This window comes from Podarcis liolepis (assembly GCF_965112155.1).
Source record: "Podarcis liolepis genome assembly, chromosome: 8".
NCBI lineage: Eukaryota > Metazoa > Chordata > Lepidosauria > Squamata > Lacertidae > Podarcis > Podarcis liolepis.
In genome coordinates, this window is record NC_139560.1 from 45,678,113 (window position 1) to 45,740,509 (window position 62,397).

Here is a 62,397-nt window from a genome sequence, read left to right on the forward strand (position 1 = left end):
TTGCACGCTCCATTGCCTGACCACTGTTCTATGACTGCTAATTGATACTAATAAAATGGGTATTATGTGATGTACTCCTGCTCTTTGGGATATGGATCAACACAGCTGCCTTCATTTTGGGACTCTCATTGAGAGCATGGCTGTGGGCTCATTTTGGTGGCAGGGCTATGGGGACTGTCACAATGAGTTCCTGCACATCAAAATTTGCTGCTACATTGCTGTAGGAAGTCCATGCATAGCTGCCATATAGAGAGTACAAAAACACACAGGGCACAATTCTCTGGCAAGCTCCATAAAAGGAATACCTGTTCCTCTGAATATGCAGGTAAAAAAAAATGGCTCCAAATTGCATCCTTCTGCCTCAATAGACCCTTAACCTCATCAGCAGAGGGGGAAAGTGAAATTTGTAAATAATGATATTTGCTGTGTGGACATGATAGTTAACTTGTAATGATGGATTGGATTTAGACTAAGGTGGTAATACTTAGTTCTCATTGAAATCAGTGGGACTTAAATCTTCACTCATTTGTCTCATGAATTTCCATGAAACCAATGTTCAACTAATAAGCAATGCAATGCAGTCCTGTGTGTGTCTACTTAGAAGGAAGACTCATTGAGTTCCCAGGTAAGTATGCATAGAATTACACCTTTAATCTAGATCCAATCACATTTTTTACAAAATGTTCAGTGTAAAACAGATCCACAGTTGTAACACAAAAACAGGGAAAGGGAATGCATGGCTTTCCAGATGTTGTAGGTCTATAGGGCACATTATCCCTAAACTCAGCTAGCAGAGCCAAGCTTGGTGATCTAATGCCAGTGTAAGCCCTGAAAACGGGGTGTTCCATAGGCATGGTGGGGTTGGACCAGAGAGGGGAGGCATAGGCTGGATCCTAAGAATGTTTGTTTCAGGACTTGGCTACACTGGCAAAGAAAAAGCATTTTATATGCGTTGTATATGCATTATAACACTGTGACACCAGATGGCGCTGTAGAGTTCCGTTTTTGCCAACCCAATTTCTCATACAAAGTTTACAACGCGTTTAACTGAAACGCTTCTTTGATGTATCTAGATCCAGCTTCAGTCACATAGCTTGGCAGCCCAGCATTAAGCTGGCAAAATGGGTGGTATACTTCAAACAAAACTGTAAAGCCTTTTTCTTTCTTTCTGCCAGTCTTGTGCTGGCTCAGCAAACAGCAGCCCTGCTGCTGAATAGAATTTGGATCTGGCGTAACTTTACATCAGCTTGCTTTATGCCTGCTTCTTGTGTATAGGATTGCTCCCCTAGAAACATGCATGCATCCCAAGCAATAGCATAGCATATCATAACAGCAGTGCATCAATGCAACATGCAGAAGCTTGGTTCTCATTGTGGAAGCAAATGAGTGTGCCTGTGTAGTTGCCCAGAATCAGGAAAGAAAATAATAGGAGTAAGTGGTTTTTTTTACAGGATTACCAAGTACAGTATTATTATTAATAATAATAATAATAAATTAAGTAATTAGATTTATATACCACCCATCCAAAGATCTCAGGGCAGTTTACAAGGTAAAAACACAGGATAAAAACACAAAATAAAATAGTTAAAACAAAAACAAAGCAAAAACAACAGCACCCTTCTCCCACATATATTGCCTCCTTTTCAGCTTCAATTTGATAACATTAAAAGATCAGAGTAAAGCGCACCTGCAAGTTCTCCACAAGTTTCCAAAATCTGAACTGTGCTATTCAGTTTAAGAATTCTTGGCATGCACGGTATTGGATTAATCATATATAGCATAAAATCCATCTAGCAAGATCCGTCTCTGTATACTCCCATGTTGCATCAGTCACTTATATCTAAAGAATTCCCAAAACAAATATATAGAAATAAACACGAGAAAACCCCCGCTTGATTATGAGATGATTCTGTGTTTCCTTCTTACACATTGACAATCTTTTGACTATGGCCTGCTTCTCATATTACATCTCATACGCGTCCTCTGGAGTCAGCTGCACATTCATTCATGTAGGAGAGAAGATAGGTAGACCCCAAGGCCCTTTGCGCTACATGCATGTGCCGTACCAACAACACAGGCTGTCAGGAGTGCCTACCTATTTTTCTGATGCAACAAGACTAATGGTGTAATTACATTATAAATATTGTGTGACTCAGCTGACTGTTGGTTCCATATTCTGGTCCATAGAAATAACATTGCCTGAAATCTGCTTGCACTGTTTCCCTGCCCATCATATGCAGATGCCACCATGCCACAAGTCAAGTCCTTTTTGTATACCACCACATCCCTGCTAAATATGGCCTTATTAAAACCGCCATCCTCTGTGTGGCGTATGCTATTTGTATCCCTGGCTTGCTATGGGCAGGAAGGCAAAATAAGCAGTGATTTCACACATATTTCCATTAGATAATAAAGCGATACTAAGAAAACAAAAACAAAAAACCCGCTGATATGTTACATCGTTCCTTGAAGCACTTGAAGCACATGCCGGAAATCAGCCCAGATCATCCTAATGAAAGTGGTATCGTACAATATCATTTCACGTAACTCAGCAACAGTGTGGCAAACATATGGCATGGGATATGGATGGACCTAAATGATGATCCTAGATTTGTGCATCATAGATGGACTTGACCGAATCCTGGACCACGCTGGGTGGTTTGAAAGTACCCTTAGTGCAAATCGTACAGTTCCTACTGAGACCAGACATGATAGAAGTTTATAAAATGAGGTGTGGCATAGAGAAACTACATGAAGAAAAGTTTTTCTCCCCCTCTCATAACATCAGAGCACATGGACCTCCAATGAAGCTGAACGTTGGAAGATGCAAGGCAGGTATAAAGGAAGTACTTCTTCACACAGCACAGAAGGCAGTGGTGGCCTCAAACCTGGATGCCTTTTTAAAAGGATTACACAAATTCATGCCTATCAATGGCTACTAGCCCTGATACTATGCTCTGCCTCCAGAATTGGAGGCGGTGATGCTTCTGAATAGCAGTTACTGGATACCACAGAAAGGGAGGGTGCTCTTGTGTTTGAATACTGCTTGCAGCTTCCCACAGGCATCCGGTTGGCCACTGTGAGAACAGGATGCTGGTCTAGAAGGGCCATTGGCCTAATCCAGCAGGCTCTTCTTATGTTCTTAACCAATGGGGAAAAAACAATTAATAGAGTAGAGGATTGATTCCTAATGCCTTCCATGATAGATAATCTTGCATGTGTCCCAAATTTAGAAATGTAGTTATCGACAGAGCTCACCAAAAAGTGTTTGACTTCACCCAGGAAAACAGACTCCGAAATGTCTAGGTCAGATTAAATATCATTTAATTGCTTTAGAAAATAACATTTAACTGCCTGAGTAGCCAGTCTTTTTAATGATTGTTTTGATTTGCTTTGAAATGTTTTTATGTAGTTGTACACTGACCTGAAGTTTTGCAAGTGGGCAGTATATAAATGCTTTCATAAATATAAATTTAAAAATACATTAAACATTTTCTTTGTTGATATAATTTTATTACTCCCTTCTGTCTTTTCCTCCTGCACTAAGGCTGCACTGTTATGCACATTACATAGCCTTGTTGAATACAATGGGACTAAATATGCTATCAGATTGCAATGTAAAACTCACAAAGTAGGAAACTTTGTTCTGTGTGATAATCCTGCCTTGACTCATTGGGATTCTGCCCCTGCAGAAATTAAGCAAGAGAGTACAAATGCGCTTCTATGTTTGAAAAGACAAGGTGGCTCCAAACATTATTCGCTAGAGTAAGTCACAAATCATGCGTTGTTCATGCTTCTATGGAATGCTGTACCGGTTTACCATAGCATTATCCATTCTAGCTGTTGACTCTTCTCCTCTCATTCAAGAATACCAGCAGTCGTTTTTAAAATGTGAATGTCTGATTTACTGATTGATTTTTTAATAGATTTTTTTTCAAGAAAGTATATAGGATTCGTGCTCAAAATGCTCAGAGTAAAAGTATCATTACAAAAAGTTCTTACACTGGAAGCAAAGCATTGTTTTGAGTTAAATGCAATGTTTCCCCTTCAATTTCTTAGTGTTGCCATTTTTCCTCGGACTATAAACTTGCAGCTGTTCCTCTATTGTCAGTTGCTTTTGTTAGTGCCCCTCTCAGTCCCACCCTTCCTCTCAGGAGCTCCTAGCAGCCTCTTTGCTTTATGGAGAAGTAGGGGTTTGAACCTGGCATACCACAAAACCCAAAACTCTAGCCATTTGCACCATGCTGGCTTTGCTGTGAACAGCCCTAGTGGATAGTAAATTCTGCCAGAACTTATGGCCAATCAAGTGGATGGACTATGCCAAAATGGCAAAACTAACTGGGAAGTTCGGGAATCAAGAAGACAAGAATTTTTAAAAAGGATGGGAAATGTTTATAATGTATATACAGAATCATTGTAAACAGGTCAAAACATTAGCAGGATTTTAAATATACTTGTAATGCAACAGAACGTATAGATAACTTAAGAAGATGAAAAATTGGAGTAGTACTGAAAATTGAATCAAAAGGACCCAATGAAGGGATGGGGAGAAGTCAGGAGATTCAGAGTAATCTTGATATTTGGATTTTGTACTGTTTTATATTTTTGAAAATCAAATAAAAAAGATTATTAAAAAGTTCTGCCATGCATATGAGCTCACTTTTTTTTCTTTTTGACATGTGGTCCTAGGATTGTGTTGAAATGTGACCCTGTGACTCCGAAACCTAGCCTTGGAGTTATCCCAAAGAAACAGCATTGGCTTTCAGATGAACTTCCCATGCCAGAATGGATAAACCATGGAAGACAACTTCAGCTTCCACCATCTCCATCAGGTCCCCAGAGCAGTGGCGGATCTTGTGGTCTCAAATTTCCGTGGTGCCCTTTGCGACACCAACATCCTGCAGCCCTCTGCCTCTCATGCTCCATTGTAAATCATAATTGTAGTATCCCTGGCGCCACTCCTGAGGTTGCATACCCAGGGTGATCAAATCAGTTAAAGGTAAAGGTAAAGGGACCCCTGACCATTAGGTCCAGTCATGGCCGACTCTGGGGTTGCGGCGCTCATCCCGCTTTATTGGCTGAGGGAGCCGGCGTACAGCTTCCGGGTCATGTGGCCAGCATGACTAAGCCGCTTCTGGTGAACCAAAGCAGCGCATGGAAACGCCATTTTCCTTCCCGCCGGAGCGGTACCTATTTATCTACTTGGACTTTGAGGTGCTTTCGAACTGCTAGGTTGGCAGGAGCTGGGACCGAGTAACGGGAGCTCACCCCGTCGGGGGAATTGGAACTGCTGACCTTCTGATCGGCAAGTCCTAGGCTCTGTGGTTTAACCCACAGCGCCACCCGTGTCCCATCAAATCAGTTACGCTCCCCTAAATCCACCTCTGTCCAAAGTTCCCCTCCATTTGGTCTGGTGCACCCATGGGGGCATGGCTGGAAGCTGGGCCTTGCCGTGGCGAGAATCCTCAGCAAGAACACCTTGTGGACACCGTAAACCGTTGAGACGACAGTTTAAAGCAGCAAAGCTGAGCTAGTTAAACCAACAGAGGCTGTTAGTGGCTGCACATTTCTGGGCAATACCCCCAGGAGTTGTCCACAGCCCCATTAATCCGGCATACGTATGAGCCATCTCCCGCTCTCCTCCCTAGATGTCATTAATACAAAGCACTAATTGGACTCCTTAATCAGAGCAAGGCAAAGTTGGGGAGCTGCAAGCAAATGCCCGTTTTGGCTGTCACAGTAATAACGGCAGAATAAAAATGAGTCATGGTGGTGTAGGGCTCTGTATCTCATTTCCAAGGCCCGCCAGTTCCCCCCTTTCCTTCTCACTGTCCCTAGGGATGAGCGTGCAGTGAGGCTAGGCAAAGAGAGTGCTGTGCTTGACGGCATAGCCAGCAGTGTTGTCTGCTGGGGCTCAGAGAGTGAGGCTGCTCGGCTCCTTGGCGATGTTTGTTGTTGTTCGTATGGTGCAGGAACTTGGCAGGAGCGGAGCGGCTAGTTTCCCACTTTCAGTCCCACAGTCAGGAAAGTCTCACAGCCTGTGGAGGAGACAGGCTGACTGAAAGAGCCAGCCAGCTCCACTGTAGATAAGTTAATGTACACAGAGTGGACGTAAATTACCACGACCCTCAGCAGCAGGACATTGGCCAGGGCCTGTCAGAGAGAGGACAAACGTCGGCAAGCTGTGCGTCTCCCTGACATTTACCTCTAGATAGAGCAGCCTGCTGCCCTACAAGGAAGGACCTCTTGGAGCCAGAGTTTCCTTGAAAACAGCTGCGTGTCCCTGACACCTACAAGCTAATGCAGTTTTAATCAGGGGAATTAGCTGAGGGCGGCTGACTGTTTTCCCAAGCTATTTACATGGAGGCAGCATGTATGTTCTCCCTACTTTGTGACTTTATTGACAATTCCATTATGTTTCTTTATCTGTGTGACATTTTCCCTCCTCCTCTCCAGAGAGCAACAATTCTTTTCATCTCCACCCACAAACCCTACGCCATGCTCTTTGTTTACACAGTGACATCAGAAATGAGGTCTCCTCAAGACCTAGAAATTAATGAAATTATAAATAAAATCAGAGAATGATCTTGGCGCATGCCTAGTTAATGGTTTCCTGTGTGTTCTGAAGCATATTTCTTGATTAAGAGCCACAGAGACAATGTATAATGCTGTGTTTGCTCCAATGAATCCGCCTAGATTTTTATTTTATGTTGTAGCCAATACATCCAGTTGAGATGTATTTATTTCAGATAGGATATTAAAGGAAAAGAATATTTGACTGAGAAATAGTGTAAATCATGGTTTGTATTTGATGTGTTGGATTGCTCAGCACTACTGATACTTTTTGGACCATCAACACAACTGTAAAGCAACTCACAAACATCCGTGACCCTAAAAGCAGAATGCTTTATCCTAAAAAAATTACTTGAAAATAACTTCTATTAACTATAGTGAACCTTCCACTAATCCTGAAGGTGCTGCACTGGCTGCCAGTGAACTACCAAGCTGGATTCAAGTACCAGCATACAAAGCCCTAAATGGCTTTGGACCCAACAACCTAAAGGGACACCCCCCTCCATCTTGACAGGCAGGGGGAGCTCTGTTGGTGCTGCTGCTTCTGGTTGATGCCCAGTTGGCATTAACCCATGACAGGAACATCTAGGTCAGCGGTTCTCAACCTGTGGGTCCCCAGATGTTGTTGGACTACAACTCCCATCGTCCCTGAGCTCTGGCCTAGGGACCCGCTGGTTGAGAACTGCTGATCTAGGTGGTTCTTCTCTGTTTGTGGAATGCCCTCCCTAGTGAGGTGCACATGTTTCCCTCACCATTGTATATCAGCATACTATTAAAAACATCCCCATTTACCCAGGCATTTGATGGCTGCTGGATACTGGCCATCAAATGGCGACTATGAAATTATTCACTGAGGGAATGTAAATGCTTTTAAATGTTTTTAGATGTTTCAATTGTTCTTAAAATGGTTTTTAAATGTTAAAAATGAATTTGTATTGTATTTTAAACTGTACTCCTTTAACACTTTGATGTTTGCCTCCCAGAGCTCCTGTGGAAGAAAGGGGCAGGATGCAAACTTCACACATAATGTAAGTAACAAAATAAGCAAATCAAATGTTCTTCTGGGCCCAGATGTACACTTAGAACTTACTGTAGAGGTGGGGCATCTGTTGTTGGATTACAACTCTCATCATTCCTGGATATTGCCCATGCTGGGAGGGACAGATGGGAGTTGAAGTCCAAGAAAGAGCCACCGTCACTTACTGATTGATGTGCTTCCTTTTTGGTTGAGTGGAAGCACCTTAGTAAGAACATGACACCATGGACTCCACATGCTCTAGAGGTATCTATGTAACAGCGACTAACAGTTCTATCCCTTGAGAAATGAGATTCATAGGGGGCAGGCGGTTGTGAACATAACTATTACAATCTGATTCCTAGTGACAAGTTGGTTTCAAAAACCTTTTATAAAATTAATGTCTGTGTTTGAACAGGTTTTCTCCCTGAGTTAATCATTAGCCCATTGCAAAGTTATTATTATCAAATACATCACCGAAGGTCACAGAAAGAATAAAACTCATATCTGAAACGTAATAAATAACACAACCATAACTTAGCTGAACGAGACTGTTACACCCTGACACCTTTTCAAGATTTCTTTGCTTTCTGGCAATGTAATCAAATGGTGCAAAGCTCTGCTTTCGGAGGCATGTGGTGAAATGCAAGAAAGAAAGTGAACCAGAAATGACCCATTGTGTTGCTTATGCACTCTGACTGCATTAGGAAAGCCTTTTGTTCTGATGTTTGGACTACGACCGGAAACAAACAGAAAAGCTTATCATACAGAAGAACAAATCCACACTTTGGCAAAACTGGGTGGACTTTTTAGTCACTGGAATTTTTTCTTCATGGAATAGTTTATGAGCAAGATATTTCCTGAATCTACATGTAACTAATTATTATTATTTTAATGGCAGTGTGTGGGAACTTTGTCTCCCCAGGTCCCATGCATATGCCTATAGATTCCTGTGAATAAACACATACCAGAGCTTAGTTTAAGTGGACTGCAACAGGGCTTGCTTTCAGTGCCAAGGCTGATGAATAAAGTATGAAAGAGGACCCGCAACAGAGTGTTGCAGTTTGGGAGTGCTTCTGTTTGGGATTCCAGCCTGCCATGTACGCTTCTGGGACACTCCATCAGAAAACATAAGCTAGTTCAATGAAGTCCAGACAAACACCACAATGTGGACACATCCACACCTGCTGATCAGATAAATAAGCCTAGTTTTATATACAGATTTTCTTAGCTAAATTGGGACAAGGAAGCAGTTTGGATAATTTTTTTTTATGTTGTTCCTATGGTATTTGCAGACACTTAAGGTTTTCTAGGAACTTGGAGCCATCACTAATCCACCAAGATAAACAATATCTCCAAACCTTCTGTTGCAGCAGAATCACAGCTTCTTAGCATGCAGATCAGGAAATTGCTAGTGCAATTGTAGGGTGGCCTCATAGGGTGCAGACATTCACCAAATGCTGCTACTACAAGGCCAAACAACAGACCCCACCAACTTATTAACTTTGTATCTTCTAAAATTCTGAATGAGCGTATAATAATTTTCTCTTTGCCTTCTAAGCAGTCACTTTGGTTTTTCCTATAAAAGCTAATCGTCCATTTAGCTGTAGCTCATAATAAAACAGAGCGTTAAAACATATAGGTAGGTACAGAAGGCTCAAATCCATAAACAATTGATAATACGGTTCATTTTTTAAAAAAGTTAATTCATGGGAAATTGGGTAACACAGAGGGCTTCTAGATGACCTGTTTATTGTGCATTTATATTTGCTTGAAGGCAGTGCTTTTTTTCTCTTAAAAATGTTTAGGGGTACCCTCATTTTGACACAAGAAAATCACCATTTTATAGTTCAAATAGGGGAAAATAAGTACAGTAAATGGACAAAAGTACAAAGAATATGCATTACCTCATATTACTTCATATTATCACACATCCACATTCCACACTGCTTCACATATTAAACGCTTGCTTCCGCCTGAGACACAGGAAACACCGTGACAGGAAATGAGGCCGCCATTGGGGGTAGCAATGGAACTGATGATTCACCGTGCTAGAGAAGAAACTATTTTTTTTAAATAAAAAAATAATAGTTTCTTCTCTCGTTAGATTCATAAAATGTTTAGGGGTATGTGTACCCCTATGTACCCCCCCCTGAAAAAAAGCACTGCTTGTAGGGAAATTAGATGGCAATGTCCATTTAACGAGCATTGCACCAAAGAATCTTGGGAAGTGAACTTTGCTAAGGGTGCTGAGAGTTAAACCACTCTAGAAATTGTAGCTTTGGGGATCTCTTAACAATGCTCAGCACCCTTAACAAAGTACACTTTCCAGGGCTCTTTGGGGGAAGCCATTACTGTTTACAGTAGTATGATACTGCTTTCAGTGTATAGTGCAGATGGAGCCTGAATTTGCTGGTATGTGGCTGAATCTAGCCCCCAAATAGCGGCAATTGTGAAGTGCCTTAGGAATCCAAAAAGAGGTTCTAGTAACGCAACATCAGTTGCATTAGTTTATGGGGGAAGCCTTCAGGATTGGGGAAAGGAGGATCACCCAATCCTGGAAGATGCCATACCAGTCATAGAAACTATAATAGGCAGGATTTTTGAAACGCCTATCCGGGAAGGTTATTCAAAGACAAAGTTTCTGCCCTACAAGTTAATGTAAGTTGATTCAAATTAAGCACTATAAACCACAAGTAGTAAGCCACAGAACAGAGCTTGGGTGCAGCTTGTGGTTTGTCTAGCATGCAATAAAACACAAGCATGGTTTTGAATGTAACATGAAGCCTAATTATAGTTGATCTGAAAGCAGTGCAAAGGCACCAGAGGAGCAAGGCAGCCACGACCTTTGCACACTAAGGCTCTGGTTTGGCTTAGTGTTTTGTTGGAACTGGGTCATTCTAAAGTGTGGTGAAAGAGTTTTGGACACCCATTCACTGCAGTCTGAAGCATTTGTTTGCAGGACAGCAAAACATAGACATTCTTTGAAATTTGCACTTCTCCGAATTTTGCCATGCAAAATTGCATACAAAACTGTAGAAATTCACATTAAAATGCTGAGGAAATTTTACGGGGACTTTTTTATTATTATTGCCAGCTGATGTGGAGATGCGGTGAACTGAATATAGGGATGTAAAAATGAAAGACAGAGAAACCAAAACTGACAGTTTTGACTATCCCTAGTTGTAAGCCACCCTGACTATGGAAGCGTGGGATATAATAAAATTTCTTAATGAATCATTTCTGTGTCTTAAAAAACCTCTGTACATATTCATGAGCTGTTTGTTTGTTTGCTATTTCATTTCATTTCTGTCCCATGAAACATTCCAAAGTGATTAATAAAAAACATAAAAACCCCTACAATCTACAATGCACAGGAAACTGTTAACTCTTCTTGCTCAGTTCCTGTGTGCAATGGGCTCGGCATCTCCTACACTAAACATGCCCCTTCAGACATGCCCACATTTTATCATATGCCAGGATTAGACACTCAGCCTCCCTTCCCTTCTGAACAGAGGAAAAGTGCTAGGAGCTCTTCATTGTGAGCAAGTTGTCATGGTGACAGATGTAGCTGTTTTCTTTCCTATTGATGGGAGTGGGGAAATTGATGGGAAGCTTTTTGTGGACCTGTCTCTTTTTCTTCTCTCTCAGATACAGCAGCCATTTTGTGTTATGCCAATGCCCCCCTCCCCATGGCAGCCATATATATTTTTTACTGTTGCCATGACACCCTGCCCACTGCCCCCAAATGGTTGATGACTCCTGGTTAAGCTGATCAGTTAGATGATACTGTCTATAGTGGTAAGTCTGGACATGCTTAAATAAAAGTACTTTCCCAGTTCTTCAGGAAATACTTTGCTATATTACCTACTACCGAAGTATCAGTTGTTTACTTTGCTTGTATGTGTCCAGTACCCTTAGACGCCATTACAGAAAATGTAAATTTTGTAACGCCAAAGTATAATGTTCCCATCTGGTGATTGTAAGGGTACAGTGATAAAGCTGCATTCCTTGACAATGGGAGTGGTTTGGAAAGGGTGAGACAGTGAATATGTTTTACAGAGACAAATGATGCTACGATACAGTAATTGACTCTCATGGTTTGAAAAATGACATTTTGGATGTGATCCCACCTTCTGACTTTATGCTTGTCAGGAATAGGATCTATTAGTTCTTAACAGAAATAATAATAATAGCAAGCAGCCAAGGACAGCCGTGTGAATTGGCTCTAAATCAATGTTTCATGTCCCCCTCCTCCTTTGTGGGCTGTTCTTAATTCTCTGAAGTTAAGAGATGAGATTTTACAACCTCCAGCCCTTTTTGTCTTTTCTTTTTTTTAATATAGTGAGATTACTAACCTCTTGTGGATTTTGTTTTCTTTCTTTGATAGTGGTCTGTGTCCCAAAAACCAAGATCTCCTATATTGCTCTTAGATTAAAGAGAAATTAAACAAAAGAAGGAAAGAAACACTGGAAATGTTTTACATTTTGTCTCTCTTCAACAGTGTCATGTATGTTCTTTAAGCTGCTATAGGAAATTCTACTTTCAGTTTATATCATTATATTTTAGCTTATATTGTTGCATATACTTTCCTGGTCCATTCAAACAAACACAGCAGTGACCAATAGGTGTTCATCCTTCACCAGTTTAAATGGCACTCACTATGAACAGTTATTACAGGAACCTCCCTGGATGAGAGCTCAGTGATCTTGGTATTAGGTAACGTTTTGTTCTCTTTGCTATAGTAATTTGGACTGCAATATTTATTCTGGCGTTCCACTCTTCAGTGCCTCAGCCTCAGCAAAATGCTTTGATGATATTTACAAAAGGAAGATGAAACACAGGAGACAATTTCTTGCTTATTAGTATAACCTTACTTATGACATAATATTTATTAGCATACAACCCTACAGTTTCTATGCAAGAGTTATTTAGTCTAATCAAAATTATTTTCTAGATTGGTGGAAATATTCCAGACTAGGGATGGCCAAATTTCAGAAGTATATGGTTTGTGAATTGTGAATACAGATGCTGGACCAGAAGAACATCTGGTCTAATTTGGTAATCATCATCTTCTTTGCAAAGTTCTGAACCAGAGACTTCCTAGTTCACAAATGGAGTGTGTGTGTGTCCTGCTCTCTATGCTATATGGAAAGAGCATAGCTTGGTGCTAGAATATCTGCTTCACATGCATTTCCAGGTAGTTCTGGGAATGTCCGCCATCTGAAACCTTGGACTGGTGCCAGTCATGTAGAGAATATGGAACTAGGTGGACCAATGGTTTGACTGGGTATGAGGCAGCTTGTTCCTATGATCACTGCTGATCCAAATGGTTTGACAATACCAGCATGAGTTGTACAGTAACAGCAAGGATTGCACCAGTCCCTCTCCCCTGTAAAAGGTGGTACATTTTCTCCTTGTGGGGTGCTATCTGAAAGTAGCCTAAATGTACTGAGGAATTTATCTTAGAAACATTTTGAACTCCGTGATACACAAGTTAATGGTAAGGATAGTCAACATATGGTGAATACTCTGGCATAATGTGAAACGTTTAGGGGCTGTACTCTTCTAAGCAGCATATTTCTCAAGTTATCTGCAGTAAGTAAATGAAGACATAGAATCAAACCCTTTTTAAAAAAAGAGTTCAAATTGCAATTGTTTTTCAAATCTATTGATTGTGACACTAGTGTACTCTTCGTCTGATTTTTTGCAGAGTATAATTTATGCCTCCTCTTTTGGAGTGCTGTTTCATTTGGCCCATATTTGAATATACTGTCAAAAGAAAAGAATGCCCTTCTTGAAAACAGTATCAAATATTTTATACACAGCGCGTTTTAAAGAGTCCCTGTGGCAAAGGCCTGTATTAAATTTCATGTTCACAGTTGTACTAAAGCAAGATCTTACCCTATCTTTTATATTCCTTTTGTACATATCATCAAAGCATTTCACTTAGGCCAAGTCACTGAAGAGCGGAAAGCCAAAATAAATATTGCTGTTTAAATTACTAGGGCAAAGGGACCACAATTTTATCCAACACCAAAATCATGAATCTCTGATCTAGGGAGGTAACTGTAGTAAGGTTTCTACATTTTATAGATTTGGCTAACATATCAGTTTTGATTATGCTGGTTATTTATTCCTGATTACTAAAGACATTCTTCCATCTAAACAGTAATTTATCCTGACAGACTTTTGGACTGGGAACATTTATAGTAACTTAAAATTGCAGTTGCCCGTCAAATGAAGGTCCTTGTTCTTACATTCTTTAAATCTGCAACTAGGTCTCTTAACAGTTAGGAGTAAAGATAATGCATGTGAAGTAGTCTATTTCTTCTGGATCCTTGCTAGCTATGGAGAACGTAGGAAGTTTCTTGTAACACATCTAGCTCAGGCCTGTCTGCACCACTGGTCTTCTGCTGTGGGTCAGGATCCAGTACTCTGTACCAACCCGATCTAAAGTATGTCATAACAGCACTGCCACCACCATAAAAAAAGCATGGTGAAAAATTAATGTGAGCCCACAAATGCATGTCTGGGCTAAAGGTGGCATTTAGAATATCTTAATAGGAAGAATGTCATGAGATCACACAGCACTATGAGAACTGGTTGCAATGGAAATGCTAGTCCGTTGTGGAGATCCCATTTACACACATTCACGCAGCAATAACAACTGAGAAAATTACACTTCTCTGCAATCAAAAGTCTATACCACCAATAAAAGACATCTAAGTAGTGATGTATGGAAATGAGAGATGGACCATAAAGAAAGCTGATCGCTGAAGAATAAATGCTTTTGAATTATGGTGCTAGAGGAGACTCTTGAGAGTCCCATGGACTGCAAGAAGATCAAACCTATCCATTCTTAAGGAAATCAGCCCTGAGTGCTCACTGGAAGGACAGATCCTGAAGCTGAGGCTCCAATACTTTGGCCACCTCATGAGAAGAGAAGACTCCCTGGAAAAGGCCCTGATGTTGGGAAAGATGGAGGGCACAAGGAGAAGAGGACGACAGAGGACAAGATGGTTGGACAGTGTTCTTGAAGCTACCAGCATGAGTTTGACCAAACTGCGGGAGGCAGTGGAAGACAGGAGTGCCTGGCGTGCTCTGGTCCATGGGGTCACGAAGAGTTGGACACGACTAAACGACTAAACAACAACAACAATCCATCCTCAATGGCTATGCTAATTTAGAGATTATGGTCTGGATCCTACCACAGCTGCTGCATTAGGACCACACTGGGCCACAGCTCAGTGGCAAAGCATCTGCCTTGCATGCAGAAGACCTCAGGTTGTGTGAACAGCAATGTGGGATGTACATAACTTAAATGAATAAATAAGAACAATCTAATTTACATTTGGTTCCTGACCCAGGAATGGAAAAGAATTCACAAGCTGCAGTCTGCTACTCTATATACATCTCCCTTGCTGGATTGCATTTTAAGGCTGTATGATACATATCCCAGATACACTGTCCATATTTGTGAATTCTCCTCTTTCTGGCTTAAAATGGATCACGCTGTCTCGTTTTGTGACGAAAAGCACATGAAACCAAAAGGATTAATGCAATTTGTCCTAACCAAGACATTAGGGTTGTGTGCCCAGCCCAATAAAAGGAAATACATTGTTCATGATTTCATTTGCAGTGACAGAACAAGAGGAGGAAAGAGAGAGACAGAGAGTGAAAAAACAAAAATACAATATACAGGAGCCTAAGCTGAAACCTCATTTGTCACGGGAAGGGGGCTTTGGCACAATCCAGTCTGTTTGTAATGTAGTGTCTCCAGTCGGCTTGAGTAAAAGTTGGCTGCAGTTTCTTAGAACCTGCCTTTTGAGACTCAGTGGCTGCTTTTCTTCCCACAGATTTGATTACACTAATTGCACATTTTTTACAATTATAAAATCAAGGTCATGGGACAACATAAAATGCTAGAAATTGATGGCTTTTGTTTTTATCCTGCTTTTAGTGAGGTGTTTGTCCTTTCCCTCAGCTGCATTTTTAACTAGCCTATAAACATTGTAGATCTGTTGGACATAATATTTTATGGATTTCAGCTTCTTTGTAAAGGAAAAACATGTAGGAACAATGTGATATGACAGAAGGAAGCTCTGTCAAAATCCTTGTGTGTGTGTGTTTTTAAGCTGTAGTCCTATAACAGTAAATCCTATACTTCTGAATAGACATGCATAGGATTGCACTGTCAGGGCTCACTCACACTTTTGCTTGACCCATATTTTGATTGTATTGTGTGCCAATTAATTTCCCCAGGTCTGAGAGCTTTTGCTGGCCCAGGCGCAGTGGAGCCAAGGGCAGAAGGGGTCTGAATACAACACAGGTGGCAATAAAACATGTGACAGCCATATGGGATTAAACAGGCCACAACTTCTCCAAAAGATAACTGAGGCCAAGGCACGGGTGTGGCTAGTTTATATTTCCCGAGAGGGGCCCAGAAGGAAGACTGCGAGATGAAGTCTCTCCTCTGGGCTGTTCCCCAAGCCATGTCCATGAACTCCCCTGAGATTGGTTGCACTGTCCATGAGAGATTCTCTAGCAACCAGTGTGGTCCATAGTAGCCAACTCCAAGAGGGATCTTCAGCCCCCCCCAATAAATATTTGAGGGGGCTGGGGTCCCCCAAAGTTGATGGGCATTGCCATTCAAATGGTGTGCATGCACCACGTCATGTGATAGCTTATGCAGGGCAGGGCTTACCTGGGCTATTGTTCCGTGGCTGTGCCTTGCGAAAACCCAGCTTATTTGCTGAATCAGATCTTATCAGATGCATGGGAAATCTGAAGAGAAATTTTGCTTAACCAAGCTTCAGTTTGGTGAGTAAGATTGGATTTTTGCAAGGCTCAGCCACAGAACAATGGGAAAGCTCTCGGACCCGGGGTTCCATGCTGCTTCCACATCAATCTGTTTTTTATTTAATCCACATGCCAGTTTGAATTCAAAGTACCTATTTAAATGCATAATCTTAAATGCACTTTTAGACATATTTTTTCTCAAAACACACAAGCACATATTGTATATTTTACCTTTTTTTAAAAATGTAATTTTAAAACTTATTTTATCCTAAAATATCGCAATCTAAAATGTAATTTTGTGATGAGAATGTCATTGCAAAATGTGGAGAAGTGTGACATCTGAAGAATGGCCATCTTCTGACCTGCACATTAGTCTAGCAGTCTGGGAAGTTCAGATTAGGGCAACTCATATCAGGGTTTAAAAATAATGAATTCTCCAAGCAGCCATAATGTCTAGTTTGGCCCCGCTCTCCAGCTGCTAATACACATGCAACCATATTCCTGTTGGCCGTGTCAAAGGCTTGATGTCCAGTTTTATAGATCACCATAACCCGGTTAAATTGCCTCAGTCTGCTTTGCAGATGGGGGGGGGGAGGGAAATAAGGAGAGGCGTGCATTTCTACATTTGTGAGAAAAGTGCATAAAAGACAAGGAATGAATCAACCAACCCAGAAAGCGGAGGTGGATGAGGACTGTGGTTTAAGTGGGGATTTCCATGGAACCAACAGTAGGTGACAACTCATGTGGAATGAATACATACCAGACAAGGCATGCAATCCCTAATATTGATCTAAGAGCCCAAAGAACTGGGTGCAAAGGTTGGGAGCAAAGCAGTGGCAGATGTGTTTCTTATCCAGTGTAAGTAATTGTCAAAATGGACAGCACAGAGAAAGCGTTTTCATTTATTATTTCAGTATGTATAGCCCAATTTTCCTCCATGAAGGATCTGCAAAAGCCCAGAATTATTTGGGTGGGTGGTGAAATATGCTTCAAATATGCTTTAAAGGTATAGCACATGGGTCAGAAACCTTTTTCAGCAGTGGGCTGGTCCACCATCCCTCAGACCATGTGGTGGGCCAGACTATATTTTGAAAAAAATAATAATGAACGAATTCCTATGCCCCACAAATAACCCAGAGATGCATTTTAAATAAAAGCATACATTCTACTCATGTAAAAACACCAGGCAGGCCCCACAAATAACCCAGAGATGCATTTTAAATAAAAGGACACATTCTACTCATGTAAAAACATGCTGATTCCCAGATTCCCGCATCCGGCCCACGGGCCTTAGGTTGTCTACCCCTGGTATAGGAGGTACTCAGCTTAATGCTCCTTTAAGAGTTGGGTTGGAAGGACAAAGGAGAGAGAGAGAGTGTGTGTGTGTGTGTGGCCAGAGCAGACAGAGAAGCAGCTGAAGCAGGAAGGTGGATCATGGTGAAGGTCTTTTATGTTAAAACTACATATTTGTCATTCATTTCTAGCTTTCTTCATTAATAGAAGGAACAACACAAAGCCCACTTTGTCACCTTCATGAAATGAAATCTTATTCAGCAAGTATGTAAAGGAAACAATTGCACAGTGATAATTAAATCTTACTGTTCTTAATTCTCCCCCACTTCCCCTTTCCCTTGCCTCTCTTTGTTAAATTTCCAAATTAAAAATTAATTAAAAATAAAAAGCTTATATGTATGTTAAATAGACACACCTTTGATTTGTAAATGCAGCAATTATTATATTAACACCCAGAGAGGTAGGGAACAATTAACATGAAGAAACAACTACAGCACATGTATAGTGATTAAAAATCACCACCTGAGGGTGTCCTGTTCCAGGTGACTCTACCTTCAGAAAGTAGGTGAGGGGAATTGGTGGCAGGGCCTTATTGGTTGTGGTGACTTATCTAAGGAATTTCTTCCTCAGATGCATTTAGCTGCCCCCCTAATTACTGTATTTAAGATGCCTGTTGATTTTAGTGACCCCTGATTTTGGATCTGCATGTTCTTTACGCCCCATCTTCTGATATTGTTCTTAGATTGGCTTAATTGTTGGGTTAGTTGCTTTTAGTTAATCATTTTTAAATTGTTAATTTGTTTGAGTTATTCTTTTATAAACTCCCTGTGGCCTTGTGCAGAAAGGCAGGAGAGAATTTCTTTAAATACACACATGTTGATAATATTAATATGAGATAGGACACAGAAGATAAAGTCAATGCACATTTGCCAGTATCACACAGATTGATTTCCATTTACCATTACAAAATAATATTGTTTGCTTTCTGGATTAGGCAAGTGTGCCATCTTCTTCTACACAGAAGGTTTTATGGACATTATTACAGGTGAAGATGCCTCGCATATAAACACAGGTACAGAATTCGCTGAAGCAGTAGTCACTTCATCCAAGATTTGATTGTCATAAAACGATCTTGTGGACATGCTGTAAGACTACTTCTTTGACATCACAATAATTGTTGGTCTGCTAAAGACTACTGGAGACCCCAATAATTGGATCTTTGGTGGCTGTACCTAGTCAATGGGGGGACTGCTTTTCCATTTGGTGTTTGTGTAATTTAAGTTGCATTTCCCCCCTATATATGGGGGGAATTTATTATGATGCATGTGGTATTTCTTAATGTAACATTAGATATCCTACACTGGGAGGGCTGAATTTGTAAAGTCTGTAAAAAAACAAACAAAAACACCACAAAAAATCATACTGATATGAGTCCTTCATCACCCTTAGAGTATCACAGTGTTCAAGACTGTGCGGTGCTGAGACTTTGCTTCTGTAATACTTCAACAAACAGAATCCTTGGGCTATTTCTCTTCATTAGCCTCACGCAGCAGTAAAAATGTGTGCCAACGTTGGCCTCATGCAGAGGAACAATCAGAGGAAGTAGTTCAAAGAGGTCATTCCTCCCCTTTCCCAGTGACCTGTGCTTCCCTCCTCCCTTAAATCAGCAGCGGCAAAGATCAAGAAGCGTCAAAAGATTAAGATTTTCCACTTCGGAGCATTGTGTGCACATTAGCAGCATTACACTACATTGCCCATGATTCGTTTTTAATTTCAAGATAGATAGATATGACAGGCAGAGGAAGAACCGCAGAATGGGATGTAGCAGAGAAACCGTGGGAGAGGAAGGGTGTTGGTTAAAAAGCTGTGGGAGATTAAGGCAAATGCCGCTTTTCAAATAGATCTTTGTATTTTGCACAAGTTCCTTATGTGGAGAGAGAACAACAAAAAAAAATCATTAAAAAAAATCAAGCTCCACGTGTCTTTGAAACTCCTGTGTTTCCTAAAAGGGCTTGCAGTTATGGTTGCCAGCTGTTTATTATTTTACTTGTCCATCCACATAAACTCATAAACCTGGCAGGTGGCCAGGACTGAAGACAGAAAAGTCTGTGAACTTCGGAGTCAAACTAGCTCTTAAAAAATAAAACAAGATCATATTGGCCCCATTTTTCTGCTTTGTCCTCACAGTTGCTTTCCAGGTACTGCTCTTAACCATTATATTTCTGACACCCTGGCCCTGCTCAGCAAGGTGGAAGGAACTGCTTCTGTATCTTCTTGGACTGCACTTGTAATGTTTATATAGGGAACAAATGGAGAAAAAAATGTTGTGGTTATGGATAGGATGTATCAGAATCATGTGGGTGTTGCTTGGGGAAAAAAATCCATCCAGACATTCTTCTTGTAGTGCCTTTATGATGAGTTGTGTCTGAAAAAGTTTTGGGAAGGCCACACTTCTTCATTTCCAATCGGTACATATCCTATAATGTCCTGCTGAAACCCCATAACATTCAATACTACAAATGTTCTGGGTTATTTTTGTTCCTCCTTGGTTGTACAAGTGCCTAAAGCCCTTTAAATACTACAACTGCTGTGTAGAATGGCAAACAAGTGAGTTCTTTTTGGTGGTGTGGCCATGTTGGGATCCTCACATTTGAAGAGGTATTTTAAGGGTAAAGGTAAAGGGACCCCTGACCATTAGGTCCAGTCGTGGACGACTCTGGGGTTGCGGCGCTCATCTCGCTTTACTGGCCGAGGGAGCCGGTGTACAGCTTCCGGGTCATGTGGCCAGCATGACTAAGCCGCTTCTGGCGAACCAGAGCAGCGCACGGAAACGCCGTTTACCTTCTACTTGCACTTTGGCATGCTTTTGAACTGCTAGGTTGGCAGAAGCAGGGACCGAGCAACGGGAGCTCACCCTGTCATGGGGATTTGAACTGCCGACCTTCTGATCGGCAAGTCCTAGGCTCAGTGGTTTAACCCACAGCGCCACCCACGTCCCATCCTTTTAAGAGTATTTCTACTTATAACTATTGGCATCATATTCTCAGCAGGAGTAATAAAACTGGCCTTGGTGAAACCAACCAACCACTCAGGAAGCCTGCTTGGATGCTTGGATTTCAAACTGTGACAGTGGCTCATGAAGAAACACTGATTGTGCCAATATGCCTGAGAAAGATTGTCTTTAAAAGTTCACAGGAAGCCTTTTCACCAGTGAGGTACAGATGTAAGAGATGGATTCACGGAGTCATTGTAAGAACATTAAAAAATGCCATGCAGGGACCTGTGTGCACATCCTTTCCTTTTTGAAACCCAGTCTTGCCTGGATTTATAGCAATGGGGTTGAACAGAACAAGAAAATCAAAACGATCAGAGAATTCAGCCCTGTGCGGCATTGCATCCTAAGAATGAGAAGTGAAGTCCTTTCTCCCTTTCCATTACAGAGTCTGTGTGTATTGTTTAGCCTTTAACAGTCTTTTAAAGAACTCTCTGTTTGGAGTTGGATCAGCAGACTATCATTAATTTTCATAGTTCTCCTTGGTATAATGTTGTTTCCTTATCTGTCCTCTCGTTTTTCCTTTGACTCAGCCTTTGAACGTTAATCTGCTCTTCAGTGATGACTGCATCCACCCTCATATCGGATCTATTTGTTTGCATTGCTTGAGCCTAAACTGGATTGCAAATTTCTTCTAAGAGGTGGTGATTTTGATAACCAGAACAACAAAAACAAAAAGCTTCACAGTGTTTCAAGAATGCTCAGATCTTGGACCCTTGAGTAAAACCAGGGAGCTGTGGTCTGGGTTTGAATTTCTCCAGATTTTGTGTGTGTTCATGTGCAGAAATCTACACGGAGGGCATGATTCAGAGCCCTGCATGCAGTAGGAAAAAGGGGGGAAGCAAATTTAAGAGTTCATAGGAACGCATAACACTTACTTCAACATATAGGATCACCTATGGTGGTCTACTTATCCGGCAGATAAGGCAATCTGGCACAAGTGGGGTGTGAAGACACTAGAACAAAGCAGATTATTTTCCCCAGTCTCTGCTTTAAACAGAAACACTCACATATGCTATTTCCCAAGTTCTGTGTTTAAGGCATGGCATGTGATGGGCGGTTTTTTTTATTATCTTGGTGCTCCACCCTCATCATTCCTCTGTGTGTTCTGGGAGACCAGGGGGAGTGGAACTGGTCTCAGAAGGAGGGGGAGACTCCCTGGACTCTTCAGCAGACTGCTCATCGCTGCCTCTTGCCCCCCCCATCAGCCTCTGATTCTGAACTGCCTTCTGCCACAGCCTCTTCCTGCTCACAAAACCCTGTTGCTTCTTCAGCTTCTGACACCTCCAGTCTACTCCCTCTTCTCCCTCTGACCTCTCATTGTCATCCCACCACCAATCCCCTGGCTCTGAGTCTTCTTCTCCTGGGGCTTCCCTTGGGGTTTCCCCAGCTGGTGCCTCCCACCACTCCTCTGCATTCAATCAGACACACACAAACACAATTCCCAGGATAATGGGAATTACTGTCTGGTTTTTGCAAGAACCCAGTTATTGTCTTATGTTCTCCTTGTAACAGGCAAACATTTCAAGGGACCCATGCAGCTTACCCTGGCCTACATTGTTAAGCTGCTAGTGACATGTCCTGGCTCATGATATCAGCATGGCAGAATCTTCTTCATGTGGTATCAATGACAGTAGCCCAAGCTCTGCAGTCAAACTGTCAAGCCCAGCCTTGGATGGTGCGAAATACTCTCACACTCCTCCTTGCTGTATTGTGACAGGACAATGTGTGATTGCACTAATAATGTGCAATGTCAACGTTATCTGTACAGGAAATAGTTGCCTGGCTGATGGTAGTGACAGCCTCTAGCTCGAAACCCAGAAGATTAAACCCAGCTGGTTGAGGGCGATCCCAGTCTAGTAAATTTCTCCATGTCATTGACTTGTATGGAACTAAGGGAAGCAGCTGCCTAGGAATTACAAAACAGAACAAATAGGCCCCCATTGTGAGGTTTCCCCTTTTGCTTCATGAAGTCATCAAGTTACCCATACTAGATCGGGGCTAGTTTATGCCACAGTAGTGGCAAGGGGGAAACTGCTCCACAAAAATGTATACAGAATGGTGTACATATCAGCTACTCTGTCAAGACTGTCTTTACTCTCTGTGTGAGAATGTTGTTGTTGTTGTTGTTGTTGTTGTTGTTGTTGTTGTTGTTGTTGTATCCCACCCATCTGGCCCCAGCCACTCTGGGCAGCTTCCAATCCCTATATAAATATAACCAAGCACTAAACATTAAAAAATCCTGATACAGGGCTTCCTTCATTTTTTCTAAAAGTTATGTAAATAAATGGAATTGTCTTTCACTGAGTCAGACCATTGGTCCATCAAGGCTTGAACAGTCTACACTGACTGGTGTTGGCTTTCTCCAGGGGTTCAGGTAGGAGTCTTTCCCAGCCTTATCTGGAGAAGTCGGGGATTGAACCAGAGACATTTTCTGTGAAGCCAGATGCTGTACTATTGAGTTAAATCCCTTCTTCAATCTTTTCCTCTCCATCCCATCTACTTCATGCACAGCTATTGGGTAAACCCAAGTCTCCTGATTATCTGATTGTATCTTGTCATTTCTGAAAAGTATATATTTTTCAGTGTTTAGAGGAGATTGTTCCTACTAGCAAAGCTGTAGAAGGAAATCACATCACCAGTGAAGGGACTGCCAGCCCCCTTGGCACTTTTCTTCTCATCCTGTTTTCGGAGCCCAGCGTCTGTCATCCATTCAATAAACAAGCAGCTTATCACACCATAAACATTTATTTAACCCCCCTCTTCACCTGGATCCTTACCAGCCAAGCAAAGGGCTTGATGGGGGTATCCCCTTCCTGTCTAATTACCACGGCAGAGAAAGACACACACACACACTTTATTCTACTCTGCTCTGTTCTTCTGATACATCTGGAGAAGTTTGGAAGGAGACACTTCATTTCACATAGCTGATAAGTACCTTGTTTCCCTGCCTTCCTCATAGCTCTTAGGGCACGGCCACCCTGCTTCCCTGAAGACATACCACTTATTCCATCCAACTGGAGTTAGCTCTAAATTCTGGAGATGGCAAGCACAGTTGTTTGCATTTCTTCTTTTAACAACTGACTGTGCTGGACCCAGATTGCAATTCCAAAGTGTGTCTGTGTGAGAGAGAGATATTTTATTATATATATCTCACAAGATATTCTTTGACTCTGACATCATCAGAAAATGGAATTGGTTAAGCATGTCCATTTCCTTAGCTCCCACAATATCCATTTTTCTCTCTGTGGACTTATTTTGTTTTTCTTTCATGGTGTTGCTCCCACACAATGGGGCCAATTTTTGCTCAAGACAAAGAAAACATAAACAGACATGTATTTGGAGTTAGCACAACGTCTAAGCTCAGATGACTCTCCCCCTCCTTCCCTGCCTTCCCTCCCCCTTTCCCCCCTTCCCTTTTTTCCATTTTGCAGCATAGAAGAGATGCATTGGTCGCTGCATGTTTTAACCATTAAACATCTGATTTACAGTAAGTGGGAACTGTGTGCCTCTTTTTGAGAGCTGCAGTCCTAATGTACATCAATCTAGGGAAAGTTAGCTAGATCAATGGAACTTAAACAATACTCATTTTATCTGGATCAGGGAAAGGTATTTAGGATCAGGCTGTAAGGGTTGCAAAAACAGGAGCAGCAACTTCCAATTCCAGCAAGTGTTTTGTGCTGTAGAGTTAGAAGAAGCATTATACTCATCCCTCTGCTTGCTGCAGGTTAACGAACCTCAGTTTGGAAAATTGCCTGCACATTATGCTTCATAACTTTCTTTTTAGAAGGTCAAGACTTTTTTTAAAAAACACACAACACAATGAAAGCTCAGACTTTGAGGACCCTGCTGTAATTACTCCACTTGTACCATTATAAATCCAGTTATCTTAGGATGCCATGATTTTCTGTTGCTTGGTGTCCAAGCAATTCCCTTGTCAATCGCAGCTCTGCCTTCACTCATTAGCTAAAATCATAGGCAAATGGCGGCAGCAGCCAAGATACTTCATTTAATATAAATAGCTTAGAAATTGCACATGGTGCTTTAACTATCTTTGTAGAAGGGCTAGAAGCATGCTTTCTATTTTGTTTAAATGAAGTCTCAGAGTCTGGTGCACCTGTTTGGGGGTGCCAATGAAGCCCTTCATGGGTGCTGGGTTGGCAAACCCTGCCCAAATGGGCCATGCCTCCTTTAGCTTTAATCGGAGAGTAGGGAAAAAGAAGAGCAGAAACAGCACAGCACACTAAAATACTAGAATTCAACAGGGACACTTCATTGTAGTCATGTTTTCAAGGTATCCTCTCAGTTAAGAGTGTTTACTTGGGCTACCAGCCGCAGGATACCCTAATTCTGCACATATTGTGCATACCTATAAACTTGTCATTGATTATGGCACTCCTCAAATGCCTGAAGGGTGGTTGCCACAATGAAGAGGACAAAGGACATGTTCTCCACTGGCCCAGATGGCAGAACTAGAGCTAATCGGTTTAAATTACAAGACTGTAAATTTTGTCTGAAGCTTCTTGATAGCAGGAACAGGTCAACAATGAAATAAGTTACCTAGAAGTTGTGATGGGGAAGAAATTCAGTTCAGATTGCATTTAAAGCTGAATTTATCAAATTTGCACTTTCTGAAACAGCATAAGAACCGAAACACAGGCATTCTTGAAAATTGTCACTTATCTGAATTTTGTGATGCAGCCAAACAATGTTTCAAAAATGCATATATTGGGGGTGGTGGTATAAAAATGAACATATCTGTGAAGATAAGATACAATGCAGCATTATATTAAACAGAAGTTGCTTGCAAAAATGTGTACATTAGTGCAAACTGCAGACAAAAGTATGTGCATACAGAGAAATTTGCACTAAAATGCTGGAGAATTTTCATGAGGGTTTTTTTAATGCAAATCTCTGCAGAAATGTGGACAACTGAATTTAAAACTGGAACAATGAGAGAGAGAGAGAATTGAAATTGACAGATCCTTTCACCCCTACCTAGAGGAGGGATAGTGGGCTCTCCTTTGTTGGACGTCTTCAAGCAAGGGGTGGAAAGCCAGCTGGTGGAGATTCTTTGCTCTGGGTTTTCTTCAGAGGGTTGGACGAGAAGACCTACAGATCCCCTTCCAACTCTGTGATTCTAAGTTTGGGTGGTTTGGGGCAGTGCTTTAATTAAAGTGCACGTGTATTGCTAATATAGAGGGTGAAAAGAAATGAGACAAAGAAACTGAAAGCTGCAGAATATGGAATAAACTTGTGAGTGTGTATGGAAGTAACCAGCCCAATGCTAGTTTCTGAATGCATTGGTTGAAGATTAGGAACAACTCCAGGAATTCAGAACTCTTAAATTGGGGGGGAGGGGGAGGATCCAGGTAATTAGAGTTCTGGAAACATCCCTAAGAGCTGATCAAACAGGCAAACAAGCATGAAAAGCAGTGCCGGTTTGAGGTGCTTATAAATATCCCACTGTAGACGCACGCAGCAAAATGAAAGTGCCCATTAGCATCCAGTATCCAGTTTTATCCCAGCAAGGGAATCCTCACACTGTAGCAGTCCCACTGGGAGAAGCAGTCGAAGGGCACAGCGTCCTGCTTATAAGGGCTGCCTGCCAACCTTTTGCAAGAATGTGTGTCTCCCTATTTTCCTCTACAATAAAATAATAATTTGGCAGAGCCGGGGAAGGAGATAGTAAATCAATACCAGATTGCAGACCTCGCTGGGAAATTCAGCCTATTTGTCAAAGCGTGTCAGCTTGCTATGTGAACTGAACCCGGTTCGAAGCTTCTGTACTTGCTACATGCTTGGCTTTAGGAAATGGAGAAAAAGCTCAACTCCGTGTGGTGCTCACAACAGGGTTAGCAATCATGGTAATGTGCTTTTGAAAAGTAAATGCTGGTTGGAGTTTGTTATCAAGATTTCAGCACATGGGCAGGGGAGACGTAGGCCTTCCTTCACTGATTACAGTCTCTGTGAACTCCTCCTTATTCCCTGTCCATGTGACAATTGGCATTAGGAGAAAGTTCCCATTGGCAGTAATCACAGAGATTGCATACATTGCCAACTTGATGGCAGTCCCCTTGCCTCATGCCATGTATTTAATGGATTAATTGCTAATCACACTCTTAATGGCGCATGTAGTCAGGCTCCAAATTCATGGTGTTGAAGGAGGAACAATGTCGTTATTTGTCCAAATGGGTGCCATTCCGCTAGTCTTACACTCAGTAAGCAATGTGTGGTAGGAAGGAATCAGTACAAGTAGAGTAGAACCTGGGAAAGACTGGGTAAGTAAGCAGCCACAATGGTTATATGAGACTGTGGGGCACTGAAGCCCTTGCAGGTGGTGTTTCCCTGCCAGCAGGAAAAGGAGGAAGAGGAACAAATTGTCGACTCAGCAAAATGGAGTGGAATACTAAAGAAATGACTGGATTCTATTTTCAGCCCTTATGTGATGAGTAGTTGATCATGTTACTTGTATGATGCCATTAACTTTTTTCTTCTTCCAAAAAATCTAAATCATTCAGAATGTCTCAGGAAACGCCTTTCTAGAAGTTTATCCATGAACACCCCATACAAATATTGTCTAGCTGCAATCATGACTATAACCCCCTGATGATGCCACAATCTACTTAACAAAGTTTTTCCAGTTTGTCCCCACCCAGAGATACTTCAAACTGAAGCAATGAGCCATAAATAAAGAATATGGGCTTTGTTTTGTTTAGAGTTTGTTTGGTCTTTGCTTTGTCTCATTTGTGGAGGTTGGACCAGTTTCCCCAAACCAGCAACTAGGCTCACTGTGAGGAGGTTTGAGAACTCTGAGCATTAGAGAATGTTTTCAAACTCAGTTCCTCCAAGATGAAAAATGTAGGCTGAACAGGGTGACTGCAACAGACACATGCACTCTCAATCTCGCTTTTCCCCTCACAGCATTAAATTTCTCCTTATCTAAATGTTTTATAGCAAACATTACAAATACTACTTTACTTCCATTTTGCCCTGATGCCGTTTGGCTGCTCTTAGTGGAGTTGTTCGGCATTTGCCTCCTGGCGTCCAAGATCAGAAGCAGGCCTGAGGCTGTTATTTATTGCCTGGCTTTTGCTTTCGATAAGAAATATTCTTTCACATGCCACTTTCCTTTTACAGAAGCGCCCTGTGTCTGGTGTTCAAATTATGCTTTCCAAGTTCAACTGTGCGTCTAATTGTTTCTGGCTTCTTGAAAAGTACTCTGGGGTAGTAGACAAGCCGTCAGCATGTGGGGAAAATGACCAGTGACTTAATATAAACCTCCTGCCTTTTATCAGCTAATGTCCTAACTTGGGTTCTGGCACAGACCTTTACCTTAAAGCCATCTAAATCTTGATGGAAAATAAAATAGAACTCCACATACCTGTCCTGTGGATTGCCCTTATCAGAAAGGGTTAATTGGTTCAATTAGCCCCCTCCCCACGCTGTCTAGCTTTCAGCACTTTATGATGAAACAAGACATATTGACATTTTTCTTAAATGAAAGTATCTTGCAACTTTGGATATGAACTATCCCACTTGTTACACTTCTTCGTGTTTCCTTTCTCTTTCTTACCCTGGAAAGATAATGTTCCCTTGACAGAGCTAAAGGATGCTGTAGCAAAGACTGCACTCAGAATTTCCATTCAGGTCAACCTTTGCTGTTTTTGTGTCCAATACAAGTACCAATAAATTTACAGTTACAAATGTGTTCAGAGCCGGGCAAAACCCGTGGGCAGATAGGTGCTTCTGCATGCACCTATATGCATAAGTTTTGGGAAGGGAAAGGCTGCTGAACTGTCAAGTCAAGATGGACCAGATCAAGCCTAAAGTGCCTTTATCTGCATTGACAATATATGCTTTATTATTAAATCACTTTGGGTTGTTTTATGGGAAACAATTTCATAACTAAAGTAACAAAGTAAATAAAATATTGTTTTTCATTTCTCGTTTTCCCCCCTTATGATTATTGCTCCAACTTTTACCATTTGGTTGTTTTACTGTTTTGTGCTTGTTTTATTGGCCTGTCAATGGCTGACTGCTATTAGTGGTCACTTTGGGAGAGTTTAACAACAACAATTATAGTTGTTAACCACCCTGAGTGTCCTCATTTAGGGGTGGGGAATGCGGGTTGTGAATATTTTAAATAAATGAATAAAACATGCCCTGTGGGTGGGTGGTGTAGCCTTTCTTTGTACTGGCTAATTCATTAAGAAGAAGAAGAAGAGGAGTTTGGATTTGATATCCCGCCTTTCACTCCCTTTAAGGAGTCTCAAAGTGGCTAACATTCTCCTTTCCCTTCCTCCCCCACAACAAACACTCTGTGAGGTGAGTGGGGCTGAGAGACTTCAAAGAAGTGTGACTGGCCCAAGGTCACCCAGCAGCTGCATGTGGAGGAGCGGAGACACGAACCTGGTTCCCTCAGATTACGAGACTACCGCTCTTAACCACTACACCACACTGGCTCTATTAAGGGGTGGACAACATCACAACACAAAGATTTTGTAGCCTATGTAGTTGATTCCAAATGGAGGCTTAATATGGCACAAAGATCTTGCAAATGGGGCCCTGGCAACAGGTTGCTGTTTTCTGGTTTATAGGATTCCCCCCCCCCCAAAAAAGGGTAAATCCAGATTAAATGGGGCAGGTGTATACAGGCTGCCATTTTGATGCCAATGACACCCATTCCACAATAGACACCCAGCTGGACACATTGACAACTCTCATAGATAGCTTTGAATTCCATTGACTTCTCCTCATGCTCATGGGAATTATTATGTCTTGTGGGGAAGTATCTAGCTTCCACAGAGAAAATGGATGTTTTTTGTTTTGTTTTATGGGTTAATCACCATGTATAACTGCATGATAAAATTCAAAGTAAAAAACAAGACAAAATTCTCCCTTCCCCAAAGATTTGGGAAGGTTGGCAGAAGAAGCACAATCTCAGAACGGACTGTTCTCCGGAATCAGGTCAGAGGAGCCACATGGCAGGTTTCCTTTGAAGGACAACAAAAGAGTTGTTGTTGTTGTTGCTCAGCAAATGTCAATGGATGAACCGTTAAAGTTTATTGGAAGTTCCATTAAAAGAGGTTTGTTTTTGCTTTTCCATCTGAAAGTGACATCAAATAAACCAATATATATAAAGGTTGAAGTGTGGAAATGTTGTGGAGATGTGGCATGTGAAATGTTGAAAACCATTATAAGACCATTATCTATCTATCTATCTATCTATCTATCTATCTATCTATCTATCTATCTATCTTTAATGAAATAAAAACTGTAAGGCTAGAATAAACCATTGAGACAATGTTCTTCATGCATACATGCCTAACATATTACTGCAATATACTACAATATACGGACAGCATAATTACATCAGCCAAGCGAGGGACAACATTTTAGCCATGTTTTTAGCCAGTGTCTATTCAATGTGTTAGTAAACAACTAACTGCAATGTAAGCAAGTTGACCTGAAATGTGCTTTCAGACCACATTACCTCACTGGACACATTACCTCATTGGACTGAAGCACGTTGGTTTATGTCCGGAATCAACAGACCCACCTCATTTTAAAAATGTCTGAAGTTCTTTATTCCCCAGGACAATTCTGAGAACATAACACTCCAGAATTTTATTCCCCCAACTATTACCATGGTTAGCAAACATGACCAGGCTTGATATGGCATTGTGTGTGTGTGTGTGTGTGTGTGTGTGTGTGTGAGAGAGAGAGAGAGAGAGAGAGAGAGAGAGAGATGAACAAATATTTCATTCCATCATATTTTATCCTCTCAGCTTGTTATTTTTATGACCACATGTTCATGGCCTATGTAGTACCTAAAGTATCCTGTTAACTCTAGGCATACAGGTTGTGAATGACTTCAGATAACCTGTGCTCCCTCTGCTGGTTCTAGAAATGTAGGAAATAAGCACACACACACTTTGAACAGAGTATATCAGTTATATCAGAAAATGCAACAGCAACACTTTTGATTTCAGGCAAGATATGTGGATATATTTGTGAAGTGGAATTTGTAGGAGCCAACCAATGTTGACTTTCAATCAAATTTTATGACTGCTGAATCTACCATAAAGGTCGGTCTCTCTCTTCCTTTCTCTCTCTCTCTCTCTGTTTTTTGCTGTAGCATAACAATTTGTAGCCTACTAAACCAGGTAGCGCAGGTACACACACTCACACATCTATTTACAAACACATGACGGCACTACTTAATCTCTATTTTTTCAAGCCTCCACACATATGAAGCACATTGGAAAGAAATGGCTCTACATCCTGAAGTACCCCACATGGATCTCAGTTGAGTATTTCCTTTTTATCTCCAGCCCTTGAAATAGTTGTGACTGTGTGACAGTGCCAAAAATCCTATCTATACCTCTAACCCTGTAGCCTGACAGAGACCAGCCCACGTTTATATTTGGGTGCGCACGCGCTAGATTGCTGGCTGTAGCTAGCTTTCCCTCCTCTATCGCACTCATAAGCTGATTTTGTGTGTGTGTGGGGGGGGGTTAATGAGTGCAATGACATAAGCGCTGTGACTTCCAGTGATGCTGTGTACCAACAATTCTGGCAGGAGTCAAGCATTCTTAGAAAACCAGGCCATTTTTATGTGTGAGGTGCTTAAATGCAGTCCTGGGTGAAGTCAGTCAGCTTAAACACTTCAGCCAAACATCCCCCCACTCCCCAAGCATCTAAACTATTTCCACTTTCAAGTGGGCCACTTTCTGCTTGACACTTGAATCTTTTGGCAAAGAGCACCAGTGGCAAGAAAGTACATCTTCTCCAATCAGCTAAAAACAAAAAAAGCCCAAAAGAGGTGGGTCAGTCTTTCCTTCACTTCCCCCTCTCCTCCAAGTATGCAGTGGGTGGGTGTTTTCAAGGAGTGTGTGTTTTGGATGAGGGAGAGCATCAGCTGCCTGGTATCAGTCCTCTGGCTCCGGCTGGGCGGGACGGAGTCTGAGCAGAGCCAGGCGCGGGAGGGTCAAGTACAGGTTGCTGAGCAGGAAAGAGGCAGGGGGAAGGGAGGCTTGGGTCACTCCTTTCTGTCTTTCATTTTTTTCCCCCTTCCCGTCTTGCACAGTGAAGGGAATGTTGGGTCTATTCCATCAGTGTGGTATGTCTGTATAAACATCATTAGCCCGTACCGAACTGACATGCTGTAGATTTTCATTTCTCCTTACAAATTGCTCCTCTCCACAATAAAAATACCAGTCGTATTAGATGGAATATGTTGAGGGAGGGAGGGGAGAAAAAGAGATGGAGATGTTTATTCTTGCTCCCTTTGATCTGGTGGAGAGCCGGGAGCAGGCTGCAGGCACGAGAGGCGACGGAGACAAAGGCAAAGACGTCACCCAAAGAGAGTTGGGTTCTTTTTCACGTTGGCGCACCAAACAGTGGGCCCTGTTTTGAAAACAGGTAGGAGGCTGGGAGGCTTGATTCATGGCAGGGCCCTTGGAATGATGTCATACATTCTTCAAGGGAACACTCCATGGCAGCAGAAAGCAGAGTTGGCCCCAATTTTGCCTTGTTTCATCCTCCCCCAGAATGATTGTTCTTTAGGCAAGAAATTTAACTGATGGCTCCAACTTCTTCAGCAATTCTATTCAGTGGGGATGGGTGACTCTGCTCATTGCAGTTTTTCTCGGTTTCTCTTTTTTCCCTGTCTTAAGTTCAGTATTCCACATTTCCAGTCCAGTTTGCAATTTATTTATTTTATTAAAAAGTCCTTGTGAAAATTCACTAGCATTTTAGCATGGATTTCTCATAAGAATGTAAGAAAAGAAGTCTGGACAGGCCAGCGGTCCATCTGGACCACCATTCTGTTCTCACAATGGCCAGCTAAATACCTGGGAGAAACTAGCATGCAGGATCCAAGCTCAAGAGGACTCTTCCCTCCTGCAGTTTCCTGCAACTGGTATTCAGAAGCTTCACTGCCTCTGACCGGTGCAGACAGAGAATAGCCATCCTGGCTAGTAGCCAATGATAAGCTTATCCTCCATGAATTTCTCCAACTTTCTTTTAAAGCCATCTAAGTTGGTGGCCTCCTGTGGGAGTGAGTTCCGTAGTTTAACTACTTGTTGTGTGAATAAATACTTCTCCTAATACAAGTTTGTATGCACTGTTGTCAAATGTGCACATTTCTGCTAAACTATTCCATCAAAGTAATGCACTTTTATATGTCCATCTTCACCGAAACATTGCTTTTTAATGGATACTTCACCCCAGTATATGTGTTTCTGTACACATTACATGACTGGAGAGCTTAATTGCAAAATTTGGAGAAATGTGAATTTTGAAAGAAGGCTTTGTTTCAGTTCTGATTCTTTTTGAAAGTCAGAATTTGGTTTTAAAATGTGAATGAAACTGAATTTTTCACCAGCCCTACTTTTCAGGCCTGAGTTTGGAATGGCTTTTGGGCCCACGGGCAGAGGTTTTGACATTAGACCTTTTCAAAATATATTTGACAAGGGCTCGTCTGGTTGTCTTGAACCCACAAACCCTGGCACCCACAAACTCATAACAGTATTAGTAATTGTAGCAACCACGCAAGGGGGGAAATGACTGGTAGTTTGAAAGGAGCAGTAACAAACTCCTATCAAAGCGTAGTCTTCTACCTGTTTTTATCAACAATTCCTATTTAGAAACTTCTCAGCTTTTAAAAACCAAAACCAAAACCCTTAATTATAATTTCCAGAGAAAAATAGCTTGGAGCAACACACCCACCAGTCTTCTATCAGGAAGCCTGGAACACTGGTTGACCAGCTGAGTAGCAGCATCAGTCCTCCTACACATTATGGCTACTTATCACTGCAGGCACTCTCCTGAGATCTTTACTCAATGTCTGAAATGCCAGCGCTAGGATTACAGAATGAAAGGAAAGCGGAAGCTGACTTTTTACACAGTCCTTTTTGATAGATTAGCAAAATGCTCTCTGTGACATCAGTAGGTCCGTGTGGAAGCAACTTGAGGAGCACTCTGCATGTGATGTTTTTCCTACATGGAAAGCATTAAATGTCTGAAATAGCATGCAGTCAAATGACACATGTAACAATTTCAAACACCTGTATTTTTCTCTATGCACAAAAGCAATTAGATGACCATCATTGACCGCTGCTCCCCAGCATGTTGGTCAATGAGCAACATAAATGTACATCACATCTGAAGACCTGCACCCAGGTTTCACAGGACTGTATCCAGCATTAGCCATTTCAAGCTGACCCCTTGAAATGATTGGGCATGACTAATACAGGACTATTCATTTTCTTTTGAAAAAAATTAAATACCATTAAAAAAGATATGTGAATAAATATATTGTACAGGTTTCTCACTATTCATTTCTCCCACCTGCCTTTCATTGATTTTGGAATTGCTTTGCCCTGCAGGCTTTGCCCTGCCAGAACTGCAAATTTATTATGAGGCAGTCTGTTTGTGCTGGTTAAGACAATGGATTACATTGGATAATGCAGACATCCTGGACGTAGAGGGTCATGATTTAAAATTCGGCTGGCATGCATGTCTTTGGTATGGGAAGGCGAAAATCTATAAAAGTTTTATGAACCATATTTTAAGGAATAATTTGTATAGAGTTTGGGAGAAATATAAAAATTTGTTGGAAAGGAAAACACCTCTATGTCTATCTCCCATTGAGGCTATTATAATAAAGAGAGTTAATATGGATAGACAATGGACAACTTACAGGGAATTGCCTCACTTTAGGGGGAACCTTAATTGAAATCAATAGAAAATGTAAGGAGCCATGTTACAGACTGGCTACAATATCATCAGTTATATGAAATGTTTAAAATAGACAGGAAAAATGGTTTTCTGGACCAAAGCTCACTATTTGAAAAACAAACAAACACTCTTACAAAAAAACAACAAAAAAACAACAACTATGATCTAAAATGTACAATTCTGTTGTTAGATTGGGAAACGAACTTGTTAAAGTTTCTATGACACACTGGACACACTTTTCCATTTAGAGATATCCAGTGCTTTTTTGGGGGGGGACCCGCAGGAGTACCCATACCCCTAAACATTTTGCAAATCTTTGTACATTTGTAAATTTACTGCAGGGGTCAGCAAACCTTTTTAGCAGGGGGCCGGTCCACTGTCCCTCAGACCTTGTGGGGGGCTAGACTATATTTTTTTGGGGGAAATGAATGAATTCCTATGCCCCACAAATAACCCAGAGATGCATTTTAAATAAAAGGGCACATTCTACTCATGTAAAAACATGCTGATTCCCAGACCATCTGCGGGCCAGATTGAGAAGGCGGTTGGGCCGGATCCGGCCCCTGGGCCTTAGTTTGCCTACCCATGATTTACTGTATTTATTTCTCCCAATTTGAACTATAAAATGGTGATTTTCTTGAGTCAAAATGAGAGTACCCCTTAAAAAAAAATTAAGAAAAAAAGCACTGGAGATATCAGCAATTAACATCAATAGTGCCTAATGGCTTGGGACCAGTTTACATCTTGCAAGATTGCCTTTACATGTGCCCACTTGATCACTTCAGTCTGTGGAACTGGAACTGTTACAGGTGCCACATAATTCTCATTCCACAGTTGTGAGAAACTAGTCTTTTAGTGTGGCAGCACCACACTGCCTATTGAGGTTAGGCAGACAGCTCTGCTGTACTCTTTTTGTCGCCCGTTTAAAACATTTTTGTTTGGGCAAGCGACAAGCCTATCCAGATGCATAGATACTGATGTCTTTTAATCTTTTTTACTGTGGACTTTAATTATTTTTACATGATTTTTATTGTTTGCAACTGTTTCTATTGGCAATGTTAATATTTCTCGCAAACTGCTTAGAGGCTTTACTGCAAATCAGTGTTGTTGGGCAGGTGTGGAGTCCCTTCCGTTGCTGGCACCACCTACGTCTGTTTTTATCTGTTTTTAAATGGGGTAATGCAGAATCACTCTGCAATGAGAGTTTAATCTTGGAATGAAACCAGCTTCTCAAGAAGTGCTTTCCAGGGTAAAAAATATTCCATATATCTAGACTGGCTGTAGACTACGTAGAAAAAATGAGTACTTAGTCTCTATTGGTTCTGGAATGAAATGTCATGTTTACACCCCCTCATTCCCCCCCCCCTACAAACTTATCATTCCGTCTGCCTTTTCTCATTCTAATTAAGTTTGTCAACTTGGCCATACAGGTATTTTCCCACTCCTTAGAAAGCCAAGTGAGTAGAGTAGGTGGTTTGGGATTTTCCTGGTTTTGTCAAATGGAGGTTTTTGCTGCCTTTACTAAGTTTTACTCAGAGTAGACCCATTGAAATTAATGGCCTCTCACTTATTACATAGGACCATCAAGTTAAATGGGTCCAGTCTGAGTGGAACTTAGTTGGATGCAACCCATAATATTTCCATGCAGGGAAGCTGAGTCTGAGAGGAATGTTAGTGGGAAACCAGGCCCACACCAAAGGATTCTCAATCTGGAGGTGCAATCTATCAGTCATAGCAACACACTTCCCAATAAAGTAAAACGTACACAGGCTCAGTGGCTTTTCCTGCTAGCGTCACTTGATGAAATGTTTAGCTTTGTAAAGCCTGCAAAACGTTATCTGCACTGTATTGCTTGCACCTAGTTAAACTTTATATCTCCAGTTTTCTTTTCTACACACATGGGTTTGTAATTCTTGTGCAATCATCTGAAGTTATCTTTATGGTTTTCAATTTATAATTGTATTTTGCTCAGTCTTTCCCCAGGATGCATTGGTCTGGAGAATGCAAGGCAAACTAGTCAGGCAGCTGTTAACATGATTAGCAAAGTGAGCTCTCCCCACCACCCTAAAAGCAAATAGGAGGGGCAAGGTGGGTGAACTGGATCAAGACCACAGTGAGGGGGTGGAGAGAAAATTCCCCTCAATGCCTCCTGGACCCCATTCCAAAATATCCCCTACAGTTTCCTTGTAAAAAGCCATTGATGCCACTGCTAATGGCATCCTAGTCTTGAGTCATATGAACTAGGCTCTGAATGGGTACAGCCATTGCTTCTCAGGTTCAGGTCACAATTGCTTCCTCTGAACTAACTTATAGTTCCTATGAGATCCAGGTTCATACAAAACATTCTCTGAATGAACACATGCTTTGGGAAAGTTGAAGGGTGTCATATGTCATAGCTGGCAGGGCTGTCTTAAGCATAGGCGGCACTGGGGTGCAAAGATCCACCCAGAGCTCCCCCCCCCCGGTTGCCCAGTCCCAGGCACACAGGAGGGCAGAGCCAGCTGGCCGCCTCAGTGTCTCGCTGGCTCGGTCGCACCTGAACTCGCGGCGCAGAGCCACCCGCAGCAGCAGAGCCTGCCACGGCGCTCCAACCAACGGGCAGGCTCTTCCCCAGACTCAACTCTCGGGCCCCGGACTCTCGGCCTGGTGCCCCTGAGAGCCTAGCGCCTGGGTGCCCCACACCCCTAGTGCCTATGGGTAAGAGGGCCTGATAGCTGGAATGCCTGGCTCCTCCTCTTCTGCCCTTGTTGTGAAAGGGAATAGCCAAGCACAAAACCCAGTACACCTTGAGGCAGAGCTGGCAATATGTGGCTCTCCAGGTGTCAGTGAAGTACAACTCCATCACCCGTTCATGTTGGCTGGGGCTGATGGGAATTGGAAGACAGCAACATCTGGGGAACCACAACTATGCCATTCCTGCCTTGGGGGGAGTGAGTAAGGGACATGGAGACAGACAATGACCCACTCGAGGGCCAGTAGTGTTGGAGGAGGCAGAAGCAGCCCCAATGTTATTGTGCTGTGTTGTATTTTTGTGTAAGCTGCATTGTGGACCCTTCAGAATAGACAGGCAGGATAGAAATTAGGGTTGCCATTTGTCTGGAATTTTCCAGACATATCAGGAATACCGCAGTTGTCAGCAGCATCCGGGCAGAAATCAGTCAAATGTCTGGCAGAAACCAGGTGTATGGCAGCCCATGTTGGCAGTGCTGATTTTGCCGATTTCCCCTTAAAATAGCTCCCTATGGAAACCAATCCACCAAATAAACGAAGTAGAGACAAAGTTAACTTCCCCCTAAGGATTTTTTTAAGAGTTTAAAAAGTATGTGAGTCTAGTCATAAAACAAAATAAAATCTAAATAGATATATTTTGGATCTTGAATATTGTTGTTGTTGCTGCTGCTGCTTCAGATACCATATTTTTCGCTCTATAAGACGCACCAGACCACAAGACGCACCTAGTTTTTGGAGGAGGAAAACAAGAAAAAAAAAAATTCTGAATCTCAGAAGCCAGAACAGCAAGAAGGATCGCTGCGCAGTGAAAGCAGCAATCCCTCTTGCTGTTCTGGCTTCTGGGATAGCTGCGCAGCCTGCATTCGCTCCATAAGACGCGCACACATTTCCCCTTACTTTTTAGGAGGGAAAAAGTGAGTCTTATAGAGCAAAAAATACGGTACATTATAGAGCACATATTATGGGGAAAGAGCCTTGCAAGGCTGTACTTCTACATATGCTTACTTGGGGAAAAGCCTCAGAGAACATTGTGGGACTTAAGATTGCACAATATATTGGCCACCCGCAGTCCAGTCAGATGAGAAAGCACTAGCCACTCACTGGTGTAGTACTCAGCTCAAGCAGCCCCTCCCTTTAATAAGCTACTATAGCTGACAGTGATGATCATTTTGATGGGGCAGCAAGAGTGGGGGAGGCTGCAGTTATGCAGCAGAGTGGTTGCTGCGGAGGTTTTTTGGGGGAGAGGGGGGCGGCAGCATTGTTTTCCTTCCATGTTCCGCTGAGTTTTATTTGCGATGCAGTTATACTACAATGATAAGCCCAAAATTAAAAAGGAAACCAATGAATTAAAGGTTCACTATATATTTTTCCTTCTCAAACTCAATTCTGTAGAGGTGATAAAATACAAGCTCCATGTGAAAATAGAGGAGGGTCTTATTCTAAGCTCTTTCCTGGTCTGTCTTCATTTATGTCTTAACCTTTTCACACCATGAAGGAGCAGTAGTGAGAAGTTAAAGAACCACCTTGTGTAAATGGAAGCTTCGCTTCCCATGCAAACTGCAGGTGTGCGTACCTATTTCCCATTATGACTACAATAGGGGGCAAAGAGTTAAAGCCCCCTAGCCCTCCCACCAGGGTCCCAATCCAGATCTCCCCTGCTCACACGCCTACTATTTACATTTTTTAAATTCCCATATTTACTAATTGTGTGTATGGTATGGCATCCCTCACACATATCCCTTTTGATGGTTCTGGCCTAACATGTACAAGGGAATGTAACACTCTTTCCCATGAACACTGTGTGAATTTTTCCTGCATGTCTCTGAAAGGGACATGTGTGCATTTCCTCTGTGCGCATTACAATGGAAGCGCAAGAAACAGACGCATGATTCACTCGTGCTTCCTCGTCCCATTTCCTTAATGTGCAAAGCCACCATTAGCCTTGACTTTCCCTTCCACTTTCTCTTACTTCAGAAGCTCAGTTATAACATATTTTGTTGACATTATGTGTCTGCCAAGTTTGGGCTGTTCAGTGTCCATAGAATTTCATTCAGTCCCCCCCCCCCCCGTTCTTTATGCCTTTTATCTTTGCTCTTATTAATGTGGTTATCCGTTGACAGTGTTTGCTGGAACAAGTACAGGAACGCTGGAACAAGCAACACTTTCCTGTTGTTGCAAAGTGCTTGTTTCAAAATGAGCACAGTTCAGCAGGATATATCATGTTACATATTGGGGGGGTGTATCTGTGTGTAGATATGTGTGAAGTATATGTGTGAAGTATGACACAATGCAAGTTAATTGTGCTGATCACTACAGATGAATATATTTAGGTCTTCAGGAGAGAAAGAAAGTGGAACATCTCCAAAAATCCTTTTTATTGCACATTCATCAGTGGTGACAGATGCTATTTTGACTAGGTAGGGCTGCAATTTTTCACCTTGCAGTTTCCCTCACAATAAGACTCATACAGCAATTGTTTAGGAAAGTGCGCCATTACATATGTGCAGAGTGCCATTGTCTCCCCATTGAAAAATATAAATTATACTCTGCACATCTATGGGAAAGAGCTTCCATGTAAGAGTCTCCAAGTATGGTTTTCAGACAAGATTGTTGTTGTTGTTGTTGTTGTTGTTGTTGTTGTTGTTGTTGTTGTTATGAGTTTAGGGGGTTGGCCTGTATGTTCCCTGGGTCCCTTCTAATCCCTGGAGTCCTGTATCCAGCAAGGGTTAACATCTAATGAAGGATTCCGTTGCTAAAGTAGCCAGGCCAGCTTCTTGGTAATGGGCCTAAGCATTGTCCATAGTCTGACCAAGGAGGTTGCTCTGACCCAGAGGGCAAATTTGTGGGCCCTCTCCCTCACTTGGTTGGTAGTGAGAAGAACAATACAGTGGTACCTCGGGTTATAGACACTTCAGGTTACAGACACTTCAGGTTACTGACTTCGCTAACCCAGAAATAGTACCTCGGGTTAAGAACTTTGCTTCAGGATGAGAACAGGAATTGCGCAGTGGTGGCAGTGGGGGGCACCATCAGCTAAAGTGGTGTCTCAGGTTAAGAACAGTTTCAGGTTAAGAACGGACCTCCAGAACGAATTAAGTTCTTAACCCAAGGTACCACTGTAGCTAGTATGAGAGAGAGCTGGGCTAAAAGCAGGCAGAAGCCAAAATGTGAGAGCCATGCTTGATTTCTGCTTGAATCCAAGACTGTGGCTATGGGAGAAGACCTCTTGGGGTGTTAATGCTGTGAGCCCCTACAACATAGGCTCAGGTTGTATATATGTTGTAATAATAATAATAATAATAATAATAATAATAATAATAATAATAATAATAATATATGCTGCCCATCTGACTGGGTTTTCCCACCCACTCTGGGCAGCTTTCTACAAATTATAACACCACAGTAAAACATCAGTCAAAACTTCCCCATACAGGGCTGCCTTCAGATGTCTTCTAAAAGTCAGATTGTTGTTTATTTCCTTGACATCTGGTGGGAGGGCGTTCCACAGGGTGGGCGCCACTACTGAGGAGGCCCTCTGCCTGGTTCCCTGTAACCTCACTTCTTGCAATGAGAGAACCACCAGAAGGCCATCAGAGCTGGACCTCAGTGTCCAGGCTGAATGATGGGGGTGAAGATGTTCTCCCAGGTAAACAGAGCTGAAGCCATTTAGGGCTGTAAAGGTCAACACCAATTATGCTTGGAAACATACCACAGAGAACCACAGTCTCCGCTGTCCCTTGTTCCAGAGACTGGGGTGCCATGCAACATTATTATTAATGACTCACCCTTCACCCCAAGGTCCCAAGACTGAGTCAATATCTCTTATAAAATAAGCCATGACACTTGACAAAAATATGTGAAATTGTTTACAGGAACACATAGTTATTCAAAAGTTTTAAAATGTGGGGAACAGTTGCTTCTAGTTGCATGCAGTTTTCCTTCCCCACAAAATCAATTTGACTTTTCAATATCCAAAACTTTTATTTCTCTAAATTAAAAGATAAAATATTCCAACCAATAAACAAAACATCATTTGTGCACATTGTGCACACTGTTCAGGGCGTCATACCCTGCTAGCAAAACCTTGAGCCAGGCCACATCAAAACAAATTTGCAGTGCATAACTCAGTCTTGAATATGTGAAATAATATCTTCTGTGCAGAGTACATCACACCAATTAGTAATCATAATCAGCATGCTATTTATGAGATTAGGGAAAGTATCTTCCAAGTCTGAAGAAGGATGAGGAGTTATTCAATGTGATATCCAGACAGGCTTAGCACTTTCATTTTCAAAATTCACTGACAAACTCACAAAAATTTACTAAGTCATAGTCAGAAACAAATGGATTTAATTGTCCTCTGCCTCATGATGATGATATTATTCTAAAATACTCTAAGTCAGTACAAACTGTTATCTCCCTACGCAAAACACTGAGACTCCTTTAAATGACATAGTCCAACTAAAGGCATGAGCCTTTGTTTTGAAGAGTTTTTGTCTTTGGCAAAGTTCCCAACTTGGCAATTGTCCTGTTTTTAGCCATGTAGGACCATTCTGTCATCCCCCAGCCTTGCCAATTCCTCCCTTCAGTCAAGCCATTTAGAAACAATAGCAGCAAACCTTTCAAAATTCAAAATGTTCTCAACTCAAGCTAGGAGACAGGGCGGGGGGGTGGGGTGGGGCGGGTGTGTTCCAACTTTGGAAAGCTAATCAGTCCCTGTATTTACCATACTTATCTACACAATCAGTGTTGTGTAGTACCTAACAAGACTCCCAAAGTGACACTGGTGGGTGATTGCAGAAGCCTGGGTCAGACTGGTTCTGCCATGACCAAAAACATAAGAAGATCAGGCCAATCACCTGTCTAGTCTGCCATCCTCTTCACTGTGACCAACCAGATGCCAGCAAGACCTGAGCACATGAGCACTCTTTCCTCCTGTGGTTTCCAGAAACTGGTATTCAGAATCATTGCTAGTAGCTATTGATAATGCATGAATTTGTCTAATCCTCTTTTGAAGCCATCCTGATTGGTGGCCATCACTGCCTCCTGGGGGAGCGGATTCCATAGTTTAACTACTCTCTGTGTTTCCTTTTATGTGTCCTGAACAGCAGGATGGAGAGCACTGCCTTTGCTTAGGATACTTGGCTGTTGAGGAGTACACCTATTAATAATGGAGACAAACTTAATTAGCAGGCCATCTGGCTCCCAAACCTGTTTGACTGGCCAGTTACATAAATTGGGCAGAGTTTCACAGAAATCAAACGTGGAGTCTGCAGGTGTGAGCCTTGGCCCTGGAAAGTAAGGGGCTTTATTTTAGAAGGGACTATTTTGGATGCTGGGAACAAAAAGCAGATGGAGAACTGTAAGCTTGCTGGAAACTAGAGATCTGTAATGATTCTGCCTAGAGGTCTCTTCTCAAGCAAAGATATGAATGAATAAATTTCCCTAGACATCATATTACTCCAGTGCTTTTTTCCTGGTGGAAAGTGAACTGGAAAGATTTCTTTGAACTGCTTACCCACAAAGAGGGGTCAAAACAAAGGCATAATATTCATTTTACCTGCCCTATTGGCAATCACCTATAAATACTGAGTTAGTATCCAACATGCTAACATAAATTAGACATTTGCATGCACTTTAAACATAAGCTATGCATGCACTCAAATGTGTCAGCCTATGCCTTTGTCGTATTTCAAATGTTACCAAAATTTATGATATTCTGAACTCATGGAGAAATCCCCTCTGCTTCAAGAATATCTATCCCCAGCTTTGCACTCTGGTGAGTGCATTCTGGTACAGAACTTTGGGAAAATTAATCATTACCGTGTGAATACTCACAGTACACATTAATCAGTAGTGCCTGTAGTTTATATATGTATTGAGTTTCAGTGGCTTGATTTAAACAGATCCTCCGCAACTTAGAACATAAATATATCTGACATGCTGACTCAGGCTATTCCCTTTTCCATGAGCTGGTTTCCTTTCCAAACTCATTTCCTTCGTCTTAGGCCTCTCTGCAAACCTGGGCTGCAGTCCGAAGCACACTTACTAAAAAGTAAGTGCCATCAAGTTCTATGGGAGTTGCTTCTGTGTAAACATGCATAGCGTTTTGATAGAAGAGAGCAACATTGTGAAATAGGTCCACCACCACAGTGCCTAGAATGCAACATTCGGGTGGCGCTGTGGGTTAAACCACAGAGGCTAGGACTTGCCGATCAGAAGGTCGGTGGTTCGAATCCCCGCAACGGGGTGAGCTCCCGTTGCTCAGTCCCTGCTCCTGCCAACCTAGCAATTTGAAAGCATGTCAAAGTGCAAGTAGATAAATAGGTACCGCTCCAGCGGGAAGGTAAACGGTGTTTCCGGGCGCTGCTCTGGTTCGCCAGAAGTGGCTTAGTCATGCTGGCTACATGACCCGGAAGCTGTACACCAGCTCCCTCAGCCAATAAAGCGAGATAAGCACCACAACCCCAAAGTCGGTCATGACTGGACCTAATGGTCAGGGGTCCCTTTACCTTTATGGGCCTGTTAGATATTCTCAGTTTAAGTTCCTGAATTGCAAACAAGAGTAATAGTAGACATTGACGAAGCTACTTTATTCGGAGGCAGATCATTGGTCTATCTAGCACAGTGTTATCTACTCCAGGGGTAGACAACATGGTGTCTTTGAGATGTGGTTAGAGAACTCCCATCATCCCTGACATTAGCCATGTTGGCTGGGCTGATATAAATTGTACATCTGGAGGGCACCAGGGCCCTGGCTTACTCTGACTGACAGTGGATTTCCCAAAGACTAATGCTGAAGCCTTTCACATCTCTATTATCTATTTAACTGGAGATGCCACAAACTGAACCTAAGAAAGGAGTGTAGTTCCATGGTAGAGCATCCCCTTTGCATGCAAAAGATGCAAGCCCCAATCCCTTTCATCTTTAAATAGGGCTGGGAATGTCCCTTGCCTAAAACCCTGGTCAGCCACTGCAAGTCAGTGTAGACAATGCAATACTGAGCTAGATAGACCAATGGTCTGACTCCTAAGTTCCTTAGGCAGCTTCCTAAATTCCTATGACTTTATGTGTGCAAAGCCAATGCTCTACCATCGAGCTATGGCTCCTATCTATTTTTTTTTTAAGACTCCACGGCACATATTCCAGCCCTTTAATCTGTACTTGTCCCTAAGAATTTTGCTGAAATTTTGCCTAACGCATGTTATGAGGAATGCTCCTTTGATAAACCAGCATTGTAATCATTTTCAGGCAGCGATTTCACTAAGCCTGCAGCTTTTAAAGTAAAGTTTCTTGTAGCTGAAAAGAGAAGGCAGCCAATTCTGGTGCTACATTTAATAATTCATAAATCAAATGAAGTTCATGAGGGTTCAGAGTTTAAAAGTTTAAAAGTTTTGCTTAAGCTGCCAAAGTTTTTAAACAACAACAGAAAAAAAAACCACAACCCAACAAAACTTTTCCGTCCTGGAGTGCTTACACTCAAATACATGCTGCTCGTGTATTCATTTTTATTTACTCAGAAGTTCCACAGACTTACTTAGAGGGATTAGGCTTCCAATACATGTAAAATACCTACCTCTATTTTTCTCTTTTAAAAAAATCTTCCATGAATGTCCAGGTGACATGATTTCCTTCTGTAAATGGTACCTAAATAAGATCACAGCTAGCATGAATGAGACATCAGTTGCTGCTGGTATGGCTTTCCCTGCGATTACTGAAATTCTGTTTTTAATTGGTCTTAATATTACTGTTTTTATGTTGGTCTCTCCTATTTCTCCTATCCTACTTTATTGCTTTTATGTTAGATTTTCATATACCACTTAGAGATTTTAAACTATTAAGCCATTTAGAAATCTTTGTAAATAAATAATAAAGTCAATCAATTGTAATAATAATAATAATAATTTATTTATACGCCACCCATCTGGCTAGGTATGCCACACAGCCCCCAATTGCAAGGGGGGGAGGCTACCCCTTAAATCAAATAAATAAATAAATAAAAATAACTAACTGACCAATTGCATCACAGATAGCTCAGTTCTCTCCCCCACTAACATGAAGCCAGTAAGCTACTGAAATCTCACTTGCAGGAATATTGTGGAGGAGTGGCTGACACCCATTTCAAGCATGCATAAGTGATTCTGCGAAAAGGCCCTTATAAATCACTGTCATTTAAATTCAACACAGGAATGTGGAGAATTAGGATTATTTGGAACAAGTGGTTTTGCGGAGGTGGGGGGGGGAAATACTTCTCCACAATTTGGATCTAGGTGGACAGTCATATTACTTGCCTTAACTTTCTAATTAGCTATGGTGGAGTCCAATGTTTTACAAGTGTTTCCATTGCTTTGCCACTCCAGAGCAGAAGGGAATGAAGAAGTAGTCCTGTTGGACAAAGGGAGTCCATTCCACTTGTACATACATATCACTGAACACAGCCCCTTGTGTCTGTGAGTCAGATAATCTTCCCTGTTTTGTGGTGTCCCACAAAAGATGGGTCTGACTGTACTTTGAAGCTTGTGGGTAGGGTCTGTGCTTCTTCTGACTACCCACAATCAAAATGTTGGCCTTGATGCTTCTTTTGCCTAAGTAATAATTATTGTAACTTCCTATGAAAAACTAGACTTGCACACAGCCATCCATGCATAGATGCATCAGTCTCTCTCTCTCTCTCTCTCTCTCTCTCTCTCTCTCTCTCTCTCTCTCCCCCCCCCCCAATTTGCAATAGCATGGTAAGTATAAATCTATAAAACTGTTCTTTGGTTTAAAAGGGCTTGGCCCTGCTCTCAGTCCATTCACTGTTGTTAAGCAGTAATTCTGGATAGATTCTATGTCATATTGGTGGATTTAAGTATTGTATTGTATTGTATTGTATTGTATTGTATTGTATTGTATTGTATTGTATTGTTTCTGCTAGGTTTGTGGAATTCCAAATTTCAGCCGGCACAGCCAGCAAAGAGATTTCATAGGTTTAAAGTCCATCTCTTGAATATATTCAAGATTAAACCACTAAAAAGCATGGGAAGTGAGAGCACTTGTTAAGCTTACTTTTTAAAATGGCCCTTCCAATAACTAAAGCAGCGTTATCAGCTCAGGTTAAACAACCCCCCCCTTACTTTGAACAAACAGATATGGAACTTTGGCATGTATGTCTCATATATAGGCCCATTTAATGGATCATTTAATAATCAGCAAGAGTTTGGAATCAATAAGTTGGCAAAAAATCAAGGTGTTGCTCAATAATAATTACGTGTGATCTAACATCCTGGAGGAGGGAAATTTCCCTAAATGGTGCTCAATATCCCAGTACAAAGAACATTTTTGACTTCACACTTCCATAGGAAAGGCATGATCCAGCAATAATGCTAGGCTTCTGTTTCATATTTGGATATGTGCTGGAAATGTAAAAGGGCTAGGTTAGCCATTTTCCTAGGTGGTGGACTTGCTCAATAGCAAATACATTTTTAGATAAGATTAAAGAGGCCAAGGAGAGCATAAAGCTGCAACTACTAACTACCATTCAGTTTAGAGTAACTTCTGAGCAAACATGCTTTAAGTTTGCAAGGTAAGTTGTTAAAGCTTTGCTTGGCAGATCCACTGTTTTACCAGTTAATTGTACACATGATATTCTAACTTGTTATTGTGAACTAATCTCTTTCATGACATTAACACCAAGCATAAGTATGCAAAACATTGTAGAGTCATGTCCATTCCACCAGCTGTAGAACAGGAACTGCTATAAACTATATTAAGATGAAAGTAGTTAGAAACTCACACCTCCTATTTACTCCTGGCAAAATAAGGGAACCGCCAGAAGGCCCTCGGCGCTGGACCTCGGTGTCCGGGCAGAACAATGGGGGTGGAGACGCTCCTTCAGGTATATTGGACTGAGGCCGTTTAACTAGATCTAGTTCCTCTTTGCTGATTTGAAATGAGAGTTCTAGCAACCTTGTGCCACATCTTATTTATTTCTATAGGGTTCATTCATCATCAATAGTTACAGAATTCCTTAGTGACAGCGTCCTTTTGCCTATCAGCCTAATTTTCATCCTGAGCATCAGACACTAGTTGCTGAGCATTGTTCCATCAAGCATTTCTGATGTGATTGTGAGCCTTCTGCACTGAAAAGTTGTTTGAGTTGTGGTCCATGCCCACAGCTTCACAAACCTTGAAGATGTGTGGCTGTAAAACTAGTGTCCAAGACAGCTGTGTTAGTGCCAAGTCAGTAAGCGGTTAGCCACCAGGTGGAGCTCTGGTTAGCTAATACAGTATGAGCACACTCCAGCTGAAGTTGGTCACAGCCCATTGATATTGATGGCAGATTTAAGCAAGCACTTTACTTTGTCCTGTTCAAATCACCAGGGCCTAAAAGTGGTTAACTCAGCTGGGTCACACCCAGTATGTTTTACCACAGACTTGGCTGCTCTCAATTAATTGAAATAGTTCCTGATAGAGGCAATAACCAACTGTGGGTTTGGGAGGGATTTATTTGTGGGGGTTTTCTGCAGATCTCTGGAACTTAGGAAGCTGCTAAGTCAGACCATTGGTCCATCTAGATCAATAATGTCTACACTGAGTGGCAGCTGCTCTCCAGGATTTCACACAGGGGACATTTCCAGCTCTGCTTGGACATGCCAGGGACTGAATACGGGACCTTTTGCCTGCAAAACAGGTATGATGTCCCTTCATGATGTCCCTAGCTGCTTTCTGTGCAGGTCATTCTGTAGCTGCCACCATGCCCATTGGCTCTAGAAAGTCTCCTTCCAACCCATTTTAGCAGCCATGGACATTCAATCAGCTGTGCCAAATATTCAACCCATCCTCCAGGTGCTTAAATGTCAATGAACTTTCAGTACTGAATTCAGCACAATTTTATTTTATTTTCAAATAAACAGAAACAACAAAGATTAAGCGAGATATTGTAACATTCAAAGGAATTAGGGGTGGCTGTCTGCGGAGAGAAGATATGGAGGGGGGAAGGGAGGGGTATAGCAAGGCCCCAGTACAATATTCACTTGTTTTTCAATTTTTGACCTGGTTGTGGAACCAGGTAGAACAAGAGTCATATGTCTGATCTATGTTGCTCTAGTGTATATCACTACACGGCATGCAAGAAAGTCTGAAGTCAGGATCACAGTCATTTGTTACTAGAAATAAATGCCAGGTTTGTATTGAAAAAACATGCCATGGACTATATTAGACAATGCTGTACTGCTCCCCCCCCCCCAGAGCACAAAGTAACCTAGCCGTCTGTAGCCACAAGTGCCTTTAAGATGAATCATGCATGAAAGCATCACATGGTTTGCTCTGAAACTGCCTGTAAAATGCTGTGAATCAGGGAAGGAATTGTCTCCTTTCGTTCAAATCCAGTGCATTTCATTATATCATAGAGTTGGAAAAGGGCCCCCAGATCATCTAGTCCAACCCACTGCAAAGCAGGAATCTAAATTAAAGCATCCATGACAGATGGCCACCCAACCTCTCCTTTAAAATATCCAAGGAAGGAGAGTCTGTAGCCTCCCAAGGAAGACTGCTCCACTGTTGAACAGCTCACCGTCAGATGTTTCGTCGGAATCCCCTTCCCTGTAACTTGAAGCCATTGGTATGAGTCCTACCCTCCAGAGCAGGAGAAAACAAGCTTGCTCCTTCTTTCATGTGACAGACCACATTTGAAGATGGCTATCATAGCTCAGTGTGTGGCCACTGTCACACGCTGACAACTTCTAGGAGCCACAGGTGAGAGCTGAGTGCAGGGTGGGAACCAAAGGTGAAGAAGAAGAGTTTGGATTTGATATCCTGCTTTATCACTACCCGAAGGAGTCTCAAAGCGGCTAACATTCTCCTTTCCCTTCCTCCCCCACAACAAACACTCTGTGAGGTGAGTGGGGCTGAGAGACTTCAGATAAGTGTGACTGGCCCAAGGTCACCCAGCAGCTGCATGTGGAGGAGCGGAGACGCGAGCCCGGTTCACCAGATTACGAGTCTACCGCTCTTAACCACTACACCACACTGGCTGGACAAACTACCCCCATAAGGAGCACAAGGTGTCCCCCACCAGAGCTACTATCCCTCCAGGGGACACGAATGGCGCTGTGGTCTAAACCACTGAGCCTGTTGGGCTTGCCGATTGTAAGGTCGGCAGTTTGAATCCGTGCAACAGAGTGAGCTCCATTTGCTTTGTCCCACCTTCCAACCTAGCAGTTCAAAAGCATACCAACGCAAGTAAACAGGTAGCACTGTGGTGGGAAGGTAAACGGCATCTGTGTGTGCTCTGGCGCTCATCACGGTGTTCCATGCACCAGAAGCGGTTTAGTCATGCTGGCCGCATGACCCGAAAAAGCTGTCTGTGGACAAATGTCGGCTCTCTCGACCTGAAAGCAGAGATTTGTGCCACACCCCATAGTCGAATTTGACTGGACTTAAATGTCCAGCAGTCCTTTGCCATCACCATATTTTTTTTTGCTTACTACCCCTCCCATAACACCCCATGTTTTGCATGTATGCTGAATATGTAAGGTAGCAATAGACAATGCAAGAGGATAGTGTTAGCATGTCACTTCAGTAATATTCCAAAGGCGTCATAAGAAGACACACTGACCCACATTGTGAACACACAGACATTGTGACTGAGTGCAAATATTGCGTCAGACATTGCATTTTCACAGTCTCTCCTTTGTTTGTTTGCTTGTTTTTGTTGTTGTCGTCGTCATACTTAACAAGCAGACACAAGGAAGGAAATGTTTAGGATCAGGGTACCAGTCAAACTGATGACCTTTGGAACTCATTTGGAAAACTAATGGCAGATATGTAACTTTAAAATATAGCTTAAACAACACTTTCAATGTTGCAATAACATGATTCAAGGAATAAATGGGAGTGTTAAGCAGGAGGTGGAACGATGTGCACACCAGAAAATGAGAACACCGTAATAAATTAAGGGATTTTAATCTCCTAATAAATATTTTATACCTGTTTCCTTTCACTATGACAGGTATATTAAAGAACCTCACCCTTTTAAAGGACTAACGTAGTTTTTTAAAAGACGCAATTTATTTATAGTTGGCTGCTTCTGATACTGTATTCAATGGTGAAAACACTGGAGCCTTACTTTCACTTGGAGCATTAGATGCCACTGTGATTCCATTGAACAATGCATGCCAAATCAGTCCAACAATATTGGACTAATAAGAAGGAAATGAAGAGTCTTGGAATGTTGGTCATTTGCAGCCCAGGATAAATATGGTGCCTGGCAACTAAACAAGGGGATAGTAGAAACGTGGAATTTTTCCAAAACTGTATGTTTACAACAGTGACTACTTAGCAATATTCATTAACTTTGAAAAAACTCTGCACACAGAACTGGGTGTGTTTCCACAAGTGAAGCTAAGAATGCCTTCAAGGACTTATCCACATTAGCACAGAAAATTGCTACCAAAATTCAATCATTTCTGGTTGCTGAGGGCAGGAGCTCAGCACAGTGCATTTATACTACTTAGTTGCTACACCAGTCTAGATAAGGCTGTATTCTTGTTCTGAATTTCTCCCACATTACCACTGCAAGATGTTTTAGCTAGGAAAACAAAATTTAACCTCTCATCCCTTTGCTGAGGCAAATGCTTTCGTTGTGATCCTTGTGGTTGCATGATTGTCACTAGCATTTATTGGACAGCACTGTAACATCACTAGGAACAAATGGCATAATTCCTTCCATTAGACGTCCCTGCTTTTCTGTACTTCGTTCATTATTGTTATATATTTACTTTTAATTAGAGACTGCCATGGTCGGCCTCAGCCCTGACCATCATACGTTGATTGTTTCTTTGTGCGCAGAGCCTACATGTAAACTAAGTTGTACATGCACAAACTTTATGCACAAAGGAACCATCAGTGTGTGAAAGGCAGGGCCTATCCCAGCAACCCTGATCCTATCAGACTGGGGTGGTCAACCACACAAACATTAGCATAGCCCTGTTGGATCAGGCCAAAGGTCCATCACTGTCCAGCATCAAGTTCTTATCATGATGTCGATGACAATCTGCAAGGAGGAACTGGGTGCAATAGCGGTCCCCCTCCAGTTGTGATCCCCAGCTACTGGAATTCAGAGGGATGCAGCCATTTTTGCATTAGACTGATGCAAGCGGGAAGTTGTAGAAAAAAGTTGTGCTTTATGCTCAGACATATGGTCTTGTATATGCTTCCAAATATTTTGCTAGAATGGGATCGTTTACTCATCACTGAGGAAACATGCTCCAACTAGTTCATAATGTTGCCACTTGTCTCCTGATGGATATCAGGAGACAGGGAGACATTCAGTCAATTCTGCGATGGCTTTGTTGGCTGTCAGTCAGTTTCAAGGCCCAACCTGAGGTGCTGATGCTTACCTTTCAAGCTCTCCTGGGAACCACAGAACCTGCCTGTCCCTCTATCAACCCCACCTCTTTACATTCTCCAGGTTGGGTCCTGTTCTGCGTACCTCCACAGCTGCGGGGCCTTTCATTTCCCCTGAGAGCCTATCCCTGAGGCGGAGGAATGGCCCCTCTGATGCGGCTTGGAGACGCCCTTCCCATTTGGCCTCTCAAAATGATCTGAACCTCAAGTAGCAAAAGGGATCCAACTGTTATGAAAAAACATAGCGAAAAATACAGTACACTCTGAGATAGATGTTAAGATTATCTTTAAATGCCCTACAGTGTTCAAGCATTCATCTTTCTCTGTTTGAATCAGTGACTAGTTCTGTTATTTGCTTGAGCAGCTGAACTGCTTCAATCTGGTAAGAATTTGAATATATATATAATTTGAATATATATATATATATATATATATATATATATATATATATATATGGGGTTTGCCGAAAATCGCTCACCCGCCTGACCTACGATGCCACTCACATGTGTCGCAACATCAACCTATCATCTATCCCCTCACCCAAAACGCACGCCCAATTCCCGCAGCAACAGCCAATCAACAACTGCCTTTGCTGCAGCCATCAAGAACACGTCCAATAGCCACTGATAATCTCTGGCTTGCAGCAGCAACTAATCCCACGTCCCCCCAATGCACTATCCGTGTATAAGACGAGCCCACATTTTTAAACATAATTTTATAATAAAAAACCTTGTCTTATACAGTGGTGCCCCGCAAGACGAATGCCTCGCAAGATGAAAAACTCGCTAGACAAAAGGGTTTTTTGGTTTTGCGTTGCTTCGCTAGACGAATTTCCCTATGGGCTTGCTTCGCAAGACGAAAACGTCTTGCGCTTTTTTCTTAAAGCCGCTTGAAGAGGCGCAGTGGCGACGGACCGTGCTTCGCAAGACGAAAAACATCGCAAGACGAAAAGACTCGCGGAACAAATTATTTTCGTCTTGTGAGGCACCACTGTACACGGAAAAGTATGGTATATATCCAGAACATTTTTATCCTGCTCTTCAGCAGAAAAAGGCTCCCAGAGCATCTTGTACTGATCAGCGATAAACCCCTATCTTAAAATCTAAAAGATATAGCACAAAAGGAAAACTGACTGGGTGGGAGGAAGGGAAGAAAAGCAAACTTGGGCACTAGTTCTTAAGAGTTCTTATAATGAGCAGTTTGAATGGAAAGATTTCTAGGAGAGGGGTGAATTTTTTTCCGGCAATGGAAAAGCTTTCCAGTCCTGTCTCTCCTTCAGCAGCCTGATGGAATGGCTGCTGTTAGTTGAGTCGAAGAAGGTTGAGGGAAGAGCCTGATGAAGCATGTCACCCTATCCTGCAGGCATATGGAACAGATAGGGCAGGTATAAGAAGAATTGCAGTGGCAGAAATTGTGACATACATTACCACACCTATCATGGCAGGATGGAAAGACCAAGTTGGGGGGGAAATAAAAAATAAGATGATGGGAGAAGCAATTAATCATAAATAGATGGTTTTTTAAAGAATGCTTCTGACAAGTGATTTATGTCTCGAGACAGAAAAGCGAAGGGGCATAATTGCAGTCTCCTATCCCCATCACGAATAGGGTTCAACTGGTTACCTGCACAGGGAATAATACAAGTGAAAGGAGATGCATGTTTTCTGAATTGAGTAAGGCTAAAGAAAGGTTTGGGGCCAAACTCTATATTAGTAACTTCCTTCCTCTTATGGATGGAACCCAGTACTGTATATGGAGGTTTGCTGAAAGAATCTATTGGTGATCTCACTGTGGTGAAGGACAAAGGAAGGAAAGGACAGCAAAGAGTTATTTTGTACACAACTGGGGGGGAGGGGGGAGAAAACGGCCCTGTATGCATGGGAACACTAAAGACTGAAAACTCCACTTCTGCAGGAGTTCCTTGAGGCTAGGTTCTCATAGCTCAGTTAATTTGCATAACTGCAAAATTCTTTTGGAGCCTCTGTGGCCTAGAGAATGCTCAGAGGGTTGCCAGATTGCAGCCTGGACATTGACTTGATACCTTGAAAGTCCCCAGTAAAGGGGGGGGGTGTGTGACAAAGCAGGTATGGTTTGTTCTGTCATTTCCCCTTCCATTGTATCATCCACCTGAACCTGCCCTGCTGTTATTGCAATGAGCAAGTCTCCAGGTGTGTTGTGCAGCAGGTGAGAGGGGATACAAAGGGTCTAGGGGAATGGCTTGGAGAAATTGTTTCTGTTGGAGCTCCTGCTAGATCAATAAACCTAAGTGTAGATCTCTGGATGCCATGTGGCAGCTCCAAGTTGCCTTCTTTGTAGAGATGCTTCCTGCTGGCTTCCCTATGGCGCTGCCTCAGTTAAACCTGAGCTGCTTCCTATTTGCTGCTCTTAGGGAATTAGGGGAATGGCCGCAGGGAAGGGGATGTGGTGGCGGCGGCTGCATGGCTGCTCAACTCTTGGAGAGATTCAGGAAAGCAGGAAAGCTGAATGGTTTCATAATTACAGCTACTTCCCTCACAGGGTTGTGAGGATAAAATGGGATGGGGAGAAGGGTATGTGTTGCCCTGAGCCCCTTGGAGGGAATAGTGGGATATAAATGTAACAACGGAAAAAATGAATCCCTGCCACACTCCACATCCTGTAACTCCCAAAGTCACCAGACTGGGTCCAAGATCAGCATGTGGGCCTAGCAGGTTACCTTGAAGCTGGATTCTGTTTGCACATGATCCTGGTAAAATATTCTGAGAACAACTGGGTTAAACTACAGGTCAGAAGATTTCATCACAGGTATTGTTACGTTGTCTGCAAAAAAGGGAAGAGAGCTATGACACAATGACCAATTCTCTTGTAACTCTTTTATGCTCATGGAACATAAAGGGTAAAGGGACCCTTGACCGTTAGATCCAGTCGTGGATGACTCTGGGGTTGCGGCACTCATCTCGCTTTATTGGCCGAGGGAGCCAGTGTACAGCTTCCGGGTCATGTGGCCAGCATGACTAAGCCGCTTCTGGCGAACCAGAGCAGTGCACGGAATCACCGTTTACCTTCCCACTGTAGCGGTACCTATTTATCTACTTGCACTTTGACGTGCTTTCAAACTGCTAGGTTGGCAGGAGCAGGGACCGAACAACGGGAGCTCACCCCGTCATGGGGATTCGAGCCGCCGACCTTCTGATCGACAAGTCTTAGGCTCAGTGGTTTAACCCACAGCGCCACCCGTGTCCCTACATGGAACATAAATGTGGGGAAATCTGTGACCCTCCAGATGTTCTTAGACCCCAGGTTGCCACAACTCACAAGCCAGCATGTCAAATAGTCATTGGTTTAGGGAATTGTCATCCCTCAACGCTATCTGGAGGGCTATAGACTGCTCATCCCTGCTTTTGATCCATATGTTTATATTCCATTCTGATATAACTGTTCTTATATGCATGTATCCCATGAGCAACTTTTAAAAGCCAGCCCATCAGCACAAATGAATCAAAATGGATACTTCCATATGTTACTCCCAGCAGCAGAAGATATGCCAAACCAGACATGAGGTGGGGTAGGAAGAGGTGTGAGTAGCATCTTACAGTATCTCCAGGGAAGACCTATTAACTAGGGTAGGAAAGAGGTGTTAACTACCATCCCTGTTTTGAAGCGCCTGTTGCTGTGCCATCCACACTGGTGTGCCAGTCGTAGGCACTGAGCATGGAGATTGGCACAGTCCCATGTGGAATGCAAATGTTCAACAAATCAGCATACTGATCTTTTGGGAAATACCTTCAGGGCCTAAGCATACTTCACAGTGGATGGATGTTTCCATGGGTGAAGCTCCCTTACCTTTATCTTCTCATCCCCAGATTATCGAGATATGGATCTATGAGAAGAGACGTAACAGGAATACTGAAGACTGCAAGAGTCTGGCAATGTGAGACTTTATGTCTGGCACGGCTTGAGAAGAAGGAAGTCTGGCTTCCTTTCTTAATTACGAGAAAGCGTACATGTACAACCAAAGAAAGCATTTGTCAGTTACAAGCACCTACTGCCTTTATTTTAAGCCTACAAGCAGTAAATAGTTTCAAAACACGAAGAATGGAATTGTAATTTGAGTGTCCAAAAAACTAAAGGAAGGGAAAACATTTTTAAAAAAGCAGCGGTTTTGTTAAATTTAACTCCAAAAACATATTTCACACTCTTCTGAAAATACAGAATATGACAGCAGTTTTAATCCTAATTTGTGGGATAAACCAAGGGCATGTTCACATCATTCCACCACTCGCTTCCTAGAATATATCCCAGAAACATCTGGCCCATTTGGTGCCACATCCGGAGCTGAAGTCATTGATTCAATCCCCCACTTCTAGACTAGGTTGTGGGAAAGTGTGTTTCTGATTGGAAAGAAACTCATTTCCTTGCAGTGAATTCCTGAACAGGCATTCTGCTAAGCATTGCTTGCTTCCTTAGTTGTAGACACAATTAAGAGCTGCTCTTGCTGTGTATTCCCTACTGGCATGGAAAGGCTCTAAGCAACTGTTTAAGTGGCAGAGTCAAGCCTTCTGCTCCACCCACCCCACCCTCTCCAGCAGATCCATTCCAGGGACTGGGAGAACCTGCCATTTCCACTCCCATAATTAATTATGTTTCCAGATTAACGGATATTTCTTGCTGTGCAGCCTAGCAAGCTTGCCTGAACGTTGAACAATCACAAAAAGTAAACACAAAATGTAAACCGGGGCCCTAAAGGTTACCTTAAGCAATTGCAACTGGAAATTAGAAAAACCAAGACCAATATGGTTTACAGGTTTAATTACAATGAACTATAACAAGTTACCAAGTTATAAAATTATGAAAGGGGATAGAGAAAAGATTTTCTCCGTCTTTCATGACACTAGAACTTGCGGGCATCCAATGAAGCAGAAGGTTGGAAGATTAAGGACAGATAAGAGACAGGACAGCACCTAGTTAAACTATGGAACTCGTTCCCCTGGGACGCAGTTATGGCCACCAACTCTGATGGTTTTAAAATAGGATTAGACGAATTCAGGGATGTGTGGGCCTATCAATGGCTACTAGGCATGATAGGTATGTTCTACCTCCAGAGTTGGGGGCAGCAATGCTTTTGAATATCAGTTGCTGGAAACCACAGGAGGGAAGGGGGCTCTTGTCCTTGTGTTGTGCTCCCTGGTTTCCCATGGTCATTTGGTTGGCCACTGTGAGAACAGGATACTGGACTAGACAGGCCATTGGTTTGATCTAGTTTCTTTGTATGTTCTCATCAAAGGCACTATGAAACAAACTGACAAATATGGTCAAAGGCTGCAAAAGTCACAACAATATTTGACAATGGGAAGAATCTTACAGAGCAACCTATACTGAGCTTAAGGTAGGGGGACACGATTCTCTCTCCCCCTCCTGATTTAAACCCCACAATAACTCTGTGAGGTAGATTAGGCTAAGAGGCGGTGACTGGCCAAATATCACCCAGTAAGGATTTGAACCCAAGTCCTAGTCCACTACACCACACTGGCTCTAGAGACAGCTTTGCTTATATAAGTACCACCTGCTTCAGAATTTTAACATGGTATATAAGTAAATCCATCTTTCATCTGATAATTTGGGTACAGCGATGGGAGAATTGTTTCACTTTTATGAGAAACAAATTTTGCATGGTTTTAGCAGAGAACACAACATTCTCTAACTATAAAGCTCATCCTGTCATTCTGTAATTATAGTTTCATGCTCTCCCACTACTCCCTGCTAGCCCCCTTAGTTTCTGTGTTGTAGTACAGTGTCCCACCATAAAGCCCAAACTCCATACCAAATCAGGCCAATAAATCAGAAATCCTAATAAAAGGGAGGAGGACTTTAAATGTAGCACGTGGGTCTGACTTATGCTTTGGTCAATCCTGGGCAAAGTACACTTTTATTGGGCCAACATTGTGCAATAAACACGGCTCCAGAGACCTTTGCTCTGCTGCTTCCCAACAGAATTTATGTTTTGTTTGCATTTGGGGGTGGAGGGCAAGTGGAAAAGGTAAGGATTGTTGTTTTAAAGTCCTTATATCACACCACTTATGCTATCTCAGAGCAACACTAAGAAAGACTGCTTTGCATTATTTTCAGAAGGACTGGAAAGAGAAAAATCAGCTGAAAATGTTGAGAATATTATTGACTTGAATTGTATCGTGTTGGTTGCAACCTGATGAGCGAGTAGAATTGCTGAGGGTTTTGTTGCTCTTTTAGGGTCCGTTTTCCAGTTTCTGAGCCTACGGCCTTCTTCACACATTACGTTACATCAGATTTGAGTTTGCATTCTTGAAACCTAGCAGTAAGCCCATGATAGGACTCATCAGCGTATCTCATCCATATCTCATCCGTTTCACCATTTTCTCAAAAAAATCTTGATAAGAACTAGGCACATCTCATCTCCCCCAGCTAACAGTGATGAAAGAGATTCCAGTGACAAACTTTGTATGTTCACCAACCTAGAATTCCATAGGTCAGGCATGGTCAAACTTGGCCCTCCAGCTGTTTTGGGACTACAATTCCCATCATCCCTGACCACTGGTCCTGTTAGCTAGGGATGATGGGAGCTGTAGTCCCAAAACAGCTGGAAGGCCAAGTTTGGCCATGCCTGCTAGGATAAAGGACAGCCTAGAAATGTCAATAGTAAAAACTGCATCCAGGTTTCTCCCCAAATGTAGATAACTTTGCCCTTATTTCATTTCCACTTTCTGAGATGATTAATTCATTAGGTTGAATCCCGGCAATCATTGCATGGAAAAAATGACTTGTGTTCATGCAACAAAACCTCTCCTCCCCATGTCCCCCCCCACTCCAAATCTGCTCCCGAGGATTGGGGGAACCTGTAGAGCAAGTAGATGGGAGGAGGGTGTCCAGGGGGCAAGCAGGAGAAGATGGAGAGGAACCTCCTCTGCAAAGTCACTCATGCAATGACTTTGTTGGGGAAAAGACCATTGTACATAACTCTTTTTATTATTCTCTACATTCCTGATACCTCTTCATTTGGTGACCATCTACAGTTTTGATCAACGCACTCCTAGTTGCATTTCCCAACTCACTAAAAATAAATTTTACTTTTAGCAAACTTTTTTTTGACCCAATTCGTACATACATCAATGGCACCACCAAATTCTTTCTCATTCTTACAGTTCAATGTTGTGACCCAACATGTTCATATCTGTTCAGGATTCCAGTAATCCCTGTGAGATTCCTAGCAAGTTTCTTTTGAGCTATTGAGCTGGGGAGACATGCAGGTGGTTACTCTGAATACAACTGGAAACTGTTGCATGTTGTCAATTAAAGAAAAGAAACAAGATCTGAAATAGTATTCCACTTGACTCATTTGGAAGAAAATAAATTTGACCAAACTGTTAAAAATAAGCCTGCTTATTTCACTGATCTTCTGAATTTCACTGATCTTCTGCCACATATCTAATAGTTAAAGGTAAAGGACCTATGGATGGTTAAGTCCAGTCAAAGGTGACTGTGGGGTGCAGCACTCATCTCGCTTCAGGCCAAGGGAGCCGGCGTTTGTCCACAGACAACTTTCTGGGTTATATGGCCAGCATGACTAAACCGCTTCGGGTGCAATGGAACACAGTGACAGAAGCCAGAGCTCACAGAAACGCCATTTACCTTCCCGTTGCAGCGATACCTATTTATCTACTTGCAGTAGTGTGCTTTCAAACTGCTATGTTAGCATAAGCTGGGACAGAGCAATGGGAGTGGGTGTAGGCCCCATACCCCCTCTCATTGCTTCTTATTATCATGTCCCATTCGTTATCTTTGTCCTGAATGATAGAATCTAAGAGACTGCAATTTTCCTTGTACTGATACAGTGACAGATTGGAGAAAGGTGGCATGTCCAGAAATTGCTTCCACTCATGTTCATGCTGTTTTTGTAGGGCTGTTAAGACAACACTGTCCAGAAGGAAAGTACCGCATGCATGTGGATGAAAAATGTAAAACAAATAAATAAACCCAGCTTCTACAAGTTGAAAAAGAGGAAAGAGAATCATGACAGATGTCCACCCCCGACCCCCGTTTCAGCCAAAGCACTTTGAAGGCTTATCGCTTTTCCTTTTTGCCTCTGTAATACTTTTGAAATGTGTAACAAAACAAGTTTTTGCAAAGACACCATCAATCTTCGAAAGAAACTGGTTTTGTAGAGCATGTGTTACTAGATCTGCTAGTGTGTCTGTACACACATGCATATGAAGCCATATCTTACATGCATGTACACGGACAGTGCTCACACTACTACACCTGGGACCTTTACCGTTATGTGCTGCAGATAGGATTGAATTAGTTGTGACAACCTTGGCTCACTCTGGAAAATTAGGCAGTCATCAATAAGAACCAAATATGAGTGTGCTTCTTCCAAACAGCTGGCAGTAACCACAGCAGAGTTGCAATTGCGGTATTTATGGAAGATTAAAATGGTTTAAGGGTAGAGTGGCTTTTGCAGCTTGAAATGCCATTACAGAAATATTAAGAGAGGGTTAATAATGATACATTACATGGGCTACCCAACCCGTGTGGCCTGAGATACTATTGCAAAGGTAAGAGAGAAATGGCTCAAGGTGAACAGTTGTCTAATATGGAAGTGGGTGGATGAGCCCAGTTTTGCTAGGAAGCAGGAAAGATTCAGACAGGGGGAAGGCCACATACAATGGACTAGCTTTTTCCAGTCTCTTTCTGTCATATGCAAATTTGCATTGTATTTTGCTGGTGCCACACAATCAGGAGCCATGCAAAAATATTAAGATGCCTGACAGAAAGAAGACATGTTTGGGTTTCCACCTGAACACACAACAGTTTAAAAGCAGGAAAAGGCGCACTAGTGTGTGCGCACTCCCCACCTCAATGTTCCTGTGGTCACTCAGTCCCAACCCTATGCCTAGTGTGAGAGATCTGCAGGGAGCTTTTGCATATAGAAACGTCGCCATCTGAACCTTGGTTACTTACTAGGCAAGTTGGACCAATGGCCTGACTCCATAGAAGGAATGTCCACATGTTAATACATTGTCGACAGGTCATCTGACAAATGGTAAATTGCCAAGAACAGACTAGGTGACTACAAGTCACTAACAATCTCAGATTAACCGGTCAATGGACTCTATCTCAAAAGCATTTCAGAGATGTTAAGGACAATGCTATACATGTTTGAAATATTGTTTTCCACAGAGTCAGCAAAAGAGTGGCAAGGAGAAAATATTTCATAATTGCATCAGCCCCTTTTTTTATTACATGTCATTTCATTACTCCCTGTTATTACACATATTTGCCCTTTGATACAGATCAAAAAGTGCATCTGCTAAGGAAATTAATGAGTCAATCAACTGCTTTACTGAAACTCCAGCCCCAGAGTTCAGCTTCTACACATGGTGACACTGAAGAAATAGAAACACAAAGACCACTGTATTTTGTGTAGAGAGCAATGCTCCCCCCGAAGAAAGATTTCCCCCTTCCTTGACATATTCCAAAGGCTAACATAGATGATTAGTGGGGTTGGGTGCATTCTGACAACCCATGCAGACTTTCTCCCTGTTTAGATTGTGTAGGTAGTTCAACACATTGTCTACATAACCTACCATCAAGCTGGGTGCTGATTTTTCTCATCATGGGCATTCAGGCAATTTGTGCTCATGGCAACCCTATGCGCATGACAACCAGTTCACCACGCACACATTTTAGTTGTGGAAATCCCCTCCTCCCGCAAACCATACATAGGCATTAAGGCTGAAAAGCAAGCAAGACATTTCAGATAGCCATATTTACAGTCATGTCAAGAAGGGTCATTTATGTACAGCATCAGAATCCCTATTACTGCTCACCCTTTTGGCTAGGATCTATGCACCACAGGTCACCACATCAGGTAGGCAACTTACCTCCTTGCATCCAGTATGTGGGGTTGTAGACATGGCACTTCTGTCTGAAGTACTGAATAGACGGCTGGTGTGCTATCGAACGTTTTGATTGATCCCTTGTGTGGCCAGTGGAGTACTAGAAGTCATGGCATTTTATTTGTGCTTGATTTTGAAATCCAAAATGGAAGTTTGAGTAGTCACCGCTTACTGGTTGAGTCTTTTAAAAAACCTGAGTATTGTACAGCTAATCCACAATTTCAAAATCACGAGCTTTAAGATCAGGTTAAGTGTGAAGTTACTTCTATTACCACGTTGGCTTTTCAGTCTGTCTTCATGTTGTATATTATGTGTAAAATTATGATAATTAGAAATGTGCTATAAAAAGTGAATGGGGGAGATAAAAATGCTGTGAATCTAAAGATTAGAACAAGCTTTTTAAAAGCCCCTGAAGACTTTTGTCCTGCCAAAAGGCTGGATATTACATTCACTGAACATGCCAGTGAGAAAAAAGGTGTGTGACCCTACCCAAGTTTAATTCTTTTCAACGGGGTTTAGTATTGCAGTCTAGAATAAGCAGGTTTCCTTGCATCCTTTCGGACAGCCATGGGGAACCATCAGCCACTGCAGATGCTGCTGGACTGCAATTCCCATTATCCCTGGCCATTGGTCACACTGGTTGCAGCTGATGGGAGTCCAAAACCATCAGCTCCAAAAACATCCATGCAAGGGAAGTTGACAAAACAGGTATAATGCGTCAAAAGGTGAAACCTGCCCTTCAAAACCAAAGTATGACCTGGGATATCTCAGCTGGTAGATGTCATTGACTGGCTCCCTGAGTGTAGGGCATGAGACTCTTAATCTTAGGGTTGTGGGTTCGAGGCTCACATTGGGCAAAAGATTCCTGCAAAACAGAGGGTTGGACT

The 62,397-nt window shown here is 42.2% G+C and overlaps 1 long non-coding RNA gene across 1 annotated transcript; it reads left to right on the forward strand.

Moving 5' to 3' along the window:
• Positions 1-55,438: 55,438 nt before the first annotated feature.
• On the forward strand, positions 55,439-59,761 carry LOC310713532. The gene is made up of 2 exons (XR_014529312.1): positions 55,439-55,509; positions 59,510-59,761. It is a non-coding gene; the product is annotated as an uncharacterized lncRNA (long non-coding RNA).
• The last annotated feature ends 2,636 nt before the right edge of the window (positions 59,762-62,397 follow it).